This window comes from Eretmochelys imbricata, chromosome 10 (assembly GCF_965152235.1).
Source record: "Eretmochelys imbricata isolate rEreImb1 chromosome 10, rEreImb1.hap1, whole genome shotgun sequence".
Taxonomy (NCBI): domain Eukaryota; kingdom Metazoa; phylum Chordata; order Testudines; family Cheloniidae; genus Eretmochelys; species Eretmochelys imbricata.
The window spans coordinates 11,566,705-11,627,652 of NC_135581.1; the positions used below are offsets into that span (position 1 = coordinate 11,566,705).

The 60,948-nt window shown below is 47.2% G+C and overlaps 1 protein-coding gene and 1 long non-coding RNA gene across 2 annotated transcripts; one reads left to right on the top strand and one right to left on the bottom strand.

Moving 5' to 3' along the window:
* Positions 1-10,279: 10,279 nt before the first annotated feature.
* On the top strand, positions 10,280-11,611 carry LOC144270880 (galanin receptor type 1-like). The gene has a single exon (XM_077827760.1). It carries the CDS (start codon positions 10,280-10,282, stop codon positions 11,609-11,611), a length of 1,332 nt encoding a protein of 443 aa, XP_077683886.1.
* Positions 11,612-27,473: 15,862 nt separating this feature from the next.
* LOC144271452 (uncharacterized) lies at positions 27,474-60,441 on the bottom strand. The gene is made up of 5 exons (XR_013347352.1): positions 60,376-60,441; positions 53,296-53,394; positions 28,533-28,606; positions 27,642-27,745; positions 27,474-27,514 (listed from the first exon to the last, which is right to left on the bottom strand). It is a non-coding gene; the product is annotated as an uncharacterized LOC144271452 (long non-coding RNA).
* Between the last annotated feature and the right edge of the window lie 507 nt (positions 60,442-60,948).

The window sequence follows — 60,948 nt, forward strand, 5'->3', positions numbered from 1 at the left end:
GGAGAAACAGAACCACCTGACTGCTGTGGGTCACCAGGTCTGATTTATCTGGGCTTCATTTTCAGGCAGGTTCTAAGTATTTCTCCCTGGTGATGAAGGAATGTGTGTTTTACTAAGAGTGGATGTGTCACTGGTCATCTAAAAAGAGAAAGAAAAACAAACCCTCACTTAATTAAACTGACCTTAGTTGTAGCCGAGGAGAGAGAAGGTGCAAGATGCTAGTACAGCCTGTTGCATTCCTGCTGGGATAGGAGGGGCATATAGATTAATGCAACCCTTTGGGGAAATATATGGGTCCTTGAAATTAACAGGAGCTGCAGGATCACAGCCCCTCTGAAAACTTGCACATAAGGTTTGAAATCCTTGATTTTCTCAGAATGGGGGATCTCAAAAATATCAACATCTGATTTTCATGAGCACCAAATTCATCTGCTCCCCTCCAAAAAAAATTCTGAGTGAAACAAACAGTGGCAGTAAGGCTGGTGCTTTGCCTGAGAGTTTGTTCATCTGGTTTTCCCTTTCTTTCCCAGACACCTCAGTGCATGGCGGTGGGAAATTCACTGCTCCCCTTTGAAAAGCCCATCATGTTATAAAAAAAAACATATTGATCTTTTGGATGGCATGAATTTGATGGGAGATGGTTCTGGCTGAACATGAGCTCAAGATCACTTGACACTCTTGTTTGTGTATTTGCGCTGTAAGTTAGATACGTACAGTATTGATTTCTACTGACAACTAGTTTCAGAGTTAGTACAGCTCTGCTGTTTATATTCACTTGCTCACTTTTTAATGAGATTGGGTCAACCCCTCCCGCCACCTGTATGACTCCATTCATTTAAATAGAGGTCCTACAGGACTGAATTTGGCCCAGGATTTCTCTATCACTCCACAGATTTCTATGTGCTTTCCCTCCTGCTCAATCCAACAACAAACTATTTGGGGGAAAATCACTCTTGCAATCACACTAATGGCAACATGACATGTTGTTTGGTCTTGAATCAATTAACACCAAATCAGACCAATTCCTGTCCATATAGTTATCTTTTTATTCCAGCCATTGCATTTCTGTACAGCTCAGTCCATGAGACTTCTAGATAACAAGAGTGGCAGCTACAAAACTTGGCTTACATGTATTTATAAAAACAGGCATCTAGGCAATTCACAGTCATAGACCCCAAAAATTACATATTGTCCATTTAAAGTACTTAAAAGGACATTCAAAAACTTAAAATTAGTCATTCTTTGATGCTTGTAATTATTCTTAGAAAACTGAAAAAAATTCTTTCAATATTGACAGGTTTCAGAGTAACAGCCGTGTTAGTCTGTATTCGCAAAAAGAAAAGGAGTACTTGTGGCACCTTAGAGACTAACCAATTTATTTTAGCATGAGCTTTCGTGAGCTACAGCTCACGAAAGCTCATGCTAAAATAAATTGGTTAGTCTCTAAGGTGCCACAAGTACTCCTTTTCTTCTTTCAATATTGTTCCTTTCCATTTATCAAACACTGATTTCCCATTTGTTTGTTTTTAAATAAATCTGAAACATACTTAGCTGCTTTGGTGTATTATCTTTAAATGATATATCAGATGCGAGTCTGACCCCATGCTAAATTTACACGGATGTCAATCCATTAACTTCAGTGGAATTACTCCTGATTGACACTGATGTGAATGCAGAATCGGGCTCCCAATGTCTTATGCCAAAAAATCTTTGTGCACCAGCAGCATCCATCACGCTGGAACATTTCTGGAAATGGATCATGTTTGATTAGCCAGCAGAGGGAGCAACAAACCCTGGTTTAGTAGGTCCCCGAACGATGGTTCTTTGTTTTTATGATGGCTTGGCCATGACTTAATATGGGGTTTTTGAGTAATAAGGTACTGAGGCTCCGAAGGACTTACCCTGTCAGGGTAACTTTGGAGGAGGGTAACATTTAAAGCTAAAGTACTGTAACATCCTCCTTATGGCAGGATATCAGTCCATACACACATAGAGAGAGAGGGCTCTATTATTTTGTTGCTGCCATTGTTCACGCTGCTTGTGTGTTCTATCCCTTCCTCCACCCTGTGTTTCTCTTGCCTATTTACATTGTCAGATCTTTGGGGGAGGGACTTTCTACTCCTCTGTTTGTACAACGCCTAGCACAAAGGGAGTCCCACTCATGGTTAGACTTAGGCTCACCATAATAATAATAATAATTTGTATGGCATTTAACAGAGATAAAAGAGCACATGGGCCCTGCCCTTAGGGTAAAAGGAAAATAACAGCATGAACTAGAGGCAGGTCAGGGCATGGAACTGAAACTGCATTAGTGACACTGATGGATGATCTCCTCCTGTCAGTGGATAGAGGGCCCACATCCAATCTCAGCCTCCTGGATCTCTCTGCAGAATTCAGTACTGTAGACCATGAGACTCTTCTGTCATGCCTGAGAGAGATGGCAGAGGTCCGGGGAATGCACTAAAATGAGCTGAATCCTTCCTGGAGGAATGCACACAACCACTAGTGATGGGAAACTGCCCTTCCACTACTAGATCTCCGACTTCTGGAGACCACAAGGATCAACTCTCTCTCCAGACCTTTTCAGCATCTACATGCAAACACTAGGTGAATGATCAAACAATAAGGACTCAAGTGCCAGCAATATGCAAGTGATACATAGCTCTACCTATCCTTCACCACATATAACCACACCACTGCCACCAAGATGGCCTGGTGCTTGGATGAGATCAGCTCATGGATGAAGAACAGCTGGCTAAAGCTGAACCCAAACAAAACAGAGACGCTGCTGATGGGCAAAGGAAAGCACTTGGAAGAGCTTGCAGGCATGGTGCTGTTCCCTTTGGTGGAAGGTACACATCCACAGTTAGTCAGTTCAGTCTGCAGCTTGAGAGTTCTCCTAGATTCTTCACTGATGCTAAACTTTCACATAGCACCTACATGTAACGCTCTCTAGCACCTCAGGCTGGCTAGGAAACTCTATCCCATCCTGGCGGATGGTGACCTGGCCTCAGCTATTCACACCTTTGTCACCTTCCAGCTGGATTATAGCAATGTGACAGACCTGGCCGTGAAGCCTTCAGCACTTAGGAAACTCCAGCAAGTACAGAATGCCGTAGTGCGTCTCGTCAGCAACATAGGCTACCGTGAACATACCATGCCTGTCCTCTGCTCTCTGCACTGGTTTCCCATAGAATTTCGAACCAAGATTGGGGTCTTGGTCCTTGTCTTCAAAGCACTTCATGGCCTGGGTATCTAAAAGACCATCTAAAGCCCTGGGTTGAAGACTGTGGTTGACAACTCTGCTCTTGTGGCACAAGAGAGCTTGCTACACTAAGAGAAAGCTCATCTGTGTCAGAGATAGAACTTTCTGGGGGACCAGTCAAACCTGTGCAATGAACTCCCCCAAGAAGTAAGGCCCACCCCAAACATCACTACCTTTTGCCCCAGTGCAAGGTGCATTTCCTTTACCTTGCCTTCTCAAACACAAATACAAAGCAACATGTATCTTTAAAAAAACACCTAAAACCCTACCAGAAGAAGACACTCCTCTGGGCAGTGGATGAGAAAAAAAACAAAACATGACAGATGTGTAGTCAAGTTGCTGAATGCACTGGAAGGCACTCAGACATTATGGTGAGAAGCGTGGTATAAGAACCATACAGAATAAGGGCTTGTCTCCATGCAGGGTGAAATCCTGACCGCATTGAAGTCCTGGGGAATTTTGTCATTGACTTCAAAAGAGCCAGGATTTTACCCACAAACTTTGTCAGATCATTACTGACATAAGCTAACTTAATATAAGCCATTTCTTAAACATTTTACAGAGAGTCCACTCAGGGGTTTGCAACAATTTAACTAAAGTGGTGCAAATTTGTGATACAAGCCCTAACTAAACCTCACATCACTGCTGTGAGGCAGGCAAGGACCATCCTGTCTATTTTCCAGATCAACTCAGGGGGTATGTCTACACTGCAATTAGACACCCTGTGGCTGGCCCGTGTCAGCTGACTTGGGCTCATGGGGTTCAGGCAGTGGGGCTGTTTAATTGCAGTGTAGACATTCCAGCTTGGACTGCTGCGTGAGCTTTGGGACTGTCCCACTTTTCAGGGTGCTAAAGCCCAAGCTCCTTCTGAAATTTTGACTCCCTGTACCCTGATGCAGTTGCCACACACCTGATCTCCTAGGCCGTAGAAGTAAACAGCTGCAGCTCAAACAACCACATGAGTTCCACTAAACGGATCAAAACAAAACTAACAAAACAATTGCAAAAACAAAGTTTGGTTTGAATAGAAGCCTACACACTTAATATGGCAGTAGACAACTTCTGCATATGTATGCACATACACTCACATGTACTATATGACACAACAGGGATACTCCCAAGGTGGTCAGAGACACAAGAATAACATGCTTCAGCAACCTCAGCAGTTGAGAATGAGACTTAGTACCCTTATATTTGAAAAGGAGAAAAGTTTAATTCAGTGGTTTGCTGTAACTGTATGCTGAACTGAAGAAGTTACTCCTCCATTGCACTCCCAAGTCTAGAAGTAGCTAGGAGTCAGTTTGGCCACTGGCATAAACTAGAACAGCCTCAAGGCTTCTCTAACCTATGCTGATTACAATGGGTCCCAGGATTGCCAGAGCAAATCCCATTCCAGCCACTCAACTTCCTGCTCTACCACACAGCCCTGGAGCACCCCTATACTCTGGTGCCAGGAAAAGGTGGCATTGAGCAAACTATACTGCCTTTGCCCTACCCAAGGATCCCTTATGCAGCTGATGCAAAAGGCACAGTGCAGGTTTGAGCATTTGTATTATGTTTACATTATATAGGGACCTGCCTACTATGAGCTCTTCTGAAATGCTGGCAAAGCCCCTAAGTGGCTGAATTGGCCTGATTCTCCTTTCACGCCAATCTTGCACAATTGTAATTCCATTGGCATTAGTGGGGTTACTTCTGAATCATCCCTTTGAGAGACCAGAGTCAGACCCATAATATGCAGAGGTGAAGAATGAACTCCTGTATATTTGGCCTTCATACCAGTGTAAACCAGGAACAGCTCCACTGAAGGCCAACTGGTGTGAGAGGAGAGAGAATCTGGTGTTCAGTGTGTTCTCTTCATTGCGATGCTCTAGCAACTTCCTTCTGACTGCATGCCACATCTTGAGTTATTTGGTGACTCTGAATTTATCAATATCCTTGTTCCTCTCTCACCATTATATATTCCTCCCCCCCACTGTAATGTGTCCTCCTGATCCATGAGTTAGAGATGATTAGGCACTTGTGCATCATGCCAAAGTTAGATTCACTGCCAGTACCTTAATTATATTGCACCACTGATCATCTTAAAATGTTGTTTGACATTTTAAACTTTAGATTTTTCAGGCTTCTTGACAGTGGGCCATGTAGGTTGCCAGTGGGGGTTACTAGAACTAAATTCATTAGTTTGGGCTTTTGGAATCTTTTAGTGTATGAATATAGGCAGCCATAGTCTATGATTTAAGTATAACATCTCTTAAGGGGCACCGGCACATCTCTTTGTTCTTCACCTGGGCCTTTATTAACACCCTGTTAGAGCTGTATGTCTACTGGCCTCTGCAGTGTTAATGTTGTGTACAATGACATGTCTACCTTGGGAGAATATGTGATGTGTGAGCAAGGCCTGGGGGGCAATGTACATTTCAAATGTCTAGATCTGGCCTTAGCGATGTAGCCATTTGCTTTTGGCGTAGGTGTGAAATAACAGCAGATGTCAGGGATCCGAAAGGGTATTTGTGCATTTCACCGGGAGGGCAGGGGGATTATAGTGTGTGTCTTGCGCTTTGAGGAAAATAACAGAGTTAGTCTGTAGAAGCTGTTTGTCTCTGGTGTCCTACAAATATAAGTATGTGAAACTGAAAGGAAATGGATTTTCACATGACCAGAGCAAACACTGTTCTAATGCATGCCAAGAGATTTATACCCAGATCATTTTTCCCCTCCTGGACTTGAGGTTCCATTGATGATTATTCTTTCATTTCGTGGCAGGCAGACTGGAAATATTTCCCTTTCCCTTCACATAAATAGATGAAAATAGATGGAAGTTTTTCCATTGAGTTCAAGGGCATTTACAATTCATTGACAAACAGCTTCCACCTGTGAAAAGGGAACCTCAAAACCAGGACTGGATTATCAACCTCGCCAGCCTTCTCTTCCTCCCATGTGCAGCATATAGGGAGAATTCATACTTTTTTTCCTCTGGGGAGGCAAAAGGAAGAGAATAAAGACTAACAACCCCCACCCCTATGTTTTTAATTGCTTCCCCCAGCCCAATGGCTCATCGGTTCCAACTTTACTCCCTGATAGAGACCTCACTCTTTTTAGTGACTTTATTCCATGATTTAGGCCCATTTCTTAGGGCTTGTCTACACTTGCAAAGGTACAGAAATAGGTAAGACAAGGCCCTTATTCTTCAAAGTTTTGTTAGCAAAGGACAAGATTCATCCATCCATCTATGGCAAGTGTTTCTAGAGGGCCCATTGCCATCATCCTATTTGCCTGTCTGTTTATTGATCTGAATTAACCAGAAAGATAGGATTAACCCTCCTGTACCATAAAATTAAGCAATAAGATTCCCAAGTCTCTCCCACAGGGGGTAGGGTTGCAGCTGAGCCCAAATAATCAACCATATCTGAAGCTCCCAGGCTGCCATTCGCTTCTGATCCATTAGCTAGTTATTAAACCTCTTTATCTCTTATTGCAGATCGAAGATCCACTGCCAGCCACGCTTAACTCAGTTAGCTTAAAAGGGAGCATAGTTCGGCTTTATTAAACTCCCCTTTCCTGCCCTGATGGCTTGGAGTTAATGGCTTTTAATAAAACAGCATGAGAAGGTGCTTCAAGTGGGGGCTGGGTTTTTTCCTAAATGTAAAGCAAGCAAGGAAAGAACGTTCCTCTTGGGGCGCGGATCTAACCCCAACTCAGCCCCATTATTTGAAGAGTAGGACTGGGGCAAAAGAAGCCGGTGTCCTAGAGGCAAAGCTTTGGACACTGATGGAGACATCCGTCACCTCTTTGAAGCCACTGAATTGTTTCCAGCATCCCTTTCCTGCCCTGCTCTGGCTCTGGGGAAGCGAAGCACCGTTTCCAGCCCTAAACAATCTTCTCTCGCAGCTCCGCTCCCGGGGACATTAGCGTTGGCTGGGGCAGAGATTGTGGCTCCTGGGCAGAGCTCAGGGAAGTAACACCGAGGGGGACAAAAGACAGAGGCTTGCAGCAAGCGGGCAAGCCCTGGCTCCAGGGCTGGAGTCCCAGGGACTCAGCTCCCCAAGCAGACGTGACAAGTATAACCCGGCGCTGGAGCAAGGGGGCAGCAGTGGCTAGCCGCCCGCGGAGCAGGAGGGGAGAGGTCGGGGCTGCGGACCGGACCGGCTCCGGGGGTGGCGAAGGGGCAGCCGGGATGAGACAATCAGCAAAGCCGCCCCCGCCAGGCGGGGCGAGCCGCCGGAGCGGATTGGCTGGAGCGAGGGGCTAGGCGAGGACCATGCCCGAGCTGCTGCCAGCCTGAGCCACGCCAGGCAGAGCAGCGCCCAGGTTACAGGCTGCCCCGCCGGGCTCAGGGCTCACTCGGCCCCCGCGCCCGGGCACGGAGCCCGGGCAGCCCGGGCACGGAGCGAGCCCTGGGCCGCTCCGCTCTTGGCTCGCCGGGGGACGGGAAGGGAGCTGTCCGTTCAGCACCAAGGGGATGCGCTGCCCCTCCGCCAGCAGCCGGCCACTCCCGCCAGCGCCCGGGGGCTTTTCATGGACAGCCCCAAACTTTCCTGCTCGGCGCCTGAGGGGTGGAGGAAGCAGCAGCTCCCAGCCGGGCAGCCAGCGCAGGGACTGGGGCGATAGGGAGCCAGGCACAGAGCCTGGGGTGTGGAGGCGTGTGGGGGGGGGGGCTGTAGAGCGATCTGCATAGGGGGGTGTTTGTGTAGAGGAGGTAGTGTGTGTGTGTGTCTGTGTGTGTGTGTGTGAGAGAGAGAGAGAGTGTGCAGGGGGGTGTCTGTGTGTGTGAGTGCAGGGTGTGTGTGTGTGTGTGTGAGAGAGAGTGTACGGTGTGTCTCTCTGTGTGTGTCTGCGTATTGTGTGGGTGTGTAGGGGTGTGTGTAATGTGTGAGAGTTCAGGATGTTTGTGTCTGTGTAGTGTGTGTGTTTGTGTAGGAGGTGTGTGTGTGTGTAGTGTCAGAGTGAAGGATGTGTGTGTCCGTATAGTGTGTGTGTAGGGGGTGTGTTGTGTAGGGGTGTGTGTGAGAGTGAAGGATGTGTGTGTCCGTATAGTGTGTGTGTAGGGGGTGTTGTGTAGGGGTGTGTGTGAGAGTGAAGGATGTGTGTGTCCGTATAGTGTGTGTGTAGGGGGTGTTGTGTAGGGGTGTGTGTGAGAGTGAAGGATGTGTGTGTCCGTATAGTGTGTGTAGGGGGTGTGTTGTGTAGGGGTGTGTGTGAGAGTGAAGGATGTGTGTGTCTGTATAGTGTGTGTGTAGGGTGTGTTGTGTAGGGGTGTGTGTGAGAGTGAAGGATGTGTGTGTCCGTATAGTGTGTGTGTAGGGTGTGTTGTGTAGGGGTGTGTGTGAGAGTGAAGGATGTGTGTGTCGGTATAGTGTGTGTGTAGGGGGTGTTGTGTAGGGGTGTGTGTGAGAGTGAAGGATGTGTGTGTCTGTATAGTGTGTGTGTAGGGGGTGTGTTGTGTAGGGGTGTGTGTGAGAGTGAAGGATGTGTGTGTCCGTATAGTGTGTGTGTAGGGGGTGTGTTGTGTAGGGGTGTGTGTGAGTGAAGGATGTGTGTCTGTATAGTGTGTGTGTAGGGGGTGTGTTGTGTAGGGGTGTGTGTGAGAGTGAAGGATGTGTGTGTCTGTATAGTGTGTGTGTAGGGTGTGTTGTGTAGGGGTGTGTGTGAGAGTGAAGGATGTGTGTGTCCGTATAGTGTGTGTGTAGGGTGTGTTGTGTAGGGGTGTGTGTGAGAGTGAAGGATGTGTGTGTCCGTATAGTGTGTGTGTAGGGGGTGTGTTGTGTAGGGGTGTGTGTGAGAGTGAAGGATGTGTGTGTCTGTGAGATAGTGTAGGCTGTGTGTGTTTGGGCGCAGAGGGGAGCGAGTGTGCACACCGTGAAGTGTGTCTGATCGCGTGTGCGCCCGAGGGGAGCGGGCTGGTGTGTAACAAGTCTGCGGGAGCGGCTCGCAGGGCCGCCCCCGGGGAGCTCCCCGAGTTGGACCCAGCGGTCCCGCTCCCTGCTCTCAGCGGCCAGGCGCGCTGAGCTCTGCACACAGCGCCGGGCATCAGGCAGTCAATCCGCTGAAGCGCCGTTCGGCCCCAGCCCCGCGGCCACCCGGCCCCGCTCCCCTCGCACGGCCGGCTCCCTGCGAAGGTGAGTGCCTTCACTCCGCCTGGACGGGGGGCGGGGGGCTGAGCTGTGCGGAATCGGGGGCTGGCTCTGAGGGCCCGCGGGGCCAGGGCTGCTGGACACGGGCGAGCGGAGCTGTCTGCTCAGCACCACACCTGGGGCCATGCGGAAATACAACTTGGGGTGCCAGGGGAAAGTCTTTCAGCCCAGGGCTCTAACTGGGACAGGATAGCTTGATACTAACAGGCATGGCTCTGGGCTTCTTCCCCCTCCTATCTCTGGGCGATGGGGGAGGACCAGGGATGCAGTGTCTGGAAATAACCCCAGACTCCTACAAGCAATGACAGTACTGTCCAGGGGTCAGAGCCTGAGGTGTTTGCTCAGCATTTACTCAAGCGCTTTCTATGGGAGGGCATCAGCCAGCCTTTGAATACTGGGGCTGAAATAAAACCTCTCTCTAGTGGCAGGTTATTCCATCGCATGCAGGGTTCTTACACCTTCCTCTGAAGCATCTGGTGCGAGCCATTGTCAGAGCAGGATAATGGACCAGATGGACTATGGGTCTGAGCCAATCTGACAATTCCTATGTTCCTAAGGATTTAAAGCCATCACCCTATGCATGGAGCTGATAAATTCACTGGGAATCCATTTCTGACTATGTACAATTCTCCACACATGACTGAGCAACAATTAAGAAAGGAAAATATTTACAGTAGAACATTCTGACCCCTCTTCATTAACTCTCTTTTCCAGGCTTGTATGAGTCCATTGGAACATGCCAGAACCGCTCAGGGTCCAGTGGTGAGAAAGGAGCTTCCGGGTCATAGCATCATAGAGTTCAAAGCCAGAGGAGACCACCAGTCTACCCCTGGGGGTGGTGTTTCCCTGGCTGCTTCTGTGTGGCTTCTAGGGAGCAGCAATGAATTCCTCCTTCTCTTTCCCAGAGAGCCACCTCAGCCTGCTAGACCTTTTAAAAGGAGAGAACGGGTCCCTGCCCAGAATGTGGAATGGGAGCCAGGAGCTGGACTGGGAGGAGCTGGAAAAAATGCTCTTCCTGTTTGCAAAGGAGCCTGTCACCATCAGCCTCACCGTCCTGTACCTACTCTCTTTTGTGGTGGGATTTGTTGGGAACATCATGTCCATTAAAGTGCTTACCAGGAAGCGTAGCAGTCGGATGCCCAGCCTGAGTGCCACCAGGAGCCTCCTTATCAACCTGGCTATCTGCGACTTGATGGTGGTGTGCGTCTGCATGCCCATCACGGTGGGGAACTTGATATACAAAGCCTGGGTGTACGGGGACTTCCTGTGCAGGGCTGTGCCATTTGTCCAGGCTTTGTCCGTCTCAGCCAGTGTGCTCAGCCTCACGGTCATTAGTGTGAACAGGTATTACAGTGTTCACAACCCTCTGAATGCCAGGTCCTTCTTCACTCAGAGGAAGATCCTCAGCACCATCCTGGTGGTGTGGGTCCTGTCCTCTGGGATCTGCATGCCCCTTATATTCATGAACAAAAGGGATGAGATTGGGGCGGTGGAGGGACTGCCCCTGGTGTTCCCAATCTGCAGGGAAATATGGCCTCAAGAGAGGCTCAAGCAAGCCTACAACTTCCTGCTCTTCTGTGCCCTCTATTGCCTGCCCGTGCTATTCAATATAACCATCTGTTTCCTGACCGTGCGAAGGCTGTGGAGCTGCACCAGCCAGTTGAAGGAGCGCAACTCCCTGAACCGATCCCTGCCAGCCTCCAGGCTGAAGATCCGCAAGAAGGTGGCCCAGATGGTGGTGGCCCTGGTCCTGCTGTTTGCCATCTCTTGGCTGCCAGTCTACTTGATGGACATCTGGATTGACTTCAACATCCCCAACTCTTTGCAGGATGTGACTCCATCTCCCTGGGTCCTCCAGCTCAGACCTTTTGCTCAGTGGCTAGGCCTCACCAACTCCAGCCTCAACCCCATATGCTATTGCTTTGTTGGGAACCTCTACAGGTCAGCCAAAGAAATGAAGAGCAAATACCACCAGAGGATGGTTTCCCTTTTTAACTTCTCTCTGTCTGAAAGGACTGCACCTTCTTCTGTGCCTGAGTTGCTCTCTTACAGGAACTCCATGGACTCTGCAGGGAAAGAGTCCAGCTGCACCCTGGCAATGAGCAAGAGGTATCATGGGGACACTGACCCTAAGAACAACTATGAAACTCCACTAATGTCCTGCCAGTCTCTGTCTCTAAACACCATGTCTAGTGAAAAGACTTCTCTATAATCCTGCTCAGGAAGAACACCTATTAATACATTCATCCTTACTAAGAGGTGTATCAGGCACATCTGATGGCCATTTGGTAGGTTTTTCTGAATCTGATATTCTAAAGAGGGAGAAGAAACCTAGCATGCCCTCTCCCAACCTTCCCCGCCCCCAAATAAAGACAGAGGAAGGAAAGAGAGATAACGAGAAAAAATGCCAAGAAAAAGATTACTTCTATTTTAACTGAGATGAACTTACCAAAAAGGACAAATTATCTCTACCAGAGACACCTGGACACAAGAAATGCACAATCCTCTTGCTCATTAAAAGCTTTCACACTGAATAGATAAACTTCCAATCAGATGTTCTCCTCCTGCAGCTCCATCTCTGCAGAGATGCAGGTTTGATACATTAGCCATTGTACTTTGACCACTTGCTGTTGCTTACCCTGTGCTGATAAAGTCCAAATGGAACAAGCTCTCTCCTGGATGCAAATGACATCAATCGGAGTTGCAAACAGTAAAGAAACTCTAGAAACCATAGAACATAAATAGTATTAGCAGAGAATTTCACATGCTGTGCCACTTGAGACGTCATTGTCTGATCTGTAACACACCAAGCTGCCATACAGACAAATGCTACTGAAGTGAGTTGTCTGTGACATAAACATTATGGTTCTGTCTTTGGAAATTCAGAAGAGATACTGTGGTCTCAGAGCCCCTCTGAGAAATGCAGTAGGAAAATGGGCTCTTTGGGATTGGGAATATTTTCCTTTTGGTGGTTTGGATATAACTGGATTTCTGTTAACACATTTTCCACTCAGAAAGTCAGCTCGCCCACCGCTTTACCTGTACAAAGCAAAGACAATGGCATGTGAAAATAAAAGTAAAAGGTGTTTTATAACAATAAAATCAGAACCAAACCATAATCTGTAGTCCTGTTATATTTCTCTGGGGAGGAGAGATTCAAATTCCTTTTATTTTTCTAAAGAGGAAATGCAGGTTAAAATGTGTGCTATTAGCACTTCTAAAGGAGTCTTTGCTAAGTAAATAGTCATGATTGTTTATTTGTATTATAGTAGTGTCTAGAGGTCCAGGCCCAAATTGTGAGTTCATTGTGCTATGTAGGGGTTCTCAAACTTCATTGCACCATGACCCCCTTCTGCCAATAAAAATTACTACACAACCCCAGGAGGGGGAAGTGATGCTGAGTCCACCTGAGCCCCACTGCGTCGGATGTGGGGGAGTCAAATCCCAAGGGCTTCAGTCCCAGGCAGGGGGCCTATAGCCTGAGTTCTGCCACCCAGAGCTGAAGCCCTTGGTCTTCAGCTTTGGACCCAGGCGGTGGGGCTTGGTCTTCAGCTTTGGCCCTGGGCCACAGCAAGTCTAACGCCAGCCCTGGTGACCCCATTAAAACGGGGTTGCGACCCACTCTCAGACTGGGGATGTGACCCTTCAGGGAGTTGTGAGATAGTTACATGGGGGTCGCGAGCTGTCAGCCCCATAGGGCTGACAGGCCTGAGCCTGGCCATGCACGGGGCTGACAGGCTCAATCCCCCATTAAATTAAATGAATATTAAATTAAATTAACTTCCCCATGTTTAATTTCTAAGGGGGGGAGTCACAGTCAGAGGTTTGCCATGAGAAAGAGGTCACCAATACAAAAAGTTTGAGAATCACTGATATATAGTCATTACAAAAGACCAAGCCTCTTCCAATGATCTAACAGTCTGAATACAACAGGTAAAGGGTGGGAGAAAAAGATACAACTTACAAGTAGAATATTGGGATGAAAGTCAAGGACCACCTCTTACCATATGTCTGCATAGTGCCTACCACGATGGGGCCCCAAATCTGGCTGTGGCCCCGTGGTGCTACTATAATGCTTTGTTCTCTGCTTACTCACTCAGCAGCACTTGGGAGACTAGAGGTGTCATGTCAGTGAGCAGCAAAATGCAGGAAGCAGCCTTTTTGGCAAAAGATTTCACATACTGTGAAACCTAAACATTGGAAGACTAGAAGCAATCTTATTAGAGAGCAGGGGGGACAGTGTTCTGTGGAAACATATGATTCAAGTAACATCCCACTGCCTCCCAGGGAGCCTTTTGCTTTGAGAGTTCAGAGAAAGCCAGACTGAAATAGCCATCTGTCCCAGCAGGATTGCCGCCTTTTTAATGATCATTAAATATCATTTCATGTTACTAATGATCTGCCTGGAAAACAAAGGATTGTCTCCTAACAGATAGTTGCATCCAGAGTCTGTTTTCCCTTCTTTGTGTTAAATGGGCACAAAATCACAATTAAGCATTTTTACAGCAAGTGAGAAATGTCTCCTGACTGCTGTGCTCAGTGTGAAAATGCCATTTGCATTTCTGCAGGTGATAGCTCATGGGACATGGACAGCGCCTGTTGCCTGGTACATAAAAGCTGGCCTTTTAATACCCTTCAGGGGAACATTTGCAATGATTTTATTTTTTCTTTCAAAGCATATGTTAGTGTTGGTGAAAGATGCCAGGCTGAGGAGCAGTAGGGGCCAAACCAAAACCCATTTAAGACAGCAAGCTTTGGATCAGACCCTATAAATTGAAATCCTCTACCCACAGACCAGGTGCAGCACAGCTCTGCAAAACTTCCCTTATGTTGCCTGGATAAATGTACTCAATCTTGTTCTGAAGGATCTGTGTCTAGGGAAATGAGGGGAATATAGGAGCTGCCATATCAGATCCATCTGGTCCAGTATCCATCTTTGAGAAAGGCCAGGAGTGGATGATGCAGACAATAGTACAAGGACTCCGCCGTGAAAATTATGGTATAACCTTCCCATAGGAGAAGTTTCTTCCTGACCCCATCATTTACTGGGTTTATTTATGCCCTGAAGCATGAGGCTTTATGTATCCCTTAACAAATTCTTTAGAATCCGATTGAATGAAACTGTGGGAGTTGTCATTATCGATAAACATTTCTTACCCTTTCATGAATCCTACAAAGCTCTTGGCCTCAGTGATATCTTGTGGCAATGAGTGCCACAGGCCAATCATGCCTGCATAAAAATATTTCTTTCTATCACTTTTAAATGTATTGTCTTTCAATTTCACTGAACATCCCCATGTTCCTGTGCAAAAATAGGAGTGTCCACATTAACTTCTCTGTACAATTCATTACTTTGTCTGCCTTGGGAGGAGAGGAATAAGAGGGAACATAATAAACTGCAGCCTCCGTCTTTCCAATCTCTCCTTGCTTCTTATCATCATTACTGGTACTGGAACCTCCTTCCCTCTCCATACCCATTCATTCCTTGACCTCTCTGCTGAAACTACCCAGACGCCTATCAATTATCAAGGCTTGTTTCTGTGACATGCACACCTGTTTACTACTGAGAACACTAATTAATTTCACGCAGTCTACCCAACAACAGCTAAATAGGAATGATTTTCATTCACTATCACCTTAGGGCAGATTTGAATCAGTGATGTAAGAGTGAAAGCCTGTGTGTCTCATGAGACACCCCCTCCCTCAACAGGTCATTCAGCCATGTCTGTGTGACGTGGGCTAGCCCAGCTGAGGTACAACTGCAGCATTTGGAAAGGTGGGTTTTTTCCTCCCTGCTCTCTGATACACAGCTATTTATAGCAGACCAGATCCCCTTGGGGTCCTGCAATCTCTTTGTGTCTAATGCCTGACAACCTGACAGGCGTCTAAATGCCATTAATGCTTCTGGCCCTGTGAGGAATACACAACAGACACATCTTTGTATACTGAACACTGATGAATTCCCCGCAAGGAGCCCAAGCTAAAGGTCTTGCTCATGGCGTGTAGATTAGCAAACATATTTCTCTGTACACATTGGTCAGTGGGGGATGGATAGTCTGGGAAAGTGCATTTTAAAGATACCGAATCTTTCCCTAGGAAAGCCCCAAGAAGTCAAAGGAAATGTCACGATCATTAGACCGTCCCAGGAGCAAATGGGCCCAGTTTAAAAAGCTCTGGAAGGAAAACGAAGATGCAGCCAACAGTCATCATGGTTTCACAGTCTTTGTTTCTCTTTATCCCCATCAGTCCTTGTTTGCCTCTGCTGAATCCCTCACTCTGGGTGCAGTGAGACAGGATGCTGATGACCAGAGGATGGCATTGCTGGGCAGCTGAGTTGGCATTCTGCTTTCCTAAGGCCAGTGGGCCTTGTTCAGTCCAAACACATGAAGGCTTTGGCCCTGGGCCATAAGAACAGCAGCACCGGATGCATTTTGGCTTCTTGATTAAAAGATGACTTAAGGTAACCACGACCAAACTTTCTTCTGTCCCTCCCTAGGGCTCGTGGACAATCACTGCCCAAAGGTTGATTTCATCAACTGAAAACACACCCACACTTGGATCTTTGTGCTGCATTTAGTGAGAAGTGAAAGGCTCAGAGGTTCAGTTTGAGGTTTGGGGTTCTTCTTATCTGAGCTAAACTCATTGCTGGTCCCTAGTTACTAACCTCCCATCCCATCACATAGCAACTACCCAGGACACATGGGCTTTGTGAAAGGAGAAATCTAATTATCCAAGCAGTATAACTACTAACTGTTTCCACAGGAAACAGACAGTGAAATAAGGCCATTGACTCATTTGCCATTAACAATGCTGTTAATACACCCCAGCTCCACAGGACCTCACCCTATTCTAAGCTTTGCCAGACTGGCTGCAATTTTGCCATTTGAATCAATATGGGCAAATATGCTGCAAGGTGGGTGGATGTAATGTAACTTTAACTGAATCTCTTTGCTGCTGCAGGAAATCACAGACAGTTTCTCTATGGAGCCTGGACTGTCCTACTGTCTCTTCCTCTTCTGCCAGTCCCATGCTCTCAGTTTTGTCTCAAAGCCCTCAGCACCTGGGGATGCATTTTCTGCCAGTTGAATTCAGGCTGAATTCAGACCTGGTGTAACTCTATTAAAGGCAGAACTTTATGGGCTTGATGGGACATGGACTGTCTCTTGCCTGCTGCAATTACTGTACATTAACATTGACACAGCGGAGACTGGGGAAAGCTCATTCATTCATTGACAAAACAAGTGAGGGCTGCTGGAGATGCTGTAGGGGTGCCCCCCTGCTTTCCTCCCTTCACCCCATTTTTATTTACTAATCCCGCAACTCCCACCCATTCCCTCCATCACCTCAGCCTCTCCTCCACCATCTGCCCCTCTATTCCCTTTCTCCACCCTCTTCCCCAACTCTCCATCACTGCTCATCAATGTATTTATTCCTCACAAGTATTAGTAATTTATATTAATAATAAGAAGTGTGTATATGTTGAGTCACTGACGTGCATAGCCATGAGCAGAGACATTTAATATTCTGATCTTACTTACACTGCTGTAAATTAAGAGTGACTCCTTTGGAAGTCAAAGATGTTATGTGGGTGTGAATGAGATCAGAATTGAGCCCATGATCCTGCCCCAGAAGTTTGTCATTTAAGTGGATTTCCTTCAGTCTCCACCACTTTTGATTTTTCCCCATGGCTGGTCTCCAGCTGCAGGCCCAGATCCTCAGCTGTGCCAGAGCGCCCCAGGCTGCAGATGAGGACAGCGGAGGAAGCATACATCACTGTCAGCCATCTTTCTACTCCCCTGAACTTGGGACAGCTAAGAGCCACTCGAACCCCTGGCATAAGTTAGAGCAGCCTCAGGAATCCCCAGCTGCCTGGTTTAAAGTTGCTATTCTGGGGGCACAAAGCAGCCTTAGAAGAGGTCAGGATCTGACCCTGTCTTATTATTCACCATCACTTACTCCTCAAGAATCTGAGAGGGCCTGTCCCACCCTTGGAATAATCCAGAGCAGGGCAAGAAGAGGGTTCTCCACAAAGGGGGAAGGGTTCTGTTTGCTCATGTTTTACATATTTTACTTAATTAACCCCCACCCCAGAGATGGAAATATCAGGCAGGTTAAATGCAAAGCCACCAGCACAGGGGTCAGCTTGTGATTCTCCTTCAAAGCTCTTTTGCTCTGGTAGTAAGTCCATCACACAGACACTTAACATATTCTAAAATTAAATCAGTGAGAACAGCAATGCCACCGGCTGACTGTGGCCTCCTACATTTTCTTATGTCCCATATGGTGGAGAAGGAGGAAGTTCTCCATATTATCTTTTTAGGAATATCATCTGCACCTCAGTTTCCCCATTTGATATTATCCTCCTGACTGCATGGAATTAAATCAAAGGAGGTTGCTGGGAGAAAACAAACAGGAAATGAAACAATGACAAAAATATGGTACTGCCATATCTTAAGGAATACCCAGGGCCCTTAAGGAAACAATGGGGGAGCTATTCATTAGGAAGTGGTCACCTGCTTGGTTCCAACCAGACTTGCAAGTTAATTTTTCCCAGGCCTGAGCCTAGAATCAAGGGGACCCCAAACCATTAAAGACCCCAGTCTAGAGAGAAAGTGGGTGAGCAGGCAGCAGTGGCTGGAGATGGGTCTCTAACAGAGAGAAACACTCAGAGGACCCCTGTCTCTCCCAGGGAGCAGGGGGCTGGGCTGAGTGGAACTTACCCAAAGCTTTCAAGGTAAGAATAAAAGTTATGTCTGACCCAGGCAGACAGGCCTTTTGTTATTTTACCCCTATGCTCTGAGTGTTACGTACCTGTGGATAATAAATAATATTTTGTATTGAAGAAGCTGTTTGAGTCACTTTAATCAGCTGCTCCCACAGGCTCCCTGAGGAAAGGGGTATACAGGTGCCAAACACAGTTGGGTCTGTCATGTTATCATGGTGGTAAACAGGGTGACTGCAGCCCTAAGACCCAGTCTAGTTTCTCTATCTAGAGAGAAGTAAAGGTATCACAACCTGTCACTAAAGAGATGCACTAAAAAGGGTCTAAAGTGCTGCTCGCCCTGTAACCACAATCTGTGTTATTAGTGAAATCCTTAAATCAAGCCTCTGGATTCAATGGTAAAGTATCATGACTGCAGTATACCAGTGTTCTTATAACAGGGACTAAACAGCCAAAGTTCTGTTCCAGCATGCACTGGGCTCAGTATAAAATCTGGGACGGACACTGTCAGAGGGAGCCTCATCGTTTGTTGTTCTAGAGCCCTGGTCAGGAATATGGAAAGGGTCCCCCAGCACATTACATTCATCTCTCCATTATACACCTTTTCTGGCATTCATAGGGGACATACTCCAAAACTAACAAGTGGGGCTGTTCCTTATACTTGCATATCTCCTGCACTCCACTCCAGCCAGCAGGTGTCCCAACAGTCCCTTTGCCTTCCCTAGCAAGGATGATGCCTCCAGATTCCTTTACAGGGCAATCCAGGATTCAATTCTCTGCTTTCTTGACAAGTCATTTAGTGTCTCAATGCCTCAGTTTCCCATCTGTAAAACGGGAAGAATGGTACTCCTCTGCCCCCCACGTGTGTTGTAAGGATAAGTATACTAGAGACTGTGAAGTGCTCAGATATGACAGTAACAGGGACCATATAAGTACCTAGATAGATTCAACACTTGCAAACTAACATTTTTCCAGGTGAGGTGTCTCCAAATCAAAGTCCTTCTGCTTGGTGCCCCTTGCTCATTGCAAGAAGCAGCCTGAAGAAATCAATGCCTGGAGCATTGCAGTAAAGAAATGGTCTGGGGCTGGCAGAATTCAGGGGCTGGTTAGTTTGTCATCATCATCACTGAACGGGGGAAGGGAATTTTACTGGAGCAGAAGTGTCACCTTTGATTTTGCATGTTTTCAATGCAGCAGCCTGTTCCTGTTGCATAGCTCCATGTTAGCCAACGCACTGCATTTTGGCAGATCAATTACAAAAAAAAGGCAAGTACATTTCAAATAACTTCTATGGGAGACATTTCCTGAACCTGAACTCTGAAAATACTCAGGAGGTGGGAAGCATTGATCCCTTCCATACAAGCATACAGACAAGAGGTAGATCAGAGCGTACTGTTCCCCACAAAGCTCTTCCACGGAGAAGAGTGTTATAATAGGGAAGCAGTTATCATTGGGCCTGATTTTCAGAGGTGCTGAGTTTCCATTGACTTTGGCTGGGTTTGTGAGTGTTTAACACCTTTAAAAAGGAGACCTTTATTATTTATAAGCGCCTCTCTGCTCATGGTGCAGGAGCTTCCTGGGTCTAAAATGAGTGTTTCTTTAGTGTACGTCCAAATGTGGATCACATGTGTTTCTGATATGCAAATCTTTGAGAATCCTCTCCTGAACATAAACTGATCCCCGTTCATCTCAGGTACAGTTAGCTCCATCCAAAGTGAAGGGTTCTCTAGCTTGACTTCCCTTCACCATGCTGTGCAGCTCAGAACTTTGTCACCCTTAGCCAGTGCAGGTTGAGGAGCATTTCTGATTACCTTAGCAAGGCTGAACTTGCGAGGGATAGTCATCCCCGAGAGCACCTTTCAGAGGATCTCCACAGCTACCTATTGACTATGAGTCAGAGATCCTGTATCTGTCTCCGACTCCTGTGTCGGAAATGGATTATACATCGAATGCATCCAACTCGGGTGTTGCATAATCCATCTTCCACATGAGGGGTTTTTTTTTCAATTCCCAGTTTTCTTTTCTCAGCTATTTTGTTGCAGAAAAGGTGTGGCTGCTTATGCAGGATGTGAATAAAAAAAGAGTGTATGATGAATGTATTGTTTAGGCAGATTTATCCCATTATCTAGTGCTCACAAGCCCAGACGTTATTTCTCAGGGCAGTGAAGGAAAGTGTAATATGCTATATGGAAAATAAAAGAAAGAAAAAGATCTAGACAGTGAAGTGAAACATCTTAAACTAGTTACTGGCAAAAAAATAGAACTGCCAATTTTATTAAAGCTCACAAGTACCTGCTAATATGTTACGATAAAGATCTGGACAATTAAACTAATAAAGCTATTAAATCTGCAACAGCCACACAGCCTAAGGATCTCAGAAAGCCGTACACTCTCAGAAGAGACCTTTCTATTTCCATTTCCAGATATTAACATGCATAAGCAGCAACAGGTAGATGGTATGTGAAGCCCAGATGACAGGATCCACCTAATCCCCTTAAACTCCAATATCTCTTTAATTGTCTCCAAAGAAGTTTGCAGGTTGATGCACATCAAACATATTATCAGTGATGGGTCCAAAGCACCTCCTTGCCTCTCACAACCAATTTCATTATTTCATGAGTTCTGCCTAGTGCACGGGGATCTTTCTGCAGTTCAGAGCATACTCTGCATAACAACCAGCCTGTAAAACAGCAGGTTCATTTTTGCTATCTGCCTAGGTATCTAAATGGCATCATTATTGTAATTTCTCAGTGCTTCACGATCATTAATACATTTATCCTCTCTGTGAGACAGGGAATTAGAATTATCCCTATTTTACAGACAAGAAACAGAGATGCAGTGACTAGTCTAATGTCACACAGGGGGTCTTTGGCAGAGCAGGGAAATGAACCCAGGTTTCCTTTGTCCCAGCCCAGTGCTTTAATCACAAGACATTCTTCTTCTAGACTCTCTAGGCTCTTTTGGGGGTACACAGTATTTACAGGAAGAACTGACAGGTTCCCTTACAGCTCCACAGTGCAGCTCAATAGTCAAAGCTGGAGTGGCTCACAAAAGCTTATCTGGGGATGGGGAGTACTGTGTAAAAACTGATGACACAATATGGCAGATGAGCATCAGGGAGAAGATATGCTACAAAGACAGGAAAGGCAAAAATTCTCCTCCTAGAGCCACCTTGGCAGTAGCCAGCTTTGGTATTCTGCTCTTCCTGCGCGTGCAGGACTCCCATGGAAACCTGCACATGCAAGGAGAACAGCACTGCAGAGTCAAGCCTTACCATGAGGCTTGTCCTTTATAGGATGGTAGATGTCCCCTTGAGAACTAGAGGCTCTTCAAGTGAAATTGCAGGCAGAGGAGCAGCTCTATAAGGATAACAGGTTGGCCTCCAGGATTACATTTTCTCAGGAATTTGCAAATCACTTTGTTGGGCGTACAGGCCAAGCAATGATTTTTCTGTCAGCCCTGTAAGCTCCATCTGCGCTCTGAACATCAAACAGGGCTCTGTCTGCCTCCCACACTAGCATCACCAGGAACAAATTTAGTTGAGCATTTTATTGAAGCTCAATACAGAAGAGACCCCAGCCTGCTTTCCCATGCCAGTGTTGGTTCTGCAGTGCTAACAGTAGCAAAAACTCATTTGTTTCAGTAAACAGATGTAATTCAGTGACTGAAAACACACAGGGCTTGATTCTCCTCCACTCATTCTGCACCAGTGTAACCTGTTGACTTTGGTATACTTATTTCTATTAGTGTGAGATTGGAACAAGGCCCGCAAGGAACAAAATACAGTGGATGCAAAGTTACTGTCATACCAGCTGCTGTAATTCCATTGACTTAATGGAGTTACTCCTGATTTACAAGTCAGAGCTGGATCAGGCACCAGAGGCAGAGTAAGAAGGTGCCATTTTTATATTGTCAAAGTTACTTCTGAGAACAAATACCATAACAGCTCTTCCTAAGAGTTCCTAGCTTCAATGTGCTCATTACTCTGCCTATGAAAGCATGGAATTCCCATGCTCTCAGGTAACCCTGAAGTCTCAATGTCTGACCGTTTGCAGCCATCCATCTGCTCTGCATGTGCCCTCTGAGACTGACAGGGGCAATTGCATCCTTAAATAAATCTTTAGGCAATTTGTGGCATTGGGTATTGAGTTGCCCTCCTGTTGCCTGGTATTTCCTGAGAACAATGCAGTGGCATGATGAGGCACCTCACAGTGCTAATTGTAATAATAAAGAGAGAGATTTTCATCCAAATGGGCTTTTGTTGGAACTTTCAGGAACCTGATCCCAGCTAATAATGACCTCTCTGGCTCAAGTTCCAGAAAGCCCCATTCTGCTCAACTCAGTGAACACCTGCCTGACTGCAGGCTCTGCAAACAAGGAGCATTTAATGGGCTATACCAGCCACACGCCATAAACCAATAATCCAGCATCAAGTCAGAGCAAAGCTGCTGCCTTCACACAGCTCACTCCTTTTTTCTCCCCCAGTAAGTAGCATCTGGTCAGAGGACACAGAAATAAATCATTGTCATGCTGGCTACGACACCAAGTGTGAGAACAGTATCGTAATCCCTGCACTGAACCAGTAATAGAAAATTACCATGCAGAAGTAAAATGCCCATCAATGTTGCCAGGGTATATACACTGCTACGAAAATGCTCCCACTGGTGGGGACATAGATGACAAAAAGAAATTAGGGTGAAGAAGCTCACACTGATGGTACCCCAGCCATTAGCAGAGGCACGTACCAGATCATAGCTGTTCGGGCAGAGAACTGCTGAGGAACATATCACACAGCTTAGGTCCTCTCTAGATGCACATCTAATCCAGTCCATTTCAGGTAGTGCTAGGAGAATCACCCCAGTAGTACCCCAAGCGCCCTACACACGCATTACATTTCCCATACAGATGTTTGCCGTGGGCATTGGGTTGTATGCTCTTATAGAAGGTGCGTGGAGTTAAACTGAAAAGGGGGGACTTTGCAGAATAACTAGACACAGTGTCCTGGAGAAACCCATTCTACAGTAGGTAATAAGCAGATGTATTGCAGTAACTCCTCAAACAGGGACTTTTCCTTGCTGTCAAGGTAAAGAACAGTTAGTCCTCTTGGACCCTGTCATGTGGTTCACTACTCAGGCACCTCCTTATGGCCACTCTCGACCAATCTGACACCCCCTCCTTCGGTCGCTCACTCCATCTCTCTCTGGACTCGATTGCTTCCTCTTCACGGCTCAGCCCTTTGGACAGGTCACTATAATTTTCCCCTTACAGGATATCAAAGTTCCGCTGGACGATCTGTCTCAGGCAGTCTTCCTTTCCACTGCCCAGACCAGGCCACATCTCTAGTGGCTAGCCGGGGAACCCAGGCCTGCTCACTACTCTAGGTTCCAGCAAAGGCACCCTATGCCCAGCAACCACGGTCTACCCAATCTCAGCCCTATTGCTGTTCACCTGTGCTCTTCCTTTCTTTGTCTACTGGCCCACCCCCCCTACCACTGCAGCCTCCTATGATTACTTCACCCTCTCGCAGGCTCTTGCCAGCTTCTGTATTCCGAGGCAGGATCCTAGGGCTTACTCTCCCCCTAGACCTGCTCTTTGTCTCTAGCCCACTCCACTCCACTCCACTCCACTCCTTTCTAGGAAGTAACTGAGAGTTCCTTCCTGTAGCCTGCTCTTACCACCAATTTACTCTCTATATGCCTGTCCCAGCTCTTCCCCCAGCTGGGCTTCATCAGCCATTAGGCTCAGCCCACCCTGACTCTCCTCCAGGTGCAGCCAGGCACAGGGCTTACTGGACCTTTTTTACCTGCTCAGGCCTTGTCCTGTTGGGTAGACCCCTCCCTCCCCCCAGTCCCCCACAACATTTCCCATCTCAAGTCCAGGCAGGCACGCTCAGAAGCCAGAAGATTGATATAACTGTCAGGCAGGCTGTAAAGTGTGTCTCCAAGGTAGAACGTCAGACTTGGCAATCTGAGCTCCTGCCAACAGCAAATGGTTCCTCTCAAAACCTCGGCCACCACTGAACAATAAAACCAAACTAATCCTGGAAACATCAGCAAAAATGACTGACAAATAGCCCCAGTAAGTCTGGAACTATTGCAGCAGCTCTGAGCTTCCCCCTTTTGCCACACCAGCCAGGGTTAGCTATACCATCCCCTGCACTGATGATTCCTTCCAGGGAAGCCTGGGACTAGAGTAACTGAGCTTCCCCTCCACACCAGCATCAGCTACTTCATTGAGGAAAACAAGAGCCGTCACCTTCAGCCCCCAACTAAAACCCCTCCAATGCATTATTAAGGATCTACAACCTATCCTGAAGGATGACCCAACACTCTCACAAATCTTGGGAGACAGGCCAGTCCTTGCCTACAGACAGCCCCCCAACCTGAAGCAAATACTCACCAACAACCACATACCACACAACAGAACCACTAACCCAGGAACCTATCCTTGCAACAAAGCCCGTTGCCAACTGTGCCCACATATCTATTCAGGGGACACCATCAAAGGGCCTAATCACATCAGCCACACTATCAGAGGCTCGTTCACCTGCACATCCACCAATGTGATATATGCCATCATGTGCCAGCAATGCCCCTCTGCCATGTACATTGGTCAAACTGGACAATCGCTACGTAAAAGAATAAATGGACACAAATCAGATGTCAAGAATTATAACATTCATAAACCAGTCGGAGAACACTTCAATATCTCTGGTCACGCAATCACAGACATGAAGGTCGCTATCTTACAACAAAAAAACTTCAAATCCAGACTCCAGCGAGAAACTGCTGAATTGGAATTCATTAGCAAATTGGATACTATTAATTTAGGCTTAAATAGAAACTGGTAGTGGCTAAGTCATTATGCAAGGTAGCCTATTTCCCCTTGTTTTTTTCTCCCCCACCCCCCCGACGTTCTGGTTAAACTTGGATTTATGCTGGAAATGGCCCACCTTGATTATCATGCACATTGTAAGGAGAGTGGTCAGTTTGGATGAGCTATTGCCAGCAGGAGAGTGAGTTTGGGGGGGGGGGTGAGAAAACCTGTATTTGTGCTGGAAATGGCCCACCTTGATTATCATGCTCATTGTAGGGAGAGTGGTCGCTTTGGATAAGCTATTACCAGCAGGAGAGTGAGTTTTGTGTGTGGTTTTTGGAGGGGGGTGGGGAGGTGAGAAAACCTGGATTTGTGCTGGAAATGGCCCACCTTGATTATCATACACATTTTAAAGAGAGTGGTCACTTTGGATGGGCTATTACCAGCAGGAGAGTGAGTTTCGGGGGGGGGGGGCGGAGGGTGAGAAAACCTGGATTTGTGCTGGAAATGGCCCAACTTGATGATCACTTTAGATAAGCTATTACCAGCAGGAGAGTGGGGTGGGAGGAGGTATTGTTTCATGGTCTCTGCGTATATAATGTCTTCTGCAGTTTCCACAGTATGCATCTGATGAAGTGAGCTGTAGCTCACGAAAGCTCATGCTCAAATAAATTGGTTAGTCTCTAAGGTGCCACAAGTACTCCTTTTCTTTTTGCGAATACAGACTAACACGGCTGTTACTCTGAAAAGAGATGATACTGAGTATCATCCACCCCCATTGCCTTCAGGATGTCCAGTCTCTCACAGGATACATCCCCTCAGTTGTGGCTGGTAATGTTTATGTTACATGGTTCTAAATACACTTCTGCTGGCCACCGAGTTGTAGCAAAAAGAAATTTCTTTCTACCTTTTTCTGTCCCCAGAGGCTGATGTGCAGTGGACTGTCCACTGCCTTTCAGTGCAGGGTCAGCTGTCTGTAATATGGGCAACATGACTGAATGGCAAAGATCAGAAAACTGATAAACTGATCATGTACCAAAAAAGCTTGAACAACGAGCCTTAGGCACTTAGGCCTAGAACCATGGGGAGTTAGGTACCTAAACACTTTTGAGGATCTGGGCCTTATTGGGTTTGTTATAGGAAGTGACAGGGGGAAAATCCTAATAACAGGAAAGTAACATCAAACATCAGAAGTTCTCTGTCTGACTAAGGTCTATATCCTGCTTCAAGACAGCAAAGTTCTGTCATTAAGATGGATGGAAAGGAAGTGAGAAAGAGCATAACACAGTGTTTCATTTATAACCCTCCATTTTCTGCACATGCTGATGAGCCCAAGCATGTTAGATCAAGAGGCTTTTGTCCCCAGTGGGTATGTTCTGATAGATTGTTTTCTCAAGTCCTTCCACAGTTGAGAGAAAAGTTAAGAACTTTCTTTCAATATCTTGGCATTCTGTGCTGAACAAGAGAATTCTGCAACTAAATTGTTTCAGTGGGTGTTGTGTTACCAGACACATAGACCTAAACATGCACTATGAGTCTAAAATGATTTTGATTGCAGATTAAGGAAAACTAGCACCAAGAAAGAACAAAGGTAACGCATCCAGGAGAGAGCACAGTGTGTGCCTCTCCTCTGTCAGTAGCTGCAGCCACTCGAAGAACAAGATGGCTGAGGGAAATTCACCTGCAAAGGGCTAGTGCAGTGTCAACTCACTGGGGTGAATATCCCACCCCATAGGGAGCTCTTGTTGGGTAGGAGAACTTTTCTCTTAGGCTGGGTTAGCAGGTCAGCAGCATAATGTGACAGCTGCATCTTCATATGATACAAATGCAATGTTTTAAAAAATGAAAGCTGAAAATATGCAGATTAGAGCAGAAGTGGAGGCAAGGCCACAGTGTGGTGGAATACAGGGTTTTGGGGTTTTTTGCACGCTTGTGATTTTCTCCCATTCCTGCATATACAGCGGAGGGTAGGGATGTTAACCATTATTAATAATGAGCATTAGGCTGGAATGGTCACTTTACCACCAGCCCTGGCAAAGGGCAGTGTTTACTATGCTGTCCCTGGTGCAGAGTGAGATGCTAGCCAGTGCCCTGGGGGGCAGAGCTCAGATCCTGTCCCTTCCCTACCATCCACCTGCACAGGAGGGAAGGGCTTAGTGGCTCTGAATTACCTGCTGTCTTCCTCCTGCTGCAACCTGGCACAGGTAGCCAATGCAAAGGAGTGAGGGACCTCTTCCACTCCCTTACTCCCTTGTGCCACTGGGCCATGAGTTAGACCTTATGTAGCACTTTGAAAGGGGCTTTACAGAGATATCTATGACGCATGGTTCCCAGCCTGAAGGGATTACAATCAAAAGCCTCAACCTGGCTAAGGGTGGATTGGGGCCACGCAGATCCCACTGCAGGATCAGGGCTTTTATTAATGGATGGTTGTTCACATATATTTGAAAGCATTGCTGTTCACCGTTTCCTTTCTTTTTTTCTCTTTTATTGCCAGTTCTTTAAATTACAGAGATGAGATCTCCTCTCGTCTCTTGTCCACAGATCCATTAAACAAAGCATCCAAGCAATCCATATCTATTAAATAAAACAGTAAGAAAAGATAAACACATTGAAACTGCCATCCATTTATGCCTGCTGTTCCGAGGCAAACATAAGGATCAAATTAAAGAGGAAAAGCAAGAGGGGAGAAGAAGACAATTACCTCAATGTGTCCCAGTGGCGTTCTCTGATAAGTGTGATAAGAGAATTAAGCATCATTTCGATACACTCTGCCTAGTTATGAGGTGTTTGCACGGCACAAAGCCACTAAGCAAAGTAAAAGAAAGAGGAAGAAGAAGAAAAACAAGTAAATCCAGGTGACTCCGCTGACCTGCCCACAGCAGCATCACCCAGAACCCAGATCTCCTCTGGCTATTCTCTATGCTCCTAGGGCCCAAGCTTGTGAGGTGCTGAGAGCCTTCTGCAAGATACTCAATGGCTTCAACTCCCATTACTTTAACTAGGGAGCTGAAGGCACTCAGCCCCTGACAGAATCAGACGTCTAAGAAAAGACTTAACGGGCCAGATTCTGATCTTGACTCCAGTCCCTGGCAGGGGAAGGGGGATGGAAAGGTGGCAGCTGAGGACGACTCCCGAGCAGGCTTGCCCAGGTCTATGCCATGTGAATGCCAGAGGGCACAGGAGAGGATGGGAATTCCAGAGATGGGAGAGGAGCTGGAGTGATCGCCAGCTCTCCGAATGGCCCTTGGAGGCAAGTTCAAGTTGCCAGCACAAGTTCCATCCCTGAGGAGCTCTGGAGCAGCTGAGGGTCCAGCCCTAAACTATCATCCGATTGACAGAATATGTATAACCCCTTTGTATATCAACTGTAACTTTGCCACCAGGGGCCTGGTTCCACCCCCACCCCCGCACCAATTTTACACCACTGTAACTTCATTTCCCACAATGGAGCTGGTCCTGATTTATCCCAGCAAGAGGAGACTCAGACCCTATGCATTTATGCTTTTCACACAGTCCTTCATGGAGGACAAACATCTTCCTTCTATTCCGAGTATCATTCTATCTAGACATGCAAAATATTAAACTCGCTGACCCTGGAAATCTCCTCCTTCCACATCCCGAAGCTGATCCTTCTTGGTAATGGAAGAAAAATAATGAATGCAGCGCCTGTAGCAGGTTACAAATTCAAGGTTATTGCCTCCGAGTCACTGGCTGGCATCTAAAGGTAACTTCCCCTGACGGAATTATGAGTTTATTAGGCATGTGAGACATTCCTGCAGCGTGAACAGGCAACACGAAGGCAGATTCACAGATTCATAAATACTAAGGTCAGAAGGGACCGTTATGATCATCTAGTCCGACCTCCTGCACAATGCAGGCCACAGAATCTCACCCACCCACTCCTGCGAAAAACCTCTCACCTATGTCTGAGCTATTGAAATCCTCAACTTGTGGTTTAAAGACTTTAAGGAGCAGAGAATCCTCCAGCAAGTGACCCGTGCCCCATGCTACAGAGGAAGGCGAAAAACCTCCAGGGCCTCTTCCAATCTGCCCTGGAGGAAAATTCCTTCCCAACCCCAAATATGGCGATCAGCTAAACCCTGAGCATATGGGCAAGATTCACCAGCCAGATAATTCTTTCCTGGGTAACTCAGATCCCACCCCATCTAATATCCCATCACAGGCCATTAGGCCTATTTACCGTGAATATTTAATTACCAAAACCATGTTATCCCATCATACCATCTCCTCCATAAACTTATCGAGTTTAATCTTAAAGCCAGATAGATCTTTTGCCCCCACTGCTTCCCTTGGAAGGCTATTCCAAAACTTCACTCCTCTGATGATTAGAAACCTTTGTCTAATTTCAAGTCTAAACTTCCTGGTGGCCAGTTTATATCTATTTGTTCTTGTGTCCACATTGGTACTAAGCTTAAATAATTCCTCTCCCTCTCTGGTATTTATCCCTCTGATATATTTATAGAGAGCAATCATATCTCCCCTCAACCTTCTTTTAGTTAGGCTAAACAAGCCAAGCTTCTTGAGTCTCCTTTCATAAGACAAGTTTCCTCATAAGACACAAACCCTCGGCCGGCGATTGCTCAGCATCCCTCTCCTGTCCAATTGGCAGCCCCAAGATTTGTACAGTGTATTGCTGCTACTTCAAATCAGAGTTTCTAAAAGTTGAGACTCCTCTCTCCCCCAGTCGGCTATTTACCTTGCTTAGCTGTTTATAAATCGCCTAGTACCTTAGAACTGCCACTTAGTTCTTTCCTGTTAAACAAAATATTTTCTTTGACGAAGACTCCTGAGACAGCCCGGATTGCAGGGCTCCTAGGAGTGAATAGAAGCAGAAGTTCCCCGAAGTATCAGGGCAAGTCAACACTTAAAACGCTGCGTCAGCGCAGCTGGGTGGCTGTAATGCTTTAATGAAGATGCTGTCAGCCAGGGGTGGGCAAACTTTTTGGCCGGAGGGCCCCGTAAGGGTTCCAAAAGTGGATGGAGGGTCTTAAATTGCTCCCCGTAGGAATGTGCTACTGACTGTGTACTACTCCCGGCTGCCAGTCCTGGTGCTCTGAGCGGCACGGTAAGGGGGCGGGGAGGTTGGATAAGGGGCAGGAGGTCCTAGGGGGCAGTCAGGGGACAGGGAGCAGGGGGGGTTGGATAGGCTTGGGAGTCCTGGGGTATGTGTCAGGGGGTTGAGGGGAGGTGGATAGGGGGCGGGGCAGTCAGGGGACAGGGAGCAGGGGGGGTTGGATAGGCTTGGGAGTCCTGGGGTATGTGTCAGGGGGTTGAGGGGGGGTGGATAGGGGGCGGGGCAGTCAGGGGACAGGGAGCAGGGGGGGTTGGATAGGGGGTGGGGTCCCAGAGGGGTGGTTAGGGTCGGGGGGTCCCAGGAGGGGGCAGTCAGGGAACAAGGAACGGGGGGGGGTTGGATGGGTCAGGGGTTGTGAGGGGGGCAGTCAGGGGGCGGGAAGTGGGAGGGGGCAGATAGGGGGTGGGCGCCAGGCTGTTTAGGGAGGCACAGACTTTCCTACTGGGGTGCAGTGTATTAAAGTGCTCCTCGTAGGAATGTGCTACTATGGTGTACTACTTACCGCTGCCAGTCCTGGTGCTCCGTAAGTAGCTCGTTCCTACGGGGAGCACTTTAATACACTACACCCAGCGGGTCTTGCAGCCATGCTGCCCAGCAGGAGCTCGCAGCCCCGTTGCCCAGAGCGCTGGCGGCACGGCGAGCTGAGGCTGTGGGGGAGGGGCCAGGGGCTAGCCTCCCAGGCCGGGAGCTCAAGGGCCGGGCAGGATGGTCCCACGGGCTGGATGAGGCCCACGGGCCGTAGTTTGCCCACCTCTGCTCTAAGCCGATGGGAGAGAGTTCTCCAGTCGGTGTGGTTAATCCACCTTCCCGAGAGGAAGAAGCTACGTCAGTGGAAGAAGTCTTCCGCCAGCATAGCGCCGTCTACACGGGGGGTTAGATTGGTATAACTAAGTCGCTCAGGGGTGTGTGGATTTTTCACATCCCCAAGTGACCTAGCTGTACGGGTATAGGTCTGCAGTGTAGACCAGACCTCAGATTCAGTGGATATGACATCCCTTCTCTTCTCAATCCTCAGAACCTTGAAGCAAGAGTCACTTTCCTGCTCTACCAATAAATGGCTCGGCTTTTTAAAGAGACCCCTCCCCAGCTTCTCATTTTGGGCCTGCAGTTCTGACCCCTCAGATGACTACTGGAGCAACTCATTGTATGCAGACAGCTGCCTCCATGATTTGCAGGGGCAACCATATAGTCAGACACGTAGTTAATTGGGTTGCAAAATCACTTCCATATTCACAGAAAATTCCAGGCCCTTAACATCAATTAATCATGTTTTTAAAGTTGCTGATTTATATGCTGATAGGACTGACTGCCTGGTCAGTGTGAGGTGTACAGAGGTCAAATATACCCTGAATATATATTGTTAATAAGTTACTATAACTCCCTTTCTGCTTCAATCAGGAAACAATCAGCCTATTCCACACTCCATGACAAGCAAGATTTAAGCAATCACCTCTTTGCCTCAGTCAGGAATAATTGTGTCCTGATTTGAAAAGTACTGTCCAAAGTAAAAGAAGATGTGAAAAGAACCTGGGGTTAAAATTAGTAAGCTAATGCTCCTGAAATGATCATCACCTTTTTGGCAAATCCGAGAGGGACATGACCTCCTTGCAAATCAAGAACCACCTGTACTGATCTCTGGCAAGGAGCTTAAGATGGTCTGATTGTATATTAAGTTTCTGTTCATCACTGGCAATCTTCTCCTGTTATCACAAATTTTGGTGGCTACATGATCATGGGCCATGTAGTGGCATTCCTTGGTACACACATTTTGGAATTCTTTGGTCTTCCTTTCTTATATGTCCCTACCAAGTGAGCCAATGAAATCAAACCCATAAGGTCTTTAAAACATCTAAAACTGTCTTTCACCCATTAAATGGGATTAGCTTTTTAAAAATTCTATACTGAAGTTCAGGGCTGGCCTCTCACTCTGATACGGTAAAATTTTCAAAAGTGCCAAAGTCACTTAGGAGCCTAAGTCCCATTTTCAGTGTCGTAAGCACTTCAGGGGTCAGATTTTCAAAGGTATATAGACAGGGGAAGAAGCAGACACCCAGTGGGATTTTCAATAGTGCCTAACCAGCTCAGGTGTTTCTTTGAAAATCCTGCTAGGCACCTGACTGCTATTCAGACACCCAAATACCTTTGAAAATCTGGAGCCTAAAAAACCTAAGTCTCACTGAACATCAATGGGACTTAGGGTCCTGAAGGTAAAATTTTCAAAAGCATCTGAGCAACTTTTTAGAAGTATAAGTCCCATTTTCAAAAGTGACTTAGGTACATAGGAGCCAAAGAAGGATTGACTTTCAATTAGCTACTAACGCCCAGATTTGTAAAGGTGTTTAGGCATTTCTGTGCTCAGCATTGAAATTCCTAACTGATTTAGAAGCCTAAATATCATTTTCAAGAGGGTTGGAGACATTTAGGAGCCTAAATCCAATTCACAGTCAATGGAGCCCAAAATCCTTTTAAAATGAGACTTAGGTGTTGCAGTACTGAGAGCCACAATGCCTAAATATCTTTACAAATCTGGGCCTATGTGCTTTTGAAAATTTTGCCCTAAGTCTCTTTTGAAAATAGGGCTTAGGCTCTTTTGAATACATTATCCCTAGTAGCTTATTTTCTCAAACTGATGCAAAATTTACCTTAGGGCTTGTCTACATGAACACTTCGTTTGCGGCAAGCTGGGGGGTAATCTACCCCGCACTTGCTTGCCATGCTCTAAGTGTCTGGGTGGACCCTGCTGCCGTACACTGTTCCCCAGTGTGCTTTAATCTATTCCTGTTTCAAAGCAGGATTTTCAAACCCACTGTAATGGGTCCTTCAAATGCTTTGGCCGATTCTGCATTAGCAACTAAACCATTTTCTACTCCAGTTGAGGGAGCACTGGAATCCTGGTTAACACCTGTTGTCAGACATGGGTCCATTTTCCTAGAGTAGCTAGTCAAACACTGAGGTCTGTCCTTCGCTCTGTCATCTTGGCCACCCTGACTAGTAATAAGGTGGCTGTGGAAGCATTTTGTTACCACTTACTACGCCAGTGCTATGCCTCTCCTTACCCGAAAGCCGTGGGGGTGCCGGAGTCTGGAGGGGAGAAGCTCTCTTGCTCCGATACGGGCACTGGTGTCTTTTCAGTCTCTGCTCCCAGGTTTTATTTTTACCTGCTCAGATGTAAGGAGGGAGGACATTGGGGCAGAGCTGGCTGTCAAATGCAGGAATGAGACAGGAAGCATTTGAATTGGTTTGGGTCTCAGTGACTGGCCAGGCAGGCTCACAGCCATCCTCCTGCTGCTCTCTTAATGAGCCTGAACTCAAGCCGGACATCTCTAATGGCAGGAAAGGGATCTTCAGGCTGGATTCCAATAGCCAGGGATAAAACACTTTCTTGCAAACCCATCAGAGGGCAGGACATACCCCTCAGGCTTCTGCCGCTCCCAAACCAGCCCCTTTCCTACCTGCCTTAGTACTTGATTGCTCCTGCAAATGAGTTACTTTGACCTAACCTGTTGGTACCGACTGCAGACTCAACATTGGGCCATAAACTGCAGGTACAAGATTGAGGCTGGACAGCAAAAAGCTGCTTTCTGCTACCTCTGACCACCTCCATGCCTGCTACAGATCCCTGATTGCACTCCCCTTCCTTCTGTCTGTGTCGTGCTCTCACGACTGCATCCCCGTGCTATGGAATTTGGGATCCTGGCAGAGGCTGGCTACATTTAATCCGTGTGATGAGCGTGAGAGAACAGTACTGCAGCAGCTCTGTGCAGGACAAGCTTTCTTTCCTGAATGATTGTAACTCACGGAGGTTATCTGAGGTTGGAAAAACAGTGGGGACAAGTAGATCTAAGAACATCACCTCCTTTTTTCATGGAGCACCGCAGCCTGCTTCTGGCAGTCTGGGGGTAAGGAATCTCTTGTGCAATGACTCCCAGTTCCCACTCCCCCACCTCTGAGGTCTTGGAGAAAGTCTTGATCACGGTCTTCATACAAGCAGCCAGTATCGGAGACAGATAGCAACCATCCAGGGAATTTCTCTCTCAGACGCCAGACGCACTGGATAGCAGGTTGTGTGGAGACTCTACCCATCATAACTACGGATAGTGAACAGTCACCATCACCTGTTCATAGACGTATGAAACATCTCTCTCTCCCCTCCCAGTATTTGAGATCATGTTAGTAATTTAATCCAAGCCGAAGCGATCTTGGAATAAAAGACATACACCATGCTCTCCATCAGTACCAGAAGCAATGGTTCCTGAAGAGTCTAGAATGGCATGTCTCCACAGCACCTATTAGGGGATGCTCTCCTCCAGCCAGTGGGAAAGGAGGCCCCAGACCAAGAACGTGGAGTAGCTTGGGTTGTCCTGTGCAGGGTGGGTTGAAGGACATTGAAGAGGCTTCTGGGACTGAGATTATGAACACGTCCACCTGGTAGTCGCAGGAGCTGGGATTGTTCTCCTTAGGCTGGGGATGAGGCAGGGCATACTGTGCTCCAGCAGGGCCATGAAATAAACCTCTCAGAAAACTTGGAAAAGAGTCACTAAAGTAGGCTTCAGAGTAGCAACCGTGTTAGTCTGTATCCGCAAAAAGAAAAGGAGGACTTGTGGCACCTTAGAGACTAACACATTTTTTTGTAGCTCATGAAAGCTTATGCTCAGATAAATTTGTTAGTCTCTAAGGTGCCACAAGTCCTCCTTTTCTTTTTGTAAAGTAGGCTTCAGTCCTAGCCAGGAGTGGGCTGAGGACCAGAGCTCCTAATTGCCCTGTTACACAGGGGGGCACTATTTAGCTCCTATTCTCCTCTGTCCCATAGAGCTACATCCCCCACTCTCATTTACCATTGGGGTAACGGGGTTGCTGTAAAACTCACAAGGAATCTTGCCCAGAAGGTCGCTTTCAGACAGGCCAACTCTCTGGGTGTGATTCTCCTCTCCTTTCACCGCTCTAACCCCCATGTCTCTCCATTGGCTTCAGTGGCATTACTGCAAACTTATGGCAGCGTAAGTGACAGCAGAATCAGACTCCCAGTGTTCAGCCTCTGATGACAGACTGAGATTATGAGTGGGTTCGGCCTCCCACCTTTACAGTGAGCTTGGAGCGGGAACGTGATTAGGGAGCGAGTGTGGCACATAACCTGTGAATACCAAGAGGAAATCGCTTAAGGAATGCTTCAAGCCTCACCTTTCATGAGAACAAAAAAATCCCCACCCCTCTTACCCTGACATTCACTTTTGGTGAATAACACCTCGTGATGGAGAGAGAAAGGATTCAAGCTAGAGAGCATGGGTCCTGGGATCAACTGTCTGAAATAACAGAAAGAAAAGGAGGACTTGTGGCACCTTAGAGACTAACCAATTTATTTGAGCATAAGCTTTCGTGAGCTACAGCTCACTTCATCGGATGCGTGCTGTGGAAAATACAGAAGATGTTTTTATACACACAAACCATGAAAAAATGAAAAGGAGTACTTGTGGCACCTTAGAGACTAACCAATTTATTTGAGCATGAGCTTTCGTGAGCTACAGCTCACTTCATCAGATGCATACCGTGGAAACTGCAGCAGACTTTATATATACACAGAGAATATGAAACAATACCTCCTCCCACCCCACTGTCCTGCTGGTAATAGCTTATCTAAAGTAATCATCAGGTTAGGCCATTTCCAGCACAAATCCAGGTTTTCTCACCCTCCACCCCCCCACACAAATTCACTCTCCTGCTGGTGATAGCCCATCCAAAGTGACAACTCTTTACACAATGTGCATGATAATGAAGTTAGGCCATTTCCTGCACAAATCCAGGTTCTCTCACTCCCTCACCCCCCTCCAAAAACCCACCCCCATACACACACAGACTCACTCTCCTGCTGGTAATAGCTCATCCAAACTGATCACTCTCCAAGTTTAAATCCAAGTTAAACCAGAACATCTGGGGGGGGGGGGGTAGAAAAAAACAAGAGGAAATAGGCTACCTTGCATAATGACTTAGCCACTCCCAGTCTCTATTTAAGCCTAAATTAATAGTATCCAATTTGCAAATGAATTCCAATTCAGCAGTTTCTCGCTGGAGTCTGGATTTAAAGTTTTTTTGTTTTAAGATAGCGACCTTCATGTCTGTGATTGCGTGACCAGAGAGATTGAAGCGTTCTCCGACTGGTTTATGAATGTTAAATGGGTGTTTATCACTACAAAAGGTTTTCTCTCCCCCCACCCCACTCTCCTGCTGGTAATAGCTTGTCTAAAGTGATCATTCTCCTTACAATGTGTGTGATAATCAAGGTGGGCCATTTCCAGCACAAATCCAGGGTTTAACAAGAAGGTCTGAGGAACAAGGGGGGAGGGAGGATTAAACAAGGGGAAATAGGTTACTTTTTATAATGACTCAACCATTCCCAGGCTCTATTCAAGCCTAAATTAATTGTATCCAATTGGAATTAATTTTCACATTGGATACAATTAATTTAGGCTTGAATAGAGACTGGGAATGGTTGAGTCATTATAAAAAGTAACCTATTTCCCCTTGTTTATTCCTTTCTCCCGCCCCCCCCCCCACTGTTCCTCAGACGTTCTTGTTAAACCCTGGATTTGTGCTGGAAATGGCCCACGTTGATTATCATACACATTGTAAGGAGAGTGATCACTTTAGATAAGCTATTACCAACAGGAGAGTGAGTTTGTTGGGGGGTGGGGAGAAAACCTGGATTTGTGCTGGAAATGGCCCACCTTGATTATCATACACATTGTAAGGCTAGATAAGCTATTACCAGCAGGAGAGTAGGGTGTGGGGGGGAGACAAAACCTTTTGTAGTGATAAACACCCATTTTTTCATGGTTTGTGTATATAAAAACATCTTCTGTATTTTCCACAGTATGCATCCGATGAAGGGAGCTGTAGCTCACGAAAGCTCATGCTCAAATAAATTGGTTAGTCTCTAAGGTGCCACAAGTACTCCTTTTCTTTTTGCGAATACAGACTAACACGGCTGCTACTCTGAAACCTGAAATAACAGAATTATATAGTTGGACAAGATGATTACATACTGTGCTCCGTGTGTACCAACAAAACACCCCAGGCAGACTGGGAAATAGACACACACAAAATCTGCCACAGCTGCACCTCCAAAAGCAACCAGTGACCCCAGCTGGAAAGGTCATTCCTTTCTCGTAGTTCAGCTGTTTCCAGTTTTCTGCTAAGTCCTTTAACCACCTTTGTTGTCAATGGCCTTCATACATCCACAGAGACAAACACAGGCTCATAGTGACCCGTGAACAATGCACTTGGACTCACACACTCATCTACACGTAAGCTTTGTCTACACTGGACTTTCGTCGGTAAAACATTTGTCACTCGGGGTGTGAAAAAAAACCACACCCCCCCCCAAAAAAGACAAAAGTTTTACTGACGAAAAGCACAGGAGTGAACAGCACTTTGTCGGCAGGAGGCTCTTCTGCCGCCAATGCCGCTCGTTGGGCGTGGCATGTTTTTGTCGGTGGGGATGCTCTCTCCTGCCGACAAAGAGCGGCTACACTGTGCACCTTTTAGTGGCATGTCTGTGCCACGTCTGTGCTAAAAGGTGCGTAGTGTAGACATAGCCTAAGACATCTTTGCCCCTCAAACACACAGGCATTCACTCCATCAAGCAAAAGCACAATCACAGATTTAGGCTATGTCTGCCCTACAGATCTTACTGCAGCACAGCTAAACTGCTACAAGGTCTCCCCTGTAGCCGCTCTTTGCCAGCGGGGGAGAGCTCTCCTGCGGGCATAATTAAACCACCCCCAACGCACAGAGTTAGCTATGTTGGCAGGAGAGTGCTGTCCGCACCAGCTCTTTTGTCGGTGAAACTTATGTCCGTCAGAGGGGTGGTTTTTTTCACACCCCTGGCTGATAAAAATTTTACCGACAAAAGTGCTAGTGTAGACAAAGCCTTAGAGCTACACACACACACACACAAAAGACATAACGTACACAATCACAAAACTCAGCCTGCCCCACCCAATTATATACACACAAGCTCTTTGGGACAGTGACCATCCTTTTGTACAGCACCTAACACAACGGAGTCCTGGTCTATGACCACACACTAATAATAATATAAAGGCAGCCGCATGTCCACATGCGTCGTTCACACATGTACACTCAAAAGGATTGATTCATCCCGAAAATAAGCAGGTGGTAGCACTGGAAGTGGATATGGGATGACAATGATTGAGTAGTGATGGTGTGATGCTCAGGAGGGGCTTAATCTTAAACCCACTGAAGCCAGTGGAAAGACTCCCATTGATTTCAATAGGCCTTAGATCAGTCCATTAGAGGTCAAGTCTTCCTGCATGTGCCTGTCTGAGATGAGTCAGAAGGCGCATGGATTGATACTGCATCTTGGGTTTAGTGGGAATGTGACAGGGTGGTTGCATTACGCTGGGGACAGGGGTGAAAATCATAGAAGTGTTGGGCAGATGGTTTGGTACTGCTGGGGGTCACAGGCATGGAGATGTGTTGTTCTGTTTGAGTGAGGAGGGCGGTGGTGATGGGCTTGGGGAGGTGCAACTAAAAGGTGCAATTTGAAACATGTTTAGTTAAACCAGTGCAAACTCCAGTGTGGACATTTTTAATTTGATTTAAATCTAGCTCACAGCTGTTTCACTTAGTTCTGCTGACAAATTTACAGGCACAAGCTCACCCGATAGAATCGATTTGAAACCCAGCTTTCTGTCCCCCCACAATGGTTTTGTGTCGATTTAAGTGCATCTTCGGTGTGTGCACATGGCCCAGGGGCATCCATAATTCTGCCAATGCAGAGTGTGTTTTGATTTTGTGTTACGAGGACATTTTGGCAACTGTGTGATGTATGCACTTGGAATGTCACTGATCTCCTGGAAGTTCCATCTTCACTGCAGTGACCCAAAGGTTAGCAGCCGCAACTCGGATACTTTAGCCCTGTGTCAAGGAAGAGAGATGTCAGGGCTCCAGCCTTAACCTCACTGATAATGTAGAAGAAGACACCATGACCTTCATTCAGGTTTCCTTAGCAAAATTAAGCCATGGTCCTTATACAATGGTTGGCAGTAACACAGAGTAACCCCAAGGCCCTAGCAGGGAAGGGACAGTAATTCACTGTCACCGTTCAGCTTTCCTTATACACTATGTTAACCAGAGTGCTTCCGCCGACGTGCACGGGCTGAAATTGTGGAAAAGCAGCATCACTTGCCCCATAACCTCAGCCATGCGGAACACAATGCCATCCACAGCCTCAGAAACAACTCTGACATCATAATCAAAAAGGCTGACAAAGGAGGTGCTGTTGTCATCATGAATAGGTCGGAATATGAACAAGAGGCTGCTCGGCAGCTCTCCAACACGAGTTTCTACAAGCCATTACCCTATGATCCCACTGAGAGTTACCAAAAGCAACTACAGCATTTGCTCAAGAAACTTCCTGAAAAAGCACAAGATCAAATCCGCACAGACACACCCCTGGAACCCCGACCTGGGATATTCTATCTACTACCCAAGATCCATAAACCTGGAAATCCTGGGCGCCCCATCATCTCAGGCATTGGCACCCTGACAGCAGGATTGTCTGGCTATGTAGACTCCCTCCTCAGGCCCTATGCTACCAGCACTCCCAGCTACCTTCGAGACACCACTGACTTCCTGAGGAAACTTCAATCCATCGGTGATCTTCCTGATAACACCATCCTGGCCACTATGGATGTAGAAGCCCTCTACACCAACATTCCACACAAAGATGGACTACAAGCCGTCAAGAACACTATCCCCGATAATGTCACGGCTAACCTGGTGGCTGAACTTTGTGACTTTGTCCTTACCCATAACTATTTCACATTTGGGGACAATGTATACCTTCAGATCAGCGGCACTGCTATGGGTACCCGCATGGCCCCACAGTATGCCAACATTTTTATGGCTGACTTAGAACAACGCTTCCTCAGCTCTCGTCCCCTAAAGCCCCTACTCTACTTGCGCTATATTGATGACATCTTCATCATCTGGACCCATGGAAAAGAAGCCCTTGAGGAATTCCACCATGATTTCAACAATTTCCATCCCACCACCAACCTCAGCCTGGTCCAGTCCACACAAGAGATCCACTTCCTGGACACTACAGTGCTAATAAACAATGGTCACATAAACACCACCCTATACCGGAAACCTACTGACCGCTATTCCTACCTGCATGCCTCCAGCTTTCACCCTGACCACACCACACGATCCATCGTCTACAGCCAAGCTCTGCGATACAACCGCATTTGCTCCAACCCCTCAGACAGAGACAAACACCTACAAGATCTCTGTCAAGCTTTCTTACAACTACAATACCCACCTGCGGAAGTAAAGAAACAGATTGATAGAGCCAGAAGAGTTCCCAGAAGTTACCTACTACAGGACAGGCCTAACAAAGAAAATAACAGAACGCCACTAGCCGTCACCTTCAGCCCCCAACTAAAACCCCTCCAACGCATTATTAAGGATCTACAACCTATCCTAAAGGATGACCCAACACTCTCACAAATCTTGGGAGACAGGCCAGTCCTTGCCTACAGACAGCCCCGCAACCTGAAGCAAATACTCACCAACAACCACATACCACACAACAGAACCACTAACCCAGGAACTTATCCTTGCAACAAAGCCCGTTGCCAGTTGTGCCCACATATCTATTCAGGGGACACCATCACAGGGCCTAATAACATCAGCCACACTATCAGAGGCTCGTTCACCTGCACATCCACCAATGTGATTTATGCCATCATGTGCCAGCAATGCCCCTCTGCCATGTACATTGGTCAAACTGGACAGTTTCTACGTAAAAGAATAAATGGACACAAATCAGATGTCAAGAATTATAACATTCATAAACCAGGTTTCAGAGTAACAGCCGTGTTAGTCTGTATTCGCAAAAAGAAAAGGAGTCCTTGTGGCACCTTAGAGACTAACCAATTTATTTGAGCATGAGCTTTCGTGAGCTACAGCTCACTTCATCAGATGCATACCGTGGAAACTGCAGCAGACTCTGCTGCAGTTTCCACGGTATGCATCTGATGAAGTGAGCTGTAGCTCACGAAAGCTCATGCTCAAATAAATTGGTTAGTCTCTAAGGTGCCACAAGGACTCCTTTTCTTTATTCATAAACCAGTCGGAGAACACTTCAATCTCTCTGGTCACGCAATCACAGACATGAAGGTCGCTATCTTAAAACAAAGAAACTTCAAATCCAGTCTCCAGCGAGAAACTGCTGAATTGGAATTCATTTGCAAATTGGATACTATTAATTTAGGCTTAAATAGAGACTGGGAGTGGCTAAGTCATTATGCAAGGTAGCCTATTTCCTCTTGTTTTTTCCTACCCCCTCCCCCAGATGTTCTGGTTTAACTTGGTTTTAAACTTGGAGAGTGGTCAGTTTGGATGAGCTATTACCAGCAGGAGAGTGAGTCTGTGTGTGTATGGGGGTGGATTTTTGGAGGGGGGTGAGGGAGTGAGAGAACCTGGATTTGTGCAGGAAATGGCCTAACTTCATTATCATGCACATTGTGTAAAGAGTTGTCACTTTGGATGGGCTATCACCAGCAGGAGAGTGAATTTGTGTGGGGGGGTGGAGGGTGAGAAAACCTGGATTTGTGCTGGAAATGGCCTAACCTGATGCTCACTTTAGATAAGCTATTACCAGCAGGACAGTGGGGTGGGAGGAGGTATTGTTTCATATCCTCTGTGTATATATAAAGTCTGCTGCAGTTTCCACGGTATGCATCTGATGAAGTGAGCTGTAGCTCACGAAAGCTCATGCTCAAATAAATTGGTTAGTCTCTAAGGTGCCACAAGGACTCCTTTTCTTTTTGCGAATACAGACTAACACGGCTGTTACTCTGAAACCAAATCTGGCTGGAAGTTCTGAACCTGACCAACTGCCCGAGGCGCTCAATCAGGAATTTCACATTGCTTCGGCAACGGGCTGCATAAAACACCGCAGAGTACCTATCAGCTCGTCCGCCCTGGGTCTGTGCATAGCACCCTGTCACTATAGTCCCTTTGGAGCACCTGAAACAATTCCCTCCATCCTCCAACCTTTCACATACTTGCACTCCTGGGGCAAATCCAGGCCCCATTGAAGTCAATGGAAATTTGGCCCATTTTGAAGTCCATGGGGCCTGGTCTTTAGGGAAAAGAAGGTGCTGACAGGGTGTGGGCTCATTTAACACAGGCTGCCTTTGCCAGGAATGGAGTCCATAGCTGCTGCTGGGGTAGGGGTAGGCCTGTTACCCAAATTGAAAGAAGTGAAGCACCCGCATCTGCTCAGCTCTTTGCCACTGTTTTTCCCCTCCCTGAGTTTGCTGTTTTCTTATTCTGCTGGAATCAGCCCCTCAGTGTGATTGGTGGATCTGGCAGTTTCAGCTTTTAATAGGTCCTCAATCATTCCTGGCTTCCCTTCCCTGACAAAAGCACTCCCTCCCTTGGCCATAAAACATCGCATAAAGCATTTCCCCTCATAGCCTGGCCGGAGAGAACTGGAACAAACCAATGGAAATTTCATCCTGCAGGCAGTTTTCTTTAACCCTGAGTGTGCCACATTCCCCAAGCGTGTCCACCTAATAAGGATTCTTTGCACTTATAGAGCCCCTTTATTGGACATCGCAGAGCACTTTATCCCCATTTTACAGATGTGGAAACTGAGGCACAAGCAAGGTAAGGACTTTGCCCAAGGTCAGTGGCAGTGAGGACAATGGCAAGGTCTCCTGACCCCCATTGCCACCTACTCTATTCACCAGAATACACTAGTATCCACGGAGGTAACCGTGGGCCACGGGGCTGCCCTGCTGCTGGCCAGCTGTAATAACAAGTGACACTAGTGCAAGGGGCAAGTGGGGAGGGGGATTGGTCTGGAAGGATGGTGGCTCACATGCGTGTCCTCAAGGATAGTAGACTTGAGAATAGCGTGAAATTAGGGGCAAAGTATCCTCACAGGTCTGTCAGGGATGCAGGACATTCTGGAATTGCTTACTCCCCAATCCATGCTGCGTGACTGAAAGCCATTCAACCCTACCTGAGACGATTACAGGGGGCAGTGCAACCCATTTCACATGTGGGCATACTGAGGCTCAGAGAGGTCATGTGGCTGAGTGAGTCCGTGGCAGAGCCAGACCACAGCTCAGGCTCTGCACTCATTCCTCCAGGCCAGACTGCTACCAGGGAAGTTAAGTTAAGGGAAAACAAAGCCAATGTCCCTTAGAGCCAAACCTCCCCCTGTGCCAGCTGTGGGGGGAGGAAGCGAATAATTTCACAAGGAGCCGAGTTGGCCAATACAGCCCTGCCTGGAACTCCCAACCCAACACATGCATGGGGAGGAAGCTCTCATCCCTCCTCTCCCCAGCTCCCAGATTATCTCGGCTGCACAGTCAATTAACCATACAGGAAGGTGAAAGTCAAGAATCATTTTGAATATTCCCCCGCCCCCAACTCAGCCTGGTTCTTGTTCTACACCCAAACCTTGTGAAGCCATCACCCAGAGAGAACAGCTCCCCCCCAGGAAACCAGAGACAGGCACAGAGGTTTGGTTACTCCACATCTCCTGGCTGCACTACAAACAAGGAAATGAGCTGTAATTTTCCAGCCATACTACTGCCACTCCTGTGAGTGCGAGATCTATGCCAGTGGGCACTTTGCACTGCGCCAACCACACACAGGGCTGTATAGCCTGCAGGGCAGGCAAAGCCATCTTCACCTGGAAAGATCTGCAGTGCAGACATAGGGAAAGTAGATCTGTATAGCAGGAGCATTTTCAGGAGACCCTGGCACCACCCAATTCAACATGGTGTTTGGAGTGGGAGAGGCACCCCTGCCCATTACTGAAACCTTATTGGCTATCTTGGATGAAACTCTTGCAGAGGTGAAGAGAGACCCGTACTCTTGGAGGGCTTTGGAGTCCCAATTTCCAATATAATTAGTGGGAGCTGGGTGCCCCGGTTCTCTGGGTGGCTTTGAAAAGCTCCATCCTTTTGCTTTTCTAATGACGTGCACAAAGTCACCCATACTGTTACAAACAACTGTTAGGAGGGAGAATACTTGCAACCTCCTACAAGGGCTTTAGCCCCCCTCTCCCCTTCCCCCCTTAAAATTCAAGCTCTGGTGTAGGGACTTTGTCCATCACTGGACATTTGTATGTTAATAGAACCCTTGCCAGAGCACCTGTCTCCAGAGAAATGTACCTCTCCAAATTCTAATCCAAATGATAAATAACATCCATTGTGCCTGGGTGTAATCTGGCTCCGAGTCATTCCTGGGGAAGAATCTTTGGCTTCACAAGGATCAGTGGAATCTGATAACCATCATCCCGCATATAGATCAGGACAATAGGCTTACTGCTTCTTCACGGGCAAGTACTAACTCTCACATCCCCAAGCAGAGAACTGAGAACTGATGCATGTAGCAGGTAATAGGACTACTCATAGGAGTTGGTTCTTTGTCACAAGGGGAACCAAGAAGGGCACTTAAGTGAAGGAGTTTGCAATGGTGGATTTCTATCTGGCCCTGAGGCAAAGAAGCCCCTTGAGTTGGCAAGGGCAGATACTATAAAGGCTGCACTTGGCATTGGACACAGCTGCATTCTTTTACTTCTTCTTTTATGTTTTGGTTGAGTCCTGCAAAGCTCAGGGATTGAGGCACAAAAACTCACAACACAGGAAGCGGTGGTGCCAATTCAGATATTTCTTAGAGGGGGCAAATTCCAGTCCCCGCACTCCCAGCAGGGACCCCCTTGCAGTCCCCACTAATTCCCCTCCATATGCACCCCAGGTCTACCTTGGCCATAGAGTCTCCCCTCTCTCTTACCCACACACTGCATGAGCTGGTACCTTCAGACGTAGAGTTCTTGACGTACAGGAACAGACTCCCTGTGCACCAGGTTCCAACACCATTTGGCCCGGGCGCGCCTCCAGCTGGACGGAGGAGCAGCCAGGCCAAACTTGACTGGTATTGCAACCCTATGTGCCATTTGCTGAAATCTTACAGAGGAGTAGCCATGTTAGTCTGTATCAGCAAAAACAACGAGGAGTCCTTTTGGCACCTTAGAAACTAACAAATTTATTTGGGCATAAGCTTTCGTGGGCTGTAACCCACTTCATCAGATGCATGGAGTACATGCGTGTAAACTCTCTTGCTTGAATATTCAGAGAAGGTGAATCAGATCCAAGAAGATGGGTGCTGAGAAGATAGGATTGCCAGCACTCCAGGATTGGCCAGGAGTCTCCAGGAATTAAAGGTCATGTGATGAACTCTCCAGGAATTTGTCCAACCAAAGTTGGCAACCCTATAAGAAGACCCTAAATGCACGCACGCGTGTAAATGCACGCACGCGTGCACACTAAGAGGTACAGTCACCTGCCTAGGGGACTGAGATGCACTACACATTACAACCGAACAACGTCCTCGACAGACCATCTTGCTTACGGCTAAATGTCAATTCAGAGAAATACACAAAGACATAGCTCAGACAGAACAGGGAGCTCAGCAGAGAACAATCAGACAGGCACAGGCAAGTGACAGCCAACAGGCAGACTAGAGGAAACCGTAAGGGGAGTGGGGGCGGCTCTGGCTTGCTTGGTTTCTGACAGGTTTCAGAGTAGCAGCCGTGTTAGTCTGTATCTGCAAAAAGAAAAGGAGGACTTGTGGCACCTTAGAGACTAACCAATTTATTTGAGCATGAGCTTTCGTGAGCTACAGCTCACTTCATCGGTTTCTGAGACAATTCTGCCCTCTGCTGGTCCACATCATTGATGGTGGAGAGCAAAGATGCAGAACTTTCCTCTGGGCACATTTCCTGCAGTAACTCTGCCCGATTCAGTGCTTTGGGTCTAGCTTGTTTGCCACGAGGAGATGCTGTGATGGATGGTGGTACACAGAATGCTCATAAATTCAGAGGCCAGAAAAGGACCACTGTGATCATCTAGTCTGACCTCCCGCTTAACACAGGCCATAGAACTTTCCCTAAATGATTCCTGCTTGAAGGACAGTTTCCTCTCGCAGTGTGTGGGGATGGGCAGCTGCTTCTGTCATTCTGTCTCTGAAGAGCTGGACCACAACTCAGGTGAGTTTTCAAGAGCAGAGGGGTGTGCAATTGTGCCTGGTGAAGCAAGAGATACTGTGTGTCTTCCTAGAGTATACTACTGGAAGCAGTCAGCCAGCCCTGCAGGTTAACGTGAGCGTTTTAAAGGAAAAGAGAGAGACTTGGAACATTTTCACAATTCAGGTTTGCACAGCACTTTGAAAGTGCACAGTATCATTGGGCTGGATTCTGCTGTCCTTGCTCAGCCCAAACTTTCCCCTGAAGTCATGATATATTATTTTCACTGGGAAATGAAACACAGGAGAGGAACACTGCCTACTAAGAGCTGCCATGAAATTATTTCATGCTCCTGGGGTTTATATAACCCCCCTTCTATTCTCCCTCTTGACACCATTAGGGCTACTGTGAATTTATCACATCTTTATATAACTTTTCTCCTACTTCTCTCTCCAACACAGCCCCACATTCTCACCCTCACTCCCAACTTCACCAGCTCAAACATAATAGTAAGTGGTACCAGGGTACACGGCATTAATCTAATCCAGTCTTTCTGCCTCTTGTATCCTGGAGAGATTGTGCTCATTGGTGTTTCCAAGAGACCTGTCAACTTCATATCTGAATTCACATTGCAATGAGGCACTTTTCATTTGAGATCTCCAACGGTCTTTACAGCTGAGGAGACGGAAGCAACAAGAGGTTAAGTTACTTTGCTGAAGATCAGCACATGAGCCAATGGCAGAGCTAGGAACAGAACCCCAGGCTTTTACTTCCTTAATCATGTGTCTTGGCTGCTGAAAAACAGCCACCTTCGTAATTCTTTTTCTTCTCAGAAAAGGAAGATGAGTGTGATTCCAATACACTAATACCAATGTGGGGTTTATTAGTCATAAACTGCCAGTTAAACTGCACAGGAAGATGACTCAAGTTTCCTCTCACTTCATTTTTTTTTTTTACTTAGCATGTTACAAGATTTCTCTCTATTTACAGGGAACATCTCCCAGAAGAGGATGAGAAATGTTATTCAGGGGAACAGAACCTTTAAAAGCCAACAGGCTGCCAGTTAATCCATTGATTGCTAGCATTTTCTATATTGCCAGCCGAACAAGAGCAGAGGATAACAGACAATATATGTCTGTATATTTCAGAGGGGCTACTTGCAACATTCCTGATAAGATCTGCTTCATGGTGATAAGGAAACTATGTTACCGTTAGGAAGACTGCCTCCTTATCTGTCTCTCTCAAAGCAACCATTACAGATGACTGAGTTAAAGTTGCTAGGGGGCTCTCATCCCAAGGCTGAACTCTGCAGACTCACCTAGTAAAACCCACATGTGCTGACTTGTTCTCAATTCTTAGCCAAGGGTAAAGTGAAGGTTCCTGCTTTTTTGTTCTTTGTGCTTCTGAAAAAAAATAATTAAAAAGAATCACCTCACGGTGACTTTGTGGGTGAAAGGTTACACACGGAAAAGTCAAAGTTACCCGCCGCAACTCTATTCAGGCCCCTGGCCTGGCGTTTTCTAAAGTTATATATAGTAAGGAATACAAGTTGGTGTAATGGAGTTACAGTTACCAGGGGAACCATAACAGCTGTGTGTGTAAAAATTCCACACCAATCGTTTGCATCAAAACAGTTTCTTGCATTTAAAACAATAGGAGTGAATGACGAGCAACCGAAACGAATGCACTGCAAGCCTGACCCTACAAGAAGCTGATTTGCCTACAGTCACCCCGAGCTAGGAGCACTGAAGTCAGGATACAGATTTTACTAGCCATGTTTTAATCACTGAGACATGCTTAAGAACATAAGAATGGCCACACTTGGTCAGACCAAAGGTCCATCTAGCCCAGTGTCCTGTCTCCCAACAGTGGTCAGTTCCAGGTGCTTCAGAGGGAATGAACAGAACAGGGCAATTTGGAGTGATCCATCCCCTGTTGGCCAGTACCAGCTTCTGGCAGTCAAAGGTTTAGTGGCACCCTTAGCATGGGGATGTGTCCCTGACCATCTTGGCTAATAGCCATAGATGGATCTATCCTCTGTGAACTTAATTATTTTTTGAACCCAGTTATAGTTCTGGCCTTTACAACATCCCCTGGCAACAAGTTCCACAGGTTGACTGTGCGTTGTGTGAAGAAGATTGTCCTGTTGTTTATTTAAAACCTGCTGCCCAGTAATTTCACTGGGTAACCCCTGGTTCCTGTGTTGTGTGAAGACCCTGGTTCTTGAGTTATGGGAGGTGCAGGGTCTCTTCATTTTGCACTGAAATCGTAAGTGTCCTAGCTGCAAAAAAGCAGCCAAATATTTGTTTAAAGTATAAATGAAGCCCCCATTTTCCTCTCCATACTCCCTCCCCCACCCCAAACTGACTGTTGCTGATCTTCCTGGGGAAAATACTTCCTATGGGTTTAGCCTATCCAAGAAAAAATTCAGCCTGAGGGTTAATCTTTGTGGATACGTCTAAAAAAAGGCTTAGAAGGACAATGCTGCCAGCTCTGACCTCAGCACAATGCAGTCAAACTGCTGGGGCTGTACCAGTGAGCTGCAGAAGTTTATTTTGAGTGTCAGAAAGGCTGCCCCCAATCCAAAACTCTCTGGGTTCCCCCCTTTTCTAGGGCTCTGCTTGTGGGCTTAGGACTGAGCCCAGAGAGAGAGAAATAAAGAAGCCAAGTCACCAAATGAGATCCTGGGCAGCATCAAGCAGTCAGTATTGTAACGATAGAGACCGATTCCAGCTTTGTCAAAAGAAATCCCTGCAAGAAATACCTGGAGCTCAGTAAAAAGAAAGGGAGTACTTGTGTCACCTTAGAGACTAACGAATTTACTAGAGCATAAGTTTTTGTGAGCTACAGCTCACTTCATCGGATGGCAATTTACCGGCAATATCCTGGACAAACCTCATTGAATTAAGTTGAAGTATTTTGGGGTCCATTGTATTAAAAATGCAATTGTTTGTGTGCTATAGCAAGACTGTATGCTACTTCACTGGGAAGCAGGGTGGGGGGGGGTTATGCTAATGAACTTTCTCCACTGATCAGCTCTTTGAAGCTTCGCCCTGGGGAGTGGGCCCATTGTCTGGCTGATTACCTATTCAACATCTCTTCAAAGGTTCAGACTGGATTCTCTAGAGACTAGCAAACAAAGAAAGGATGTTGGGATAAAGATCCTGGCGGGGAATTGACGCAGGGCTTTTGTTCTTATGCAGCCAGGCCCTCTGGTCCACAGAGGGCCCCAATCCTTAGGGAAGGGTTGGAAGGACTTTGGCCTACGAAGGCCCCTTAAGACTGTGTTCTCATTTTGAGCAAAAAGTGTGATGAACTTGAAACCACAGGGGAAATCCCTGTGGGGAGGGGGGACGTTTTGAAGGGCTGCTCCTGCCAAAGCCCTTGCTGGAGAGGGTGATCTCTAGTAAGCTTATTCGCATGCATGTAGATTCTTTTATTGTTTTTCATATGTTTTCTCTGTAGCACTTTTACCTTAAGAATAAAATAGGATTGCTTGGAAAGAGCTGTGCGGTAACTTATAACTGGGGCAATTATCCTATGTACCCTCTCTGAGGGAACAAGCGAAGCAGGCCCGCTTAGGCAGACTGTCTTTTGCTGGGAATTACACAGTGATGGCAGGGACCTGTTCAGCCTGGAAATACCCGGGTCAGAAGGGAGAGAGACACAGGCCTCCACCCAAAAGAGGTGATGGCTGGGAAGCGGGAAGCCGAAAGCTAGTGGTGCCCTTAAGGACATAAGACGGGCCATACTTTGTCAGACGAATGGTTCATCTAGCCTAGTATCCGATCTTCTGATGTTGGGCCTCTGAGGGGAAATAAAGGTGCATTTGCCTACAGCTGTGACACTCAGTGCTTAAAAAACAAGCCAATATCCATTTGTTCCTCCAGGCAGAGGACAACAACATCAGACAATCAACACTATTTTAACCAAACTGGATCAATAGAGAAATTACATTTGGCAACTGCGCTGTTGCCAAATGGAAATTCCCTCCCAGTCCCTGTCCTTCCAGAAGTCTTAAGTCTTTAAATATATCTCTTGTAAAGAGACACCAACACTTTCAGCATCTACAGCTGAAAAAAACTGGAGATGAACATCCCAGCTCAGAGGCAAACTTTGCAGCTGGGCTGTATTGCTATAAGCTGAACTAAAACCCTGTATATAAAAAAAGGCAAACTTTCTGAAAGTTCAGAATTGTAGGCAAACTTAATGGCCTTTCCCCAAGAGGGAAAAAAACAAACCCCTATGTAATAAATAGAAACTGGGACACCATTTAGGAACTGATGGAATTCATATTCACACTTGCTGAGGACTGAAGTTCCACCTCATCTTCATATAAATTCACTCTCTCAGATACTGAAGTCCTGTCTACACTAGAAACTGCTGCGCTGGAGGGAACGCAGTTCAAAGTGGTCAGCAATGGTTAGGTGGTGCGATATGGAGAGGCCTAAACTGTATGCTAAGATACATGTCTAATCCATGATGCATCCCTGCTGAGTGCAAGGCTGCAGTATGGATCAGCAACCTGGCCGGGTTCCATCTCATTAATGCTGCAAGGTGTTTTACTGTGTAACAACCTAGGCCCCTATGACCGTAGTTTCTACAGCAGAGAGAGAGCCTAAATGTGCAGACAGTGTAAAATGACTACCGAGGAGAGAGCGACACTCTGATCTGGAGGTATCAGTGGAGTAACACCAGGGATGATATTGGCCCACTGTATAATGTATTCTTTGTCCAGCTGCACGCGACAGTGATGGCTATTACAACTTGATGCAAGTTGGGAGAGTCCAAAAAAAGGGTGCAAGAAGAGAAAGCCGTGTCTTTGGGAGTCTTATGGAAAAGAGGAGAGACTGAGGTCTGACTCCAGTATGATTTCAGCTTCAGCATTCTGAGGCAGGGACTGGCTACAATCTCTATAAAACTAGGACTCGCAGCAATACCTAAGTCCCTGAAAGAAAAACCTTATCGTGGGCTCTGCAGCCACCTATGGACGTGTTTGGTTTAATATTTGGCTGCTAACACTGGCTCTGTTTCAATCAGGAAAAACACAGCCAGGCGGTGAGGCCACAGCTGGAGAAATGTCCACACCCCTTATAAATACAGCTCTGATTCTCCCACGCCCATTGCAATAACAGCCTGCAGCTTACGGTTACAGAATCTGAACATTTCCAGGACGTGAGTATTTTTATATACAAGGGGACTCATTTGGAGAGGACACGGAGAAAGTGAAACTCCCTTAGTAGAGAAGTAGAACGGAAGTCCTCATTTGTCAGTGCATTGCAATATACTAATGGCAACCCTAGATCTGACGCCCCTCTGCTTACAGTGAAGTTATTTTGGGTGAGGGAGTGAATGGCTTTGAAGTCCAGGTGAAATTCACTCCAAGGCTTGCGTATGACCTAGGCCCTTTGTTGTGTGATTCACAGGCCTAAATTGTGTTTGCCTTTTGCAGAGGCATGAATTTCACCCTTTTCCAAGTTCCACTGTATCTGGTCAGCCATTTCTGACATGCCTGTTACTGTGGGATCCGAGCACTCTGTTACCCTGTGTGTGTGTGCGCCCGGGCACCAGGCAAAAATACATATAAAGATGGTGAATCTCAAACCACAACAAAGAGCATTATGCTAGTGAAAAAGCAAGGCACACTGGTCTAGGGTTAATTAAACCAGTCAATGTTTACGTAGGAAACCGTAATCTGGGATATCCCTGGGGAACACAAACCTGGATCTGTTATTTGTATTATGTATTAACAAGATGGAGGTCCCATTGTGGTAGGCACTGTACACACACATAGGTGATGCCTACACCCTTTGAGTTAACTAATTGCTAATTAACTCAAGGGAGCTAAAGCCTTTGTAAAAGTTAGTCAGGCACTTCCAAAACGTTTGTTCCAGGCTACAGGTGTTTGTGGTTTACACTAGAGATCAGCCTACCCCAAAGAAAAACAGACCAGACAGAAAGATTGTTTGACATACCCAAGGTTACGCAGCAGGTCAGTGGCACAGCATACAACCAACCCCAGCTTTCCGGTGCCCTTGCTCTGACCAACCACTGTGCTGAACCACCTTAAAGTAAGCTACTTTTAAGAAAGCGTCTGGGGAGCACACAGCTCACTAGAAGGCGGCCTGATTTTTTCTTTTAATATTTCTCTGTGCCATTTTCATTCCTATCGAAGGTACTGGGTTAAACAACAGGCTCAGCCCTTCAAGCCCAGCCCCTGCTTGGATTTGGAACTTGTAGAGAAGTTTCAGAATTGGCCTAGGACCTCACAGCAATTCCTAGACCAGCAGACCAGTGCCACAAACACTGAGCTTATTGCAGGTCGGGCTGGAGAACCTAGGCTTCTGATTCAAACCTTCCGATTCAAACGTCGGTGAGAAACGCCCTCAACGGCTGGCAGAGTAAATTGCGTTTTGCAGAACTGCTCTTCACTTCCAAAGTCTGGAAATCCCAGCCACCTCTGCTAAAGCAATCACCATGTCAACGGCTGGCTGCCCCTGTGATCCCAGCACCAATTCCTCAGCTTTTGTGCAGTATGTTTCGACAAACTCCAACCCCGGTCAAATTAATTATTTAATATCTATGCTATTTCCTTATCATCTGCCCTTGGCTCCCTGCTCTTAAAAAGCACAAGCCTTGATGCTATTCATGATTCCATGTGCTTTCTTGATATTCCCTCTTGCTCATCTAAGGTCTGGTCTACACTTATGTCGGTAAAACGACGATCCTCAGGGGTGTGGAAAATCCACACTCCTAAACAACACTGTTATACCAACCTAACCCTGAGTGTAGACAGCGCTATGTCTACGGGAGGGCATCTCCCACCATCATAGCTACCACCTCTCAGGGACACTGACAGGAGAAGCTCTGCTGTTGGCCTAGGTAGCGTCCTCACTAAGCCTTACAGCCACGCAAGCTGCCCCACTGCAGCGCTGGGTAAGTGTTTATCATCGAGCTGTAACCCCATTTTTAACAGCCCTCTTGATTTTCCTCCTCCCCACCCTCCTGCCTTTTATACTTTGCAAACCCACAACCCCAGCCCTGCTCCACTCGCTGCTGAATGCTCTGTTGGCCGCTGGCCGGCTTTTGACACATTGGTTTTATTGGCTCTTCTCTATCCCCAGAGCCCCTCCCATTTTTCCACAGAGAACTGTCCAGGATCCAAACAAAACAAGACTGTTTTCCAACCTCCTTTTCTTCCATCCATTTTGAATTCCTGCCACCCGGGGAAATAAACACGGACACTGGAGCGTCTTTGCAGCTCTCCGAAGCTGTTGCGTTCTCTCTCTGCGTGGCAAGTAAAAGGACAAGTCAAGACACTGAACTGCGACCACTTTTTCTTGCAAACATTTAAGTCTGACTTGTGGTGAAAAGACATTAGATGCCGACACGTTTTGGCACCAGGATTCTGCCTAGATCTGATTATTTTAGTGACAAGGGTCTGTAATAAAATATGGAAATATTAAAGACGAAAAGCAATGACCCCTTAAAGTGATGAGTAATGTCTGTAGCAGGCTTAGTCCCTCTGCCTCACCCTGCAGCACTGGGGAAAAGGCAGAGCTATGCAGCATTTCCCTGCCTTTCCCAAAGGCTGGGAGAGGGACTGGTTACCATGATGGAGCTTGGAAACTCATCTGTGCTATTTAAACATCTGGGGTAGCTTGGAAGCCATCCCAGATGTGGAGTGCTAAATAAAACTCTGACCCACACACATTTCCCAGTCTGACTCTTCTCCGTGGGACAGTACAAGCCCTTGAGATCTTTGTGGGGCAGGCCCTTCTGTATCCGAGAGCCAGTATGTTAGACTCTCATGTGAACAGCCTTCCAAGCTCGCTTTTTGGTAAAGCAAGTCTGACCTGAGTGGTGGTGGTCCACTTTACATCAGACCAACCATGTTTCACTATCCCAACAAAAAGAAGGGGGCGGAATAATATATAAACCCCACACTGCTACCTCACCTTCCAGGCAAAGAGCTCTATAAACTAATGAATCCCATCCTACAACCCCCCATGAGGCAGGCATTATCTCGCCCCTTTTTATAGATGGGGAAACAGCACCGCACGGTTGAGTGCCTTGCTCAAGGGCATACAGCACGGGAACAGCAGAGCTGGGCATATGAACAAGCCCTTCTAAGTCCCTGTCCTGTGCTTTCACGGCTAATCCCTGGTCCTTCTCAGACAGCTCTGTCCAGCGGGGTGCCAAGCTCTCCAAATTCCCACGGAGCTCAAGAACTCGGGCCAGGGGCATGACAACACCTGGATGATGGGGCACAGGGGGCATTTAGGACTCAGCGCTGTGAGGATTTCACAGTGACCATCAGTGAGGCAGGAAGAATGTGTCTACACTGCACCTGGGAATGAGCTGCCCAGCCTGGGTCCACAGACTCATGCTAGTGCGCTAAAAAGAGCTGTGTAGACAGCGCTTCGACATGCTGGCTCTGGCGCTGAAGCCCAGCCCCACAAGCCGGAGTTCCAGCTGGAGCCGGAACGTCTACATGGCAGTTTCTAACACACTAGTGTGAGCCCGTGAACCCAGGGTGGGAGGCTTGTTCCCAGATGCAGTGTACACGTACCCCTTGGGACCTACTGCTCAGCAAACCAGGTGTCCACATTAGGACTTTCTGAGCCTGTACACAGCTGTGTTTGCACCAGCAGAGCACTGAAATATTGCTGTCGCACTCTGCCCACTAAGCCGGGGTTCAGCTCCCTGCTCTCAGACGCAAAGCTCCCCCTATGCATCAACAAGGCAGATGGCTGGTGAGAGCCTGTACACACTGGAATGAACAGGACCAGAGCTGGATGGGAGAACAGTAGAGCTCTTGACTACCCAGTCACATATCCACCCTCCGCATGAAATTCTATTAGACTCTTACACAGAGATGAAACCAACAGGGTTCGACAGAAATTACTCTATGAAACCCAGAGATCTGAATAGCAACCTCCTTTCTCTAGGCTTTTTGGATCCATCCTGCAGAATTCTGTAGCAGGGGTGCAGTTCTCTCCTCAGGCTGACTGCATGGCCCAAACAAGCCACCAGAAAGACCGCCATTCTCTGGTAATTGCTACAGCAGCTTTCCCGAGGGAATTCCACAGCCTCAGCACACCAACCTGTCCCACACACCACTCACTGCTCCCCACCAGGACTGTTATTCACAAGAGAATGAATCGTGACGCTGAGGCAACGGAAAACAGGATTTATCCTGTAGAAAAGGCCAGCTGCACAAAGCCAGTTTCTCCTCTGCTGACCTTGTTGGCACCCTCCTCCTGGGTCTTTGGCACACTCATAGGCCTTAGCTGCAGGGCATCACCTTGGGCAGACAGCACTGATCCCATGCTCCTTTGAGTTTAGCGGTATCTTTGCATTTGGGAGAACTGTGTTCTCTGGGCATTGGGGAGCCAGGCCTTCATAGTGCTGCTGAGTTTTAAACTACGTAGGTTTTATTTAGGATGGAAACATTCAACTCCATTGCTAATGGAAATGCCATGTTTTCAAAGGAGACCTGACTCTGCCAGAATCTCGTGAGAGCCTCAGTGGAATTCTCTCCCCACGCAACCAGAATGGCTTTCCACGTGGAGAATTCTCTCTCTTGTGGCTTTTTAAAGGCCAGGGCACCAGATCTAACATTTCCCTCACAGCAAAAAAATCACACACCAGTCTTGATACTTGCATGATCCTGCTGCTGTGCATGTCCCACTTACATTTACTACATCACGGAATAAGGAAAGGAACCTGCTGCAAAAGCAAAGACGAAGCAGAAAAGAGCCCCCTTCTCCCCGAGAAAGGATTAACCAAAGGGTCCTGTTAGAACTGGCACTTCCCTTAGTCCTTTGAAGGGTTTCCAGAGTAAATCTAGTGTGAGCAGATCCTTAAGCAGAGGCTGCAGAGCTGGTGTGACATCAGGTCATTATAACAAGCATTGTAACAAAGGAGGTACCTCACCTAAGCTACTTGAAGGTACGCTGACGGAGCACTTGGGAAGTTTTTACTTGTCAGGAAGGAACCAACACTGAGTAGGTATGGGGGCTGAGGGGCCTTCAGCTCCTACAAAGATAAAGATGACAAGGGGCCCAATTCTCAGCTACATCCTGCAGGGATGGGAGGCAGAAGGTGGGGGGTTAACACAGCTTTAAACCACAGTTGCATTCCCATATTTGGAGCTTTATGGCGGCTTTAATTTACGCTTTGCTTCCCACTGCTCCTGGGAAACACGGGGCTAGCCATAGTGCAGTGTACTCTGAGCCAGCCCTGTACTGGGGGCAGAAGGCAGGGAGCCTTCAGGCCAGCCCGGTACCGCTCCCTGCACAGGAGGTAGTTTCCACTCACTCTGAGGCTTCTACATGCTGCCAGAAGAGCGTAAAAGGGCCTTAGTGTAATGAAGAATTAGACCCCCAATTTCTAATAACATCTTTGTATTGACACTATAGCGACAATGGCCGTCTGATACAGACATGGTGGAGTGGGAGCTGAGGGCAGCTCTGTGCACAAATTTCCTACCCACTGAGATAACAGATTCTTCCTCACACTTCACAGGTGCCTGGGCTGGAAGACACCCTCCTAACCCTTTCATCCTTGAAGGCCAGCTTCAAAGCCCAGCATTATCTTTGCAGATGCACGCACAGGGCTGGCCCAGACTCTGGCGGGCTCTTATTGCCCTGTAAGGCTTTATGTTACTAGTAACATCTGGTAACAGCAGTTTTCCCAAATAAAACTCCCTTGAACACTTCATCCTTAGTTCAAGGCAGAGGTGTGTTTTCTTTGGTAGTTTAATTAGCTTCAGGCTTCTCACTCTGACAGGATGGGGAGGGGCTGCACTGGCCCATTCTAGAGCAGGGACTCCAAGCGCAAGCTGGAATGGTCGGAGCCTTGTTCAAGCAGCCAAGTGTCACTTAAAGACGACGTGGGAGATGTACCCATTCAGGGACCCACACTCAGGGGAAAGCGAAGCTGTGGATAACTCTCCATGGGAAACAGGACTGAGAGCGGCACATTTATTCTGCATGGGCCATCACAGCCATCACCTGGCACTGGTTTTCTATCCCTGCCGTACTAGCCCCCACTGTGACCAAAGCCGAGAGGTTCTGCAGGCCACATCCACTGTCCTGAACCATGCCTTCCCCTTCCAATTATCTGCTATCAGACTGCAGCATCTCTTTACAAACCCACCAACTTAGCTGTAGCTCCCAACATGGTCTCCCACAAAGAAATCCCTCTTCTGACTGTGCCCAATCCCATCAAGCTGTTCTGATGACAAACCTTGCGCCCCCATCATGGGAACTGCATCCTTCATCTACACATTGACTTAATTCTCTTTGTGGTTAAATTAAAAGTGCGCCGCTCACCCTTTGGTCTGTCAGATACACATGATCCTCCCCTGTCCTCACCCACCCAGGACTCTCCATTTGTTTTTATCCTCAGCTGGAGAGTTTCCTAGGGAAAATAATGTGAACAAGCCTTTTAGGCTAGTCACATGATCACTTTCCAGTCACTGCACACAAGCACCTCACCATCATCTTGTACCTCAGCAGCATGAGATACCGACGGGACACGAGACGTCTCTGCTAATGGCGGAAAAGGTTCTGCTTAGGCTGGAAGAAACCCCCCCTTTCTCCCCCCCACATTCTTCCCCATCCCTTCAGTACTGGCATTCACCCCTTGTGGATGCTCATTCTGAACGTCACCATTAGGAATTCAAAGGCACTTGTCACAACCTTGTGTTCCGCAGTCTCATGTTTGTTGGCAGATCTACCCGTTTGTCCTTTGCTATCAGGATGGCTACTCCACCCTCCTCCCCCTAACTAAACAGCAGGGCAATCTGAAATGGTTAAAGCAGCTGCCAACTGAGATACAGACATAAAACACACATTAAGCCCTTAGCGGGTCATAGTATAGTCAGGAGTTATACGGACACAGCCTGTGTGAGGCAAATGCCTCTGTAACTTTAAAAACGTGGGTCTAGCTCTGCCGTCCTCACCTAGACCTTCCGATGTTTTCAATGGGAGTGCTAGGTGGGTAAGGACTGCAGGATCAGACTACGTCCATTACGCTTCAGCAGGGCACGGTACATCACAGAGCGTGCAATTGCGCTTACAAAACGGTTGCATGGAACACATCAGCTGAGACGCTAAAGTGACACCATGTATGGTCTCAGTTACACAGGTCTTGGAATTCTTCAGTCAGACTGCTCCTTACAAAATCCCTGTATGTTCATGCATCTACTCACATGCTCAGTCCAGTTAGAAATGCAGCGCAGCTTAGGGCAGGTGATCAAGCATGGACAAACCTTACTTTAGACACTGAGGGCATCTGACAAAGCCAGCTTTACTCAGACATTTGAATGGGGTGGCTTGGAGGCACCCAATATCCCCCAGGAAATTAGTACTGTCTCATTACTTATCTGTCTCAGGCACTGCAGTGGGCCAAGGCTGTAGTCCCTCTGTGGGTTACAGTATCAGTACAAAAAGAAAAGGAGGACTTGTGGCACCTTAGAGACTAACCAATTTATTTGAGCATGAGCTTTCGCAGGTACTCAAAAAGATTTCTTCCCCTACCAATCAGTCCTTTTCCATTTGCCCGGCATTGCTTCCTTGGGTTTCTAATGGAGCTGACATTAACATGCCTGGTTGTACCCGCCCTCCCAGTTTGCATCATCAGAACAGTCCACGAAGGGTGTGGCTTAAACCCACATCCACACTCACAAAGCAGGAGGGCCCATATCTCGGCTCTGGGTCTGTCACCCCAAGGTTCTTGGCGCTGTCCGTATAATCTCTGGCTTTTTAACCACAAATTTAACCAGCAGCCGAGGGAGGAGAGGCAAAACAACAGCAATGAACAGATGTTATTAAAGTGGAGGCCACTTTACGGAAGGTCAAATTTCAAGCTTTATTGCTCTACCCTGTAAGGTCCTGAGCACCCTAAGCTCCCATTGGTACCAGCGGTGCCGACAGTGCTCAGCACCTCACAGGCCTGTGGCTATGTCTACACTACAAGCTGGGGGGTGATTCCCAGCTCACCAGATATAATCACGCTAGCTCACATTGAGCTAGCATGCTAAGAAGAGTCGTGTGGCCACGGTGGCACAGGCTAGCTGTGCCTGAACCCCATAAGTCCGTACTCAGCGTGGCTAGTTGTGCCACTGCTCCCCACCCTACCACAACTATACTCCTGTTTTGAGCGCGCTAGCTCGAGGTCTAGCATGTCTCCCATCATGCCGTCTCCTCCATAAACTTATCAAGTTTAATCTTAAAGCCAGATAGGTCTTTTGCCCCTTGGAAGGCTATTCCAAAACTTCACTCCTCTAATGGTTAGAAACCTTCGTCTAATTTCAAGTCTAAACTTCCCGGTGGCCGGTTTATATCCATTTGTTCTTGTGTCCACATTGGTACTGAGCTTAAATAATTCCTCTCCCTCTCCGGTATTTATCCCTCGGATATATTTATAGAGAGCAATCATATCTCCCCTCAGCCTTCTTTTAGTTAGGCTAAACAAGCCAAGCTCCTTGAGTCTCCTTTCATAAGACAGGTTTTCGATTCCTCGGATCATCCTAGTAGCCCTTCTCTGTACCTGTTCCAGTTTGAATTCATCCTTCTTAAACATGGGAGACCAGAACTGCACACAGTATTCCAGGTGAGGTCTCACCTGTCCCTTGTATAACGGTACTAAAACCTCCTGATCTCGACTGGAAATACCTCGCCTGATGCATCCCAAGACCGCATTAGCATAGTAAATAGGCCCAATGGCCTGTGATGGGATGTTAGATGGGGTGGGATCTGAGTTACTACAGAGAATTCTTTCCTGGGTATCTGGCTGGTGAATCTTGCCCATATGCTCAGGGTTTAGCTGATCGCCATATTTGGGGTCGGGAAGGAATTTTCCTCCAGGGCAGATTGGAAGAGGCCCTGGAGGTTTTACGCCTTCCTCTGTAGCATGGGGCACAGGTCTCTTGCTGGAGGATTCTCTGCTCCTTGAAGTCTTTAAACTATGGTTTGAGGACCTCAATAGCTCAGACATAGGTGAGAGGTTTTTCACAGGAGTGGGTGGGTGAGATTCGGTGGCCTGCAGGAGGTCAGACTAGATGATCATAATGGTCCCTTCTGACCTTAATAGCTATGAATCTATGTCTATGAGAGATGGGAATCACGCTTCCTGCGCCAAGCGTAGACACCCCACTCAGTCCCAACTGTGACAGTCATCCTGCTACTTGGTTATTCCGACTCCAAGGAGTTTTCACGCAGTAGAATGGAATTAACCATAGCCACATCCTAAACTTACGGAGCGGGAATTCTTTCTCCAGCAGTCACAGCAGAAAATAAACAGCCCAGGGGTAGCGAGGCAAAGGGGTCTCCATGCCACCCTTGTGTCTTCCTGATTCTGGGCTGCTGATGAGGCCCCCCCAGCATAAACTGGAGAGCCACACGCTGCTCTCATTTGCAGTAGCATTCCAAGCATTGCTCCATAACTTGGAGCAGCACAGAATCTCCTTAGCGCTCCACACTATGGAGACTCCCCTGGCATCCTCCCCGCCCCCCAGGGAGGGGTGGAGAAGCAGCATGGGGATGACTCAGCACCAAGGATAATCTCCCCTGGCCAGCTGTGCCTCCAGAATGGGCCACAGAGGCTCTGGTGAAATACCACTTGGCTCTGAGAGGGTGGAGTAGTTTTCCATTCAAGTCTCGCTGAACATCAGCAATGTGGGGTTTGCAACTGTTTCAGGAGCTCCCTGCCAATTGCAAAACCAGCCCACTGCCATCGAACATGACACCGCACTAACGAAAACAGTCTCAACAGCAACCGCCTATCAACCCATTTCTACTCGGTCTGTATCAAGCAACGTGCCTCTGGTGA

Excerpts from the sequence above, each read along its gene's own strand:
- LOC144270880 (XM_077827760.1), top strand. The coding sequence starts at position 10,280 with ATGAATTCCTCCTTCTCTTTCCCAGAGAGCCACCTCAGCCTGCTAGAC.